The 72,089-nt window shown below is 44.3% G+C and overlaps 1 protein-coding gene across 1 annotated transcript; it reads right to left on the bottom strand.

Annotated features, from left to right (window-relative positions):
* Nucleotides 1-25,264: 25,264 nt before the first annotated feature.
* Nucleotides 25,265-56,843, bottom strand: LOC121273837 (zinc finger protein 850-like). The gene is made up of 3 exons (XM_041180977.1): nt 55,817-56,843; nt 36,974-38,317; nt 25,265-25,335 (listed from the first exon to the last, which is right to left on the bottom strand). The coding sequence occupies exons 1-3, from the start codon at nt 56,764-56,766 to the stop codon at nt 25,290-25,292; spliced, it is 2,340 nt and encodes a 779-aa protein (XP_041036911.1). The 5' UTR covers nt 56,767-56,843; the 3' UTR covers nt 25,265-25,289.
* Nucleotides 56,844-72,089: the final 15,246 nt, after the last annotated feature.

Below are 72,089 nucleotides of genomic sequence, written 5' to 3'. Positions count from 1 at the left end.
ACAAAACTGATTTTGGACATATATCCAGAATTTAAACTCCAGCCCAGTTACATGGAGATTATTAACATCAGCAGCAATAAGGACATAAGAAAAAGGAGCAGGAGTCAGCCATTCAGCCCTAGGAGCTTATTCTGCCATTCAGTGAGGTCAGGGCTGATGATTTACTTCAACAGCGTTTTCCTGCACTATCCCCATATCCTTTGATGTTTTAAGATATAGAAATCGATGGATCTCAATCTTGAACATGCTCCATAACTGAGACTCCACTGCCCTCTGGGCAGGGAATTCCAAAGATTCATCACCATCTGATTGAAGTAATTACTCCTCATCTCAGTCCTAAATGGCATCCCTCTTAGTATAAGACTGTGTCCCCCAGCTCTAGACCCCCAGCCAAGGGAAACATCGTTTCTGCATCTACCCTGTCGAGCCCTTTAAACATTTTGTTTGAATAAGATCCCCTCTCATTCTTCTAAACTCCAGAGAATGAAGACTCAGTCTATTTAATATTTCCACAAAAGACAATCCCTCCTTCCCAGGAATTATTTAGTGAATATTTATCACACTCCCTGTGTGGCAAGTGTATCATTCCTTAGCTAAGGAGACCGAACCTGCACACAATACTCCAGGTGTGGTCTCACCAAGCCTCTATATAGTTTCAGTATGACATCTTTACTTCTATACTCAAATCATCTTGTTATAAAAGCCAACATACCATCTGTGTTCCTCATTGACTGTTTGCTGTACCTGCAATAAACTCCCACTGTCAGAATGAAAATGTTTCAGTTCTGAATGTGATTAACAGCAGCAGTAACAACTTGTATTTATATAGCATCTTTAACAGTCAAACATCCTAAGGTTTCACAGGAGTGTTATCAAATAAACCTCAACACCAAGACAAAAGGAGATATTAAGACAGGTGACCAAACACTGGGTTGAAGAGGTGGGTTATAAGAAGCTTCTTAAAGGAGAGGAGAGAAAGTTAGAGAGGTGCAGCTGGTTAGGGAGGGAATCCAGAGCTTCGCACCCAGGCAGCTGAACGCACATCCGGCACTGGTGGAGTGATGGAATTTGGGGATGTGTAAGAATCCAGAATTGAAGGAGCAGAAAGATCTCAGAGGGCTGTCAGGCTGGAGGTATTTCCAGAGATTGGGGGGGATGAGACCAGGGAGAGATTTGAAAAAAAATCAGAGAATTGTATAATCACTGCATTTCCAGAACGGAAATCAATGTAGGTCAGTGAGTAAGGGCAAAGTGACAACGTCACTGTACTAGTAATCCCGAGGCCCAGGCTGACCATCTGGGTTCAGATCTCAGCATGGACTGGTGGAACTTAAATTCAAGAAAAAAAAAACTCTCAAATTGAAAGCTTGTTATCGGACTATGAACCCAACATCGATTGTTGTAAAAACCCATCTGGTTCACTAAAGCCGTTTAGGGAAGGAAATCTGCCATCCTCACCTGGTCTGGTCCACTTGTGACTCCAGACCCACAGCAATGTGGTTGGCTCTTCACTACCCTCTGAAATGACTGAGGCAGCCACTCAGTTCAAAGTACAATCAGGATGGACAACAGTGTTACTCTCGTCTGTCCCACGTCCCATGGGGAATTTTAAAATAAATGGACCAGTGTTCTGGATTGACAGTCGGTCGGGGTGGGTGGGTGGGGCGGTGGGGCGGTGGAGCGATGGTGTAGGGGTGGGTGGAATATGCGGGGAGAGTTAGGATAGTTTCTGAATAGTTGGAGGTAGAAAAGGCAGGAATGAGGGTTTCAACAGCAAATCGGCTGAAGCAGGAGAAGAGATGGAATGTGTCACAGAGGTTGAGAGAGAAAACTGTTCACAATATCAGCTCACCATCACCTTCCTAAGGGCAACTCGGGATGGGCGATCAATGCTGGCTGAGCCAATGAAGCCCACATCCATAAATGAATAAAGACAAAACAGTGAACATGAGGATGTGAGTGATCAGCTGTTGAGTGTGAGTAGGGAGTTAAGACGTAGTTTGTCCCGGTGAGTTAGTGGGAGGGAGGGAAGCAGCAGAGGCAGCTGATCAGATTGTCTCAATCTTAGAGACAAAGAAACTCCATGAGCTCCTCACACTTGTTGTTCGTGTGAGGGTGGAGAAGATGGGGAGAGGGAGAGCCCTTCAAAAGGAACTAACGTGTTAGAGATATTTTTAAAAACTTTTGTTTCACACAAAATTGGTTTATTTGACTTTTGTGAAGAGTATTAACCGCTATAGCTTTCCTGGAGGTAATTAAATCAGCAGGATCAGACACCGAGTAAATGGTTCAGTCCTGGATGTGATTAACAGAAACATCCAGTCACTGCAGTTACTTGTGAACTTGCTGATGTCTCAGCAGATTGGATGACAGAGTGAATCTCTTCCCACACACTGAACAGGTGAATGGTCTCTCTCCAGTGTGAACTTGCTGGTGCGTCAGCAGGTTGGATGACTGAATGAATCCCTTCCCACAGTCTGGGCAGGTGAATGGTCTCTCCCCAGTGTGATGCCGTTGATGAATTTCCGGTTCAGATGGGTAATGGAATCCCTTCCCACAGTCCCCACATTTCCATCGTTTCTCTCCAGTGTGACTGCACTTATGTTTCGACAAGTCAGATGATCGCTGAAGATTTGTCCACACAGAGAGCATGTGTACAGTTTCTTCTCACTGTGAACAGTGCTTATTCCTTCCATGTTCACAAACCAATGATATTCAGATTACGATAAATTGGGCAACTCTGTCAGACCCTGATGTGATGTTTGGTTTCAGTTTCACGACTGCAAATCCTCCCCTTCTAATACCCTGTGAAATTGATTTAAAACAGAAAAAAGGGAGTGAGAGAGAACCCACAAAAACACAAAGGCAGGTTGTGAAATTGAGCTGAATGAATCTGGGAATTTGTGGGGCCAGCACTAGGAAAAAGTGACCATGAAAACTGCTGGATTGTCATAAAAACCCAACTGGTTCACTAATGTTCATCAGGGAAGGGACACATTCACCCCATCTGGACCTACACAAAGTTCTGGCCTCTAGGGGAGGAGACACAGAGAGAGAGAGACAGAGAGAGAGAGAGAGAGAGAGAGAGAGACAGAGAGAGAGAGACAGAGAGAGAGAGAGAGAGACACAGAGAGAGAGAGAGATAGAGAGACACAGAGAGAGAGATAGAGAGACAGAGAGAGAGAGACAGAGAGAGAGAGACAGAGAGAGAGAGAGACAGAGACAGAGAGAGAGAGAGACAGAGAGAGAGACAGAGAGAGAGAGAGAGACAGGATCTGTAGGAGTGACCACCGTACTCATTGTGGGGATGAAGTCATGTCTTCACATTGAGGACACCCTCCATCGTGTTGTGTGGCACTACCACTGTGCTAAATGGGATATATTTCGAGCAGGTCGAGCAACTCAAGACTGGGCAACCATGAGGCGCTGTGGCCCATCAGCATCAGCAGAATTGTACTCAAACGCAATCTGTAACCTCATGACCGAGCTTATCCCCCACTCTGCCAGTGCTACCAATCCAGGGGATCAACCATGGCTCAGTGAAGAGTGCAGGAGAGCATGCCAGGAGCAGCACCAGGCATAACTAAAAATGAGGTGTCAACCTGGTGAAGCTATAACACAGGACTACTGGTCTACCAAACAGCATAAGCAGTAAGTGATAGCCAGAGCTAAGCGACACCACAACAAACGGATCAGGTCAAGGCTCCACAGACCTGCCACATCCAATCATGAATGATGGTGAACAATTAAACAATTCACTGGAGGAGGAGGAGGCTCCACAAATATCCCATCCCCAATGACGGAGGAGCCCAGTATATCAGTGCAATGTTGCTTTTCATTTACAGACCCTCCCTGGCCAGTCACATTGCTTTTCATTTATAGACACTCCCTGACAAGTCACATTGCTGTTCATTTACAGATCCCCCTGACCAGTCCACATTTTTCCTTCATTTATAGTCACTCGATAATCAGTCAACAAGTCTCCTTGATGTTTGTGAATGGGAGAAATTTAAAAGGAGTTGTGGTTAAGAGGTGGAAGATTTTTTGCTAAAACGTTTTCATAATGAGTGGATTTGAGAGTCCAGTGTCAGCAGCATTAGTAACTTATTAAGAAACGTCACCTGATCAGATTCTCTGTCCTCGACCGTATCTTATAATAATCCATCAATCAGAGTAAACATGCAAGTCCCGTGTGTCCACAGCCGCTTATACGAGGTCAGCCCGCTGGATGGAACCTCGGGCACCCTGAGCTTGATCTCCGGTGTCTCCAATCCCGGCTGTCCCCTTACATCAGTATCCCCTCACTTTTATACCCTGTAGTGATCCAGCTCTGGCCCCTGACTCTTTGTCTTCTCTGCTGGGTTTTGGCAGGAAGTGAGGAAAGGACAGCTGGAATTTCTCTAATCTGTGATTTACAAGGACACACTCCCTGGTCCCCAGCCGTTACTTTTCTTCAGGAATTTTCTCATTCTCCCTTAACTCCCCTGCCCACTGTTAATTCTGTTATTTCTGATAGTTTCACAATTATAGGTATAAACATCACACATTATAACCTGATCTATTCCATTCCTCACTCTGGTTTCAGTTTATAATGTGTTTAATAACAGACAAACTCTTTCCTTTTCCCTGATCCGATTTGAGTTTCCAATGAGCTGATTCTGTGCAATGAAATATCTTATTAGTGTTGCCGTGGTGACCTGTCTGCAGTGAAGAGCCTGTTTGAGTTTCTCACTCAGACTAAACATTTCTATCGCATAATACACATTATATCAGAGAATTTACCTCAATGTCTTTTAGCCATGTTACAAGGGGTTCAGTAACATAAATCTTTAACTTTGAAGGATATGTTTAAAATGCTGTTTGAACCTGTTACTCCACTTTTCTTTATAAAATTAATTTGTAAATCATTGGTTAGACTGCATTTAGAATATTGGGTCAAATTCTGGGCATCTTAAAACAGGAATGATGTCAGGGCAATGGAGAGGGTGGAGAAGAGATTCACAGAGATGATACCACGGATGAGAGGCTACAGCTCAAAAGGAGGCCATTCAGCCCATCGTGCCTTTACCAGCTCTTTGGAGGAGCTACCTGAATAATCCACTCCCCTGCTGTTTCCCCATGGCCCTGTCAATGTTTTCTTTCAAGCATTTCTCCAATTCCCTTTTAAAAATTACTTTTGAATCTGCTCCCACCAAACTTTCAGACAGTGTATTCCAGGTGATAACAACTGACTGTGGAATGAAATGTTTTCTCATGGTGACCTGTCTGCTGTGAAGCTCCTGTTTGAGTTTCTAACTTAATTCAACTGTTTCCATTGAAGAGAGGCTGGAGAGACTGGGGGGTCTTTTCAATAGAATAAAGCACGTGAGAGGAGATGTGAGCAAAGAGTTCAAAACTGGGTCAAGGACATGGTTCAAAATATTCCATACACTCCTTGTCTTTCAGGATCTGTGTCCAGGGCAGAAGCTGATGGGTTTATCTCATCGTCATTGAGGTGAACAGCTATTGTCAGAATCAAACATTCCATAAAACCATAGAAAAGTTACAGCACAGAAAGAGGCCATTCAGCCCATTTTGTCCATGCCAGCCTGAGGACACCAAGGTGCCTTTCTGATCCCACCTTCCTGCATCCGACCCATAGCCCTGCAGCTTACAGCACTTTAGGTGCAGATCCAGGTACTTTTTAAGAGTTTGAAGTTCCTGCCTCTACCATCAACTTGAGCAGTGAATTCCAGACACCCACTACCCTCTGCGTAAAAAAAATTCGTCCTCATGTCCCCCTACACCTTCTGCCACTTATCTTGAATCTATGTCCCCTGCTTCTAGAATTCTCCATCAAGGGAAACAATTTTATCCTGTCCACTCTATCTATTCCCCTCATAATTTTGTACACCTCAATCAAGTCACCTCTCAGCCTTCTTTGTTCCAAGGAAAATAACCCCAACCTATCCAATCTCTCCTCGTAGCTACACTTTTCTAACCCTGGCAACGTTCTTGTAAACCTCCTCTGCACTCTCTCCAGAGCTATTACGTCTTTCCTGTAATGTGGTGACCAGAACTGCACACAAAACTCCAGTTGTGGCCTCACCAGTGCTTTATACAATTCCAACATTATATCCTTACTTTTATATTCTATACCTCTGCCAATGAAGGAGAGCATTCCATGTGCCTTCTTTACAATCTTGTCTACTTGAACTGCTGCCTTCAGGGACCTGTGTACTTGTACGCCAAGATCTCTCACTTCATCTACCCCTCTTAGTATATTCCCATTTATTTTGTAATCCCTGTAACTGTTTGACCTCCCTAAATGTATGACCTCGCACTTCTCTATGTTAAAATCCATCTGCTACTTTACCGCCCACTCCACCAACCCATCTATATCACCAGTCAAACACAGCATGGATTAGATACAGAATAAACCCATCAACCTGTCCGCCAGATACAGATACTGAGGGACAGGGAGTGTCCGCGACAGTGACATTTCTCACTCAGTAAGGTAGAAATTGATCCTGTCTCTCTCGCCATTAATCCTGAGCTCCACATGGCTCCAATCCTCCTCCTGTTTCCCTCCCTGTAACAGCACTGAGCTAAAGCCAGCCCATAATGAGCAGGGCTCAGGGAGAATGGTTACTAGGCACTGCAGTGATGTCATAAAGCAGCGTCATTCAGCCCAGCTGGTCCTCTCCCTGTCCCTTTAAAGGTGGAAAACTGGGACATCCTGTCTCCAACCACATCCCACCCTGTTCACACTGAGAATCCCAGGGTGGGGAACTGGGACATCCTGTCTCCAAACACATCCCACCCTGTTCACACTGAGAATCCCAGGGTGGGGAACTGGGACATCCTGTCTCCAAACACATCCCACCCTGTTCACACTGAGAATCCCAGGGTGGAGAACTGGGACATCCTGTCTCCAAACACATCCCACCCTGTTCACACTGAGAATCCCAGTATTTGAGAGGTGACAGCACGTTGGAACAGTGTGGAGAGGAGAGGGAGGTTGGAGATGGGGCAGTAGTTTGCAAGGACGGCGGGTTCAAAGGTTTGTTTTTGAGGAGGGGGTGATGATGGCAGATTTGAAGGAGAGACAGACACTACCTGGAGAGAAATAACCGTTAACAATCTCAGCGAACATGGAGAAGTTGGGTGATCAGCAGTTTAGTGGCAATAGGGTCGATGGATCAGGAGGTGGGTCTCATGGACAAGATGAGCAGTGAGAGGACATGAGGGGAGATGGGAGAGAAACTGGAGAAAGATGTAAAGATGTGAGCACAGACAAGGGTGACATTTAGAGACAGTTTGTCCCGGTTGGTTAGTGGAAGGGAGGGAACAAGCAGAGGCAGCTGATCGGATTGTCTCAATCTTAGTGACAAAGAAGCTGCATGAGCTCCTCACACTTGTTGTTGGAGGTGAAGATGGAGGAGACAGGGGAGAGGGACAGCTCTTCAAAAGGAAATAACTTGTGTTAGAGATATTAGAAAGTCTCAACAAAGTGTGCATTCAACACAAAGCTGATTGATTTGATTTTTAGCCAGATCATTAAGGCCTATAACTGAGCTGGGGTTTACTAACATCAGCAGAAACAGACCCCACTGAACACAGTTCAGTCCTGGATGTGATTAACAGCAAAATCCAATCCCTGTCATTACTCATGAAGTTGCTGGTGTGTCAGCAGGGTGGAGGAATCAGTGAATCTCATCCCACACTGAGGGCAGGTGAACAGTCTCTTCCCAGTGTGAATTCGCTGGTGTGCAGTGAGTTGAGATGACCACCTGAAACCAGGCCCACACTGGATAGTTTCTCATCAGTGTGAACACACTGATGGGACATCAGATCCCAAGAGCTTATTTAGCATGTTCCACAGTCTGGGCATTTAAAAGGTCTCTCCCCAGTGTGCACCTGCTGGTGTTTCAGGAGTTTGGATGACTGAGTGAATCCCTTCCCACACTTGGAGCAGGTGAACGGTCTCTCCCCAGTGTGACTGCGCCGATGAGTTTCCAGCTCAGACGGGGTTCTGAATCCCTTCCCACAATCCCCACATTTCCACGGACTCTCCCCAGTGTGACTGTGCTTGTGTCTCGACAGGCCAGATGATCGGCTGAAGCCTCGTCCACACACAGAACACGTGCACGGTTTCTCCCCACTGTGAACGGTGCTTTTTCTTCCCATGTTCAAAATCTGATGATAAGACCATAAGACATAGGAGCAGAAATTAGGCCATTCGGCCCATTGAGTCTGCTCCGCCATTCAATCATGGTTGATAAGTTTCTCAACCCCATTCTTCCGCCTTCTCCCCATAACCTTTGATCCCCTTACCAATCAAGAACCTATCTATCTCGGTCTTAAATACACTCAATGACCTGGCCTCCACAGCCTTCTGTGGCAATGAATTCCATAGATTCACCACTCTCTGGCTAAAGAGGTTTCTCCTCATCTCTGTTCTAAAAGGTCTTCCCTTTACTCTGAAGCTGTGCCCTCGGGTCCTAGTCTCTCCTACTAATGGAAACATCTTCCCCACGTCTACTCTATCCAGGCCTTTCAGTATTCTGTAAGTTTCAATCAGATCCCCCCTCATCCTTCTAAACTCCATCGAGGATAGACCCAGAGTCCTCAAATGTTCCTCATATGTTAAGCCTTTCATTCCTGGGATCATTCTTGTGAACCTCCTCTGGACCCTCCCCAGGGCCAGAACATCCTTCCTGAGATACGGGGCCCAAAATTGCTCACAATATTCTAAATGTGGTCTGACCAGAGCCTTATAAAGCCTCAGCAGCACATCCCTGCGTTTATGTTCTAGTCCTCTCGAAATAAATGCCAAAATTGCATTTGCCTTCCTAACTACCGACTCAACCTGCAAGTTAACCTAAAGAGAATCCTAGACTATGACTCCCAAGTCCCTTTGCACTCCAGATTTCTGAATTCTCTCCCCATTTAGAAAATAGTCGATGCCTCTATTCTTCCTACCAAAGTGCATGACCTCACACTTCCCCACGTTGTATTCCATCTGCCACTTCTTTGCCTATTCTGCTAACCTGTCCAAATCCTTCTGCAGCCTCCCCGCCTCCTCAATACTACCTGTCCCTCCACCTATCTTTGTATCATCTGCAAACTTAGCCAGGATGCCCTCAGTTCCTTCATCTGATATTTAGGTTGCAATAAATTGGCAACTCTGTCAGATCCTGATGTGATGTTAAGTTTCAGTTTCCCCACTGCAAATCCTCCCCTTCTAACACCCTGTGGAATTGATTTAAAACAGAAAAAAGGGAGTGAGAGAGAACCCACAAAAACACAAAGGCAGGTTGTGAAATTGAGCTGAATGAATCTGGGAATTTGTGGGGCCGGCACTAGGAAAGAGTGATCATGAAAACTGCTGGATTGTCATAAAAACCCAACTGGTTCACTAATGTCCTTCAGGGAAGGGAACCTGCCACCCGGTCTGGGCCTACACAAGACTCTGGCTCCTATAAGAACATAAGAAATAGGAACAAGAGAAGACCTAACACCCCGTCGAGCCTGCTCCACCATTCAATACGATTGTGGCTGATCTTGGGCTTCAACGCCGCTTTCCCACCCACTCCCCATATCCCTTGACTCCCTGAGAAACCAAAAATCTCCCCATCTCAGCCTGAAATATATTCAATGATGGAGCATCCACAACCTGCTGGGCTAGAGAATTATATGTGACAGAGAGCGAGAGAAAAAGAGAGAGGGGAATAGGAGAGACAGAGGGAGGAGGTTACTGAACAAAGCGCAGGATGTCAGTAAACAGAATTCGAGCACATGGGACTGGGAAAATATATTGCTATAGATTGAGAATGAGTGAACAGACAGGAAACAGAGAGTCGGAATAAACGGGTCATTTTCAGGATGGCAGGCTGTTAGCTATGGGGTACCCCAATGGTCAGTGCTTGGCCCACAGCCGTTCACAAACTATAGAAATGATTTGAAGGTGCCCATTTAAGAAGCACCTAAATTTTCACATTCTCATCCTTGTTTTCCTCCATGGTTGTGATCATTCCTATCTCTGCAACCTCCTCCAGCCTCACAATCCCCCCCGAGATATCCACACTCCTCGAATTCCGAATTCCTGAGAATTCCTGATTTTAATCACTCCATCCCTGATTGCCATTCTGTCAATTTCCAAGGCCCAGGCTCTGGAATTCCCTCCTTAAACCTTTCTGCCTCTCTACTTCATTTTCATCCTTTAAGATGCTCCTTCAAACTGACCTCTTTGACCAAATTATTGTTCACTTGCCCGAACATCTCCTCATGTGGCTCAGGGTCAAACCTTGTTTTGCAATATTTCCGTGAAATATCACGGAAAACTGTATAACAATAAATGTGCGATATAAACCACAAATTGTTGTTGTTGATTTGGACATATATCACTGTTCCTTCATCATCACTGGGTGAATAACCTGTCACTCCGTACCTAACAGCATTGTGGGAGCACCTTCACCTCACGAACTGCAGCAGTTCAAGAAGGTCAAACATCATCTTCCCCTCAGGTAACTGGGGATTGGCAATATTTGTTGGTATCTGTGGAGAGGGAAACAGAGTTAATGTTTCAAGGTGTGATGAATGAATTACAGGGAATAAAAATGCTGCAGAATTTAATGGCTAACATAAGCTCAGAAGTGGAAGAGAAATGGACTTTAGTGCAGGAAAAACAATTCCTGACTTTGGAAGGTACTGTGGGAACATAAAGCTGGTAAGACAGCAGCACATGGTCGGGGGATGGACAGTGGAGGAAACCTCATTGAGACACAGTTGGTAGAAGTAGCAGTAAAACCCTAAACAGAGCTAAAATACACCCAGTAATAGAGGCAGAGGCAGTTAGACAATGGCAGAGATGTGATTAGGGAGGGCAGAGGTGAAACAGAGCAATGGATGGACATGGATTCAGATCCACAGTAAAGGAGCCACACCAGCCATGGAACCTTTCATAGATACAGAGCAGAGAACTAAAACCTAAACTAAAAGTTGTAGCTGAATGGTGAAAAATATTCACCTTTGAAACAACTTCATTTTTCAATTTTAAAATCTGCTGCTGGAGCCTGCAGCTGGAAAGATATCAGAAGCACTGGAGTCAGAGAAAAATCTCCCAGTTGAGGAAATACCCGGGGAGTGGGATGATGTCACAGTGTAATTGTTGATGTGTGATGATGTCACCGTGTAATTGTTGATGTGTGATGATGTCACCGTGTAATTGTTGATGTGTGATGATGTCACCATGTAATTGTTGATGTGTGATGATGTCACACACAGGGGCACAGAACATCTGGGTCTGTGCAAACCAATGATCACCACACATTACGAAGGATGGGAGGGTCCTGAGGTTTATATGAGGTAGATAAAGAAAAACTATTTTCGTTAACTGATCGTAAAAGGGTTATGGGAGACAGTTTAAAGATTTTGTGAAGAACTACAAGGGGGATATGAGGAAAACAGTTTACACAGTGAGCGGTAATGACCTGGAAGTTAGTGCTTACACTCAGAGACCGATAACATCCAGGTCCTGAATCAAGTGATTCTTGCAGACTTGGATGTGATAGTTGGTTTGAATTTCCCATCTGCATAACCTCATCTTCTAGTATCCTGTAAATGGAATTTACAAAATCCATCATTGTCAGAGCAGGATCGGAATTGAGAAGAGACAAATATTTTTCTTGATCTGAGCTTACTTCGTATAAATTCTCCCCTTCGAACTCCCTGTAAAAGGAGTTTCCAAAATCCATCCCTGTCAGTCCAGGATAGAAATTCACAACAAAAGTAAAAATACCTGGAAAAACTCAGCAGATCTGGCAGTATCTGTGGAGAGGAAACAGTTAACATTTCGAGTCCGCCTGACTCTTCAACAGAACTAAGGAAAAATAGAAAAGGGGTGAAATGTAAGCTGGTTTAAGGGGGGGTGGGACAAGTAGAACTGGATAGAGGGCCAGTGATAGGCGGAGATAGCCAAAATATTTCATAGACAAAAGGACAAAGAGGTATTGAAGTGGTGATATTATCTAAAGGAATGTGCTAATTAAGGATAGAAAGCAGGACAAGCAAGGTACAGATAGCCCTAGTGGGGGTGGGGAGGGGGTGAAGGAATCGAAAAAGGCTAAAAGGTAGAGATAAAACAATGGATGGAAATACATTTTAAAATAATGGAAATAGGTGGAAAAAGAAAAATCTATATGAATTATTTGAAAAAACAAAAAGGAGGGGGAGAAAACGGAAAGGGGGTGGGGATGGAAGAGCGAGTTCATGATCTAAAATTGTTGAAGTCAATATTCAGTCCAGAAGGTTGTAAAGTGCCTGGTCAGAAGATGAAGTGCTGTTCCTCCAGTTTGTATTGAGCTTCACGGGAACAATGCAGCAAGCCAAGGACAGACATGTGGGCAAGAGAGCAGGGTGGAGTGTTTAAATGGAAAGCAACAGGGAGGTCTGGGTAATGCTTGCGGACAGACCGAAGGTATTCTGCAAAGCGGTCACCCAATCTGCGTTTGGTCTCACAATGTAGAGGAAACCGCATTGGGAGCAACGAATGCAGTAGACTAAGTTGAGGGAAGTGCAAGTGAAATGCTGCTTCCCTTGAAATGAGTATTTGGGCCCTTGGACAGTGAGGAGAGGGGAAGTAAAGGGGCAGTTGTTGCATCTTCTGTGGTTGCATAGGAAGGTGCTGTGGGAGGGAGTTGAGGTCTAGGGGCTGATGGAGGAGTGGACCAGGGTGTCACAGAGGGAACGATCCTTATGGAATGCTGCTGGCAGGGGGTGAAGGGAAGATGTGTTTGGTGGTGGCATTATGCTGGAGTTGGCGGAAATGGCGGAGGATGATCCTTTGAATGCGGAGGCTGGTGGGGTGATAAGTGAGGACAAGGGGAACCCTATCATGTTTCTGGGAGGGAGAAGATGTGAGGGTGGATGCACGGGAGATGGGCCGGACACAGTTGAGGGCCCTGTCAACCACCGTGGGTGGAAAATCTCGGTTATGAAGAAGGAAGACATGTCAGAGGAACTGTGTTTGAAAGTGGCATCATCAGAACAGATGCGACGGAGGCGAAGGAACTGAGAGAATGGGATGGAGTCCTTACAGGAAGCGGGGTGTGAGGAGCTGTAGTCGAGGTAGCTGTGGGAGTCGATAGGCTTGTAATAGATATTGGTGGACAGTCTATCACCAGAGATTGAGACAGAGAGGTCAAGGAAGGGAAGGGAAGTGTCAGAGATGGATCATGTGGAAATGATGGAGGGGTGGAAATTGGAGGCAAAATTAATAAATTTTTCCAGGTCCAGACGAGAGCATGAAGCAGCACCGAAGTAGTCATCGGTGTACCGGAGAAGGAGTTGTGGGAGGGGGCTGGAGTAGGACTGGAACAAGGAATGTTCCACGTACCTCATAAAGAGACAGGCATAGCTGGGGCCCATGCGGGTACCCATAGTCACACCTTTTATTTGGAGGAAGTGAGAGGAGAAATTGTTCAATGTGAGAACAAGTTCAGCCAGACGGAGGAGAGTAGTGGTGGATGGGGATTGTTCAGGCCTCTGTACGAGGAAGAAGCTAAGGGCCCTCAGACTATCCTGGTGGGGGATGGAGATGTAGAGGGATTGGACGTCCATGGTGAAGAGGAGGCGGTTGGAGCCAGGAAACTAGAAATTGTTGACATGATGTAGGGTGTTAGAGGAATCACGGATGTAGGTGGGAATTAGAAATTCACAACATTCTCTCCTCCTACTACCTGGACCAGGATGACCGCACATGCGCACTGCTGCTCATTGCCCCCTATAAAGATGGCAGCTGTTACCCCGGGCCTGTCGAAGGGAGAAATCCAGATTTTTTCGGCCCGTTCTCTGCAAACGGAAGACCAGTACCTTGTTATTTGGGTTCTGCGGCCTGCACTGTGTCTTTATGAAGCCTTCCTGCCCACTCTGCTGGCTCTATTCCTCTTCACACACCCACTAACTCGGTTAACAAAACAAAAACAGAATTACTGGAAAAATTCAGCAGGTCTGGCAGCATCGGCAGAGAAGAAAAGAGTTGACGTTTCGAGTCTTCATGACCCTTCAACAGAACTAGGTGAATCCAAGGAAGGGGTGAAATATAAGCTGGTTTAAGGTGTGTGGAGGGCTGGGGGTAGATTTGGGTGGGGGTAGAGAAGTGGAGGGGGGTGTGTGGTTGTAGGGACAAACAAGCAGTGATAGAAGCAGATCATCAAAAGATGTCACAGACAAAAGAACAAAAGAACACAGAGGTGTTAAAGTTGGTGATATTATCTAAACGAATGTGCTAATTAAGAATGGATGGTAGGGCACTCAAGGTATAGCTCTAGTGGGGGTGGGGGAGCATAAAAGATTTAAAAATATTTAAAAATAATGGAAATAGGTGGGAACTTCTCCGCCGATGCTGCCAGACCTGCTGAGTTTTTCCAGGTAATTCTGTTTTTGTTTTGGATTTCCAGCATCCGCAGTTTTTTTGTTTTTATCACTAACTCTGTTAGTTTGCTCCACTCGACATTCACTCACCCGCTCTGGGCAGCTTCAGTCACAGACCAGCATTGCGCATGCTCATGAAAGAGATAGCAATGCGCATGCTCCAGGCACACCGCAATGCGCATGTGCAGGGATGCTGCTGTAATGAGGTTAGGGCACATTCTGTCCCGTAGTGAATGCTGGGTGTCCACTCCGCCATTGAATAGTAACATTGTAAAATCGAAACCCAAGTTCAGTCATCAGAATACAATCTGTGCCATAGGGCCAGGATATAAAATTGTCGAATCAATTGATACAGCAATTAAAATGCTCTATATCCACCATAATTCTCTCCTGGATGTAATGAACAGCAGAACAAACCCCTGTACTTAGATCTGAACTCAATGGAGTCTCAGCAGATGGGGTATTTTTCACCATACATGGGATATTTAAAACGTGTTTAGCAGTAGGAATGCTCTGACTGTGGATTAAATCCTTTGAATTTTAAAGTTGGTGTGTTTACTGCGATGCAAACTGAACAAATTACACATGTGAAATATTTGGATGGTCTCGCACTGATGTGACTGTGTTGCTGTGTCAGTAATTGGGGCGATAGAGTGAATCCTTTTCTGTTTTCAGCTTGTGTACATGAGTTTACGTACACATTTTCAGCTGAAACAAGGAACTCAAACTCTTCTGGTAATGGGTTCCACATTCTTAGCACTAATTAGTTAAATAAAATCAAAATGCTGCAGATGTTGGCTTTCTGAAATAAAATAAACCAGGAAATTCTGGAATTCTCAGCAAATCTGGTAGGATCTCTGGAGTGCAAGAAAATATTCACCAAACATTGCCAACGCTACTTTTATACAATGGATTCCCAAACTGACAGTGTTTTTTAATGAATATTCATTTCAGTTATAATGAGAAAACAATCAAACCTACCATGTACCTACGTCTAACTCATTTGAAATTTATGAAGTTATTAGATTCAAACAAAGCCATCAATTATTCCCTCTTCCTCAGCTCTACGGTGAGTGAAACAGGGAAAAGCAGAAAAGCAGCAATATTCCAGCCCCTCACTCTCCAATCACCCGCTGCCAGCAGAAAGCAGCAATTGCAGCTTCAATCAGCGGGTTACTGCCCGTCCCTGGGGCACAAGATACTCCAGCTCGGCCCAAACCTCCCAATACACCGAGCACAGGCTCAGGAAAACACAGGTATATCACTAAACCTCTGAGCAGCATTTACAGAACACTGAGTGAGTGAGTCACAAAGAAAAGTAACACCAACTTTGTAAATCTTTTCACTTGAAAATTCTTTCATTTTATTGAAAATCTGTCTGTTGTGAATCCGAAAATGAACACCAGGGGATTAGTGTTACTGAGTGACATGTTTTCCAATGTTTGTCCATCAGGTTTGGAGTTCAGTTTGTGTTGGATATTGAAGCGAATCCAATTTCAAAATGTGGGCACAAAGCAACTAAATATTAAATGCAGGAACAAATCCTGAGAAAAATGGATCCCAATGTTTGGAAGGAGGTGCAGCTGAGAAGCGGGAGCTGTGAATGATGTTATTGATTATTGAGTGGAAAGCATTGGACCCTTGGTCAATTATCGTAGCTGTGTGGTTAAATGGATGGTTTCAAAATCCATTGGGGTTTCCCTAGGAAGATTCAAATCTTACCGACCGTGGTTCTCATTATTGCTGATTTCAGCCAGGTGTCTACAGATCTATCGGGTCACTGGAAGGAAAAACATCCAAAAATCCTCTTTATCTCTGAAGAAGGGTCATACAGACTCGAAACTTTGAATCCGTTTCCCTCTCCAACAGATGCTGCCAGACCGCTGAGTTTTCCCAGCATTTTCTGTTTTTATTTCATATTTCCAGCATCCACAGCATTTTGCTTTTGTCCAAAAGATTTTGTGATTTTTGGAACCAAAGGGAATGAAGGGCCATCGGGTTCGGGTGAGAAATTGGTGTTGGGGTTGGGGATCCGCCATGATCTTATTAAGTGATGGAGGAGGCTTGTGGGGCCTTATGACGTATTGTTGCCGCTTTGCTTCTGTTCTGTTTCAGTATCAATACCAGCCAAGGAAATGGGAAGTAACAGCCTGAGCTTGATAGCGTGGCCGAGCAGTCCAAGGTTCTAGATCGTACATCCAGTTTCTGTGGAGACGTCGGGTTGAAGCTTACAGTTACCAAAATTGTAATTTCTGAACTCACATTGGTCGAAGAAGTGCCAGCCTAAAGTTAGAGCAGGCGTGTGCGGTGTTTCACTTAAAGAGGGAGAGCGAGGAGAGTCAATGCAAATACAAATTGCTGTGGAGAAAAGGCGGGTTGTCAAATTCACTGAATTCCTCTTCCATTGGCCGGCACGGACATCATAGGCCGACTATCCTCCTCCTCTGCTGTCATCATCTATGATTTTATACCATAGGGCCTATCATCATGGCCGAATGGTTAAAGCCAGTGAGTCCAAATCCATTGGTCTTTCCAGCTTCTTATTATGACTGGTTTTAACTGTGTGTCTACAGAGTTAACTATTGGTTAACTATAATAAAATCCATCCAAGCACTCGGGCGTTTTCCTCTTTCTGTTCATTCACGAAACTTGCAGCTGGGACAGGAAAAAGATGTTATTATCATGCTTGCTTTCTGGGTGTTTGTCTCTCCTCAGAAACAATCCCTCGCCCTCTGTCACTCTTGGTGAAGATGTCTGTGTGTGTTCCTCTGTGTTTGTCAATGTGGTTCAGTTCCCCAAGGGGGTCAACACATTTTTACCATCACAAACTTTATTCACATTAGTTGTGCAACTTCATATTAAAATGTTACAGAGAAAAATATCAGGACGAAAGATGCAAGAGGAGTTTGCAATGTTTGGAAGGAGGTGCAGCTAAGAAATGGAAGATGTGAACGATTTTATTGATGACTGAGAGGAATGTATTGCAACCTTGGGGATTTTGTTGGTCGATTACCTTCTACACTTTGAAATTCAGGACAAGCCAAGGCTCCCAGTGGAAAGCAACAGTTGTCTCCATGAATGTTGGGATATGGAGGTTTTTTTTTGTTTTCCGCATCCCTGGCTCGCTCAGTCGGTAGACCATGAGATCCTTAATCTCAGGGTCGTGAGTTTGAGCCCCACGTTGGCTGCTGTGATTTTTTTTTTTAGATCTTGCTGCTTTTAAGGGAAAGCACCAACCAAATTCCTGTGGCTGCTGTGAAACTTACAAGGCAGACATTTACCACTGAAAGCAACTGATACACATACAATTCAAATCACTTTCTTGTCCCATTTCTTCCTGCTTCTGTCCCTGCCTCTCCACCAGCTCCCTCTGCCCGTCCAGCTCTCAGGTCAATTAGCTGCTTTATGCAGACACAGTCAGTTCATGGGAATGTGAGACACAAGGCAATAGGTTTGCAGACCACAGGATAGAGACACCAGGATCTCATCTTCCTGATTCTTCCAGATACTGATTACAAGAATATGAACAGTGCTGATTATCTACAGTAACACTGTCCTCTCAGTTTTGTGCATGTTGTTCAGCTTTGAAATTGTTCATATTTTCACATTGGATTTCAATGAGAAGAAAGCAGAACTGTGATAAGCTTATATTGCAAGAAGATACATAACAGGCTGATGATAACAGTACACTTTGGATGCGGTGAGCTCCAGTGAATGATTGGCACCATTAATGTGTCGTTCAATTAGTCTCGTGACTAATCTCGTGCTGGAAATGACAAGAAAACTCGCTGAATTTGCTCCATGTTTTGGTTTCAAAAGAGCCAAATTCAAGTTAAGAAAGTTTCGCTACAGTGGGTTATAACATGTCAGAATGATTGTGAGAGAAGCAGCCGTGGTGTTGGAAAACATACAATTATAAAAAGTGACAGCATAAAAAGAGTCCATTTGGCCCTGTGTACTGCTTTCAAAGAGCAGTTGTGATTTTTTGATCGATCGGGAGTAATACTTATGCCAGTGCAAACAGGAAGCAGCAAAATATATCCTTCCCCCACCCATATTTTGCCTGGCACCACCGTCTTTATGATCAGTGCTCTACAACCAACCCTTCTCTTCTCCTTTCATTTCCTCACTCCGTGACTATGTTTGTTCTTGACTTGTTCCCAATGTGACATTTTGTGCTCTGAGGCAAAACTCCAACTCTCCCTCCACTGACTCCAGTGCAGCTGTTAAATGTTTTCAATCAATAAATTCGCAACACTCGTTTTTAACCATTTCACAAGATCAATAAATCTTCATTCACTGACCGAGAATCAAGCTCCACCTGAGGCGCTAAAAGCACAGAATCCTAACCACTGGACCACCAGGAAAGCTGACAAGTCTTCTTCCAGTATGGTTATCTACGCTGCTTTTACCATTTAAAAAAATATTTCAGATCTCTTTTACCATAAAACTGCATGTTTAGACTCAAAACAAACCAATTCTTCAGCCAACGAAAGCAACATTTGCTGTGAGCTGGAACATGACATCGACAGTGAGGTGAAATAGTCCCACAAGCTGCACAAAACTTTCAATTTCCAAAACTTTCCAACCTAATCACTGTGAGTCCTGTGAAAGCGTTGAACTCTAGTCACTAGACATCAGGGAAACTATCAATAAAGCTTGAAATAAAAACAAAAAACTGTGGATGCTGGAAATCCAAAACAAAAACAGAATTACCTGGAAAAACTCAGCAGGTCTGGCAGCATCGGCGGAGAAGAAAAGAGTTGACGTTTCGAGTCCTCATGACCCTTCAACAAAACTGGGTGAATCCAAGGAGAGGGGTGAAATATGAACTGGTTTAAGGTGGGGGGTTGGGTTGGGGGAGAGAAGTGGAGGGGGGTGCTGTGGTTGTAGGGACAAACAAGCAGTGATAGCTGCAGATAATCAAAATATATCACAGACAAAAGAACAAAAGAACACAGAGGTGTTGAAGTTGGTGATATTATATAAACGAATGTGCTAATTAAGAATGGATGGTAGGGCACTCAATGTATAGCTCTAGTGGGGATGGGGGGGCATAAGAGATTTAAAAATTATGGAAATAGGTGGGAAAAGAAAAATCTATATAAATTATTGGAAAAAACAAAAGGAAGGGGGAAGAGACAAAAAGGGTGTGGGGATGGAGGAGGGAGTTCAAGATCTAAAGTTGTTGAATTCAATATTCAGTCTGGAAGGCTGTAAAGTGCCTAGTCAGAAGATCAGGTGCGGTTCCTCCAGTTTGCGTTGGGCTTCACTGGAACAATGCAGCAAGCCAAGGACAGACATGTTGGCAAGAGAGCAGGGTGGAGTGTTAAAATGGCAAGCGACAGGGAGGTTTGGGTCATTCTTGCGGACAGACCTCAGGTGTTCTGCAAAGTGGTCGCCCAGTTTAAGTTTGGTCTCTCCAATGTAGAGGAGACTACATTGGGAGCAATGAATGCAGTAGACTAAGTTGGTGGAAATGCAAGTGAAATGCTGCTTCACTTGAAAGGAGTGTTTGGGCCCTTGGACGGTGAGGATAGAGGAAGTGAAGGGGCAGGTGTTGCATCTTTTGCGTGGGCATGGGGAGGTGCCATAGGTGGGGGCTGAGGTGTAGGGGGGTGATGGAGGATTGGACCAGGGTGTCCCGGAGGGAATGATCCCTACGGAATGCCGCCGGGGGGGTGAAGGGAAGATGTGTTTGGTGGTGGCATCATGCTGGAGTTGGCGGAAATGGTGGAGGATGATCCTGTGAATGTGGAGGCTGGTGGGGTGATAAGTGAGGACAAGGGGGACCTTATCATGTTTCTGGGAAGGAGGAGAAGGCGTGAGGGGGGTGTGTGGGAGATGGGCCAGACATGGTTGAGGGCCCTGTCAACGACTGTGGGTGGAAAACCTCAGTTAAGGAAGAAGGAGGACGTGTCAGAGGAACTATTTTTGAAGGTAGCATCATCAGAACAGATGCAACAGAGGTGAAGGAACTGAGAGAATGGGATGGAGTCCTTACAGGAAGCGGGTGTGAGGAGCTGTAGTCGAGGTAGCTGTAGGAGTCGGTAGGCTTGTAATGGATATTGGTGGACAGTCTATCACCAGAGATTGAGACAGAGAGGTCAAGGAAGGGAAGGGAAGTGTCAGAGATGGACTACGTGAAAATGATGGAGGGGTGGAAATTGGAAGCAAAATTAATACATTTTTCCAAGTCCCGGCGAGAGCATGAAGCAGCAACGAAGTAATCATCGATGTATCGGAGAAAGAGTTGTGGAAGGGGCCGGAGTAGGACTGGAACAATGAATGTTCCACATACCCCATAAAGAGACAGGCATAGCTGGGGCCCATGCGGGTACCCATAGCAACACCTTTTATTTGGAGGAAGTGAGAGGAGTTGAAGGAGAAATTGTTCAGTGTGAGAACAAGTTCAGCCAGACGGAGCAGAGTAGTGGTGGATGGGGATTGTTCGGGCCTCTGTTCGAGGAAGAAGCTAAGGGCCCTCAGACCATCCTGCTGGGGGATGGAGGTGTAGACGGATTGGAAGTTCATGGTGAAGAGGAAGCGGTTGGGGCCAGGGAACTGGAAATTGTTGATGTGACATAAGATGTCAGTGGAATCACGGATGTAGGTGGGAAGGGACTGGACAATGGGAGAGAGAAGGGAGTCAAGATAACGAGAAATGAGTTCCGTGGGGCAGGAGCAAACTGACATGATCGGTCTACTGGGACAGTTCTGTTTGTGGATTTTGGGTAGGAGGTAGAAGCGGGCCGTCCGAGGTTGGGTGACTATCAGTTTGGAAGCTGTGGGAGGAAGATTCCCAGAGGAGATGAGGTCAATGGCAGTCCTGGAAACAATGGCTTGATGTTCAGTGGTGGGGTCATGGTCCGGGGAGAGGTAGAAGGAAGTGTCTGCGAGTTGACGCTCAGCCTCCGCGAGGTAGTTGAATTCAACAACTTTAGATCTTGAACTCCCTCCTCCCTCCCCACCCCTTTCTGTTTCTTCCTCCTTCCTTTTTTCAATAATTTATATGGATTTTTCTTTTCCCACCTATTTCCATTATTTTTAAATCTTTTATGCCCCCCACCCCCATTGGAGCTATACCTTGAGTGCCCTATTATCCATTCTTAATTAGCACATTCATTTAGATAATATCACCAACTTCAACACCTCTGTGTTCTTTTGTTCTTTTGTCTGTGACATATTTTGATTATCTGCTCCTATCACTGCTTGCTTGTCCCTACAACCACACCCCCCCTCCACTTCTCTCCCCCCACCCAACCCCCCCATCGCCCCCACCTTAAACCAGCTTATATTTCACCCCTCTCCTTGGATTCACCCCGTTCTGTTTAAGGGTCATGAGGACTCAAAACGTCAACTCTTTTCTTCTCTGCCGATGCTGCCAGACCTGCTGAGTTTTTCCAGGTAATTCTGTTTTTGTTTTGGATTTCCAGCATCCGCAGTTTTTTGTTTTTATCTCTTTGTTTAATTGACTGCCACTGCTCTTCAAGAAATGCCTACCTTGAAGAAGTTCTGTTCTTCTCTGCGACAAGATTTCCGTATTTCTCTTTTGCCTTGTTCACCTTCGTTGCTTTCCATTTCTCTCCTGGTATTTGACAAGGTGTTTGCTAAAACCCGCTTTCACAGCCATATCTCCTTTCTCAGTGACTGTCTCCATCTCCGACTTACCCCACGTGGATTTCAACTGAAATTCCATCCCTCTTATTCCGAACCCACCCAGGATTACAGGTATCTCCGGGACATAAAATGTTTCTCGGACTGCTGTTCCCGTCACATTCTGAGAAACACACTCAGTGCCATGCGCCGCCATATGAACACACTCGACCTCTCCCTCCAGCAGCACCACCGTACCCTTTTTCAAAGCTGCGCGCGCCCCCAGTTTCATTTTATTCTTCGTCTCATCCGATGCCTCAACAACAAACTTTTTCTCTTTCTCTCAAGTGCTAAGGAACGCAAGCTCCAACAACTCATCAACACCAACACCCATCTAGGACGCTCCACCCCGGCCCGTCCCTCCGTCCCCACCCCATCTTCCAATCCCAACACCAGCTGTGTATTCACTATACCCCCTGACCTTCCTCTCTCCGATGCTGAACGTTCAGTGCTCAGCAAAGGACTTAGTTTCATACCCTTACGCCCTCATCTCAATGAATTTCGGACTCGGCACAATGATGAACTCTTCTTCTGCTGTCTTCGTCTCCGAGCTCACTTCTTTGGGCAGGAGTCTTCTCCCCATTCAACACATCCTTTTACCCACCTTCAATATTCTCCCTCTCACCTGGACCCCTCCCTCTGGATTCTTACCTTCTCTTGATCTTTTCATTGAGAACTGTCGGCGTGACATTAGTCATCTCAATTTCTCTGCTCCTCTCACCCATTCTAATCTGTCTCTCTCTGAACTTACTGCTCTCTGTTCTCTCAGGTCCAACCCTGACATGGTCATCAAACCTGCTGACAAGGGCGGTGCTGTTGTTGTCTGGTGCACTGACCTCTACCTCGCGGAGGCTGAGCGTCAACTCGCAGACACTTCCTCCTACCTCTCCCTGGACCATGACCCCACCACTGAATATCAAGCCGTTATTTCCAGGACTGTCACTGACCTCATCTCCTCTGGGGATCTTCCTCCCATAGCTTCCAACCTGATAGTTGCCCAACCTCGGATAGCCCGCTTCTACCTCCTACCCAAAATCCACAAACAGAACTGTCCCGGTAGACTGATCGTGTCAGCTTGTTCCTGCCCCACAGAACTCATTTTCGTTATCTTGACTCCCTTCTCTCTCCCCTTGTCCAGTCCCTTCCCACCTACATCCGTGATTCCTCTGACACCTTATGTCACATCAACAATTTCCAGTTCCCTGGCCCCAATTGCTTCCTCTTCACCATGGACGTCCAATCCCTCTACACCTCCATCCCCCACCAGGATGGTCTGAGGGCCCTTCACTTCTTCCTCGAACAGAGGCCCGAACAATCCCAGTCCACCACTACTCTCCTCCGTCTGACTGAACTTGTTCTCACATTGAACAATTTCTCCTTCAACTCCTCTCACTTCCTCCAAATAAAAGGTGTTGCTATGGGTACCCGCATGGGCCCCAGCTATGCCTGTCTCTTTATGGGCTATGTGGAACATTCCTTGTTCCAGTCCTACTCCGGCCCCCTCCCACAACTCTTTCTCCAGTACATCGATTACTTCGGTGCTGCTTCAGGCTCTCGTCGGGACTTTGAAAAATGTATTAATTTTGCTTCCAATCTCCACCCCTCCATCATTTTCATCTCTGACACTTCCCTTCCCTTCCTTGACCTCTCTGTCTCAATCTCTGGTGATAGACTGTCCATCAATATTCATTACAAGCCTACCGACTCCCACAGCTACCTCGACTACAGCTCCTCACACCCCGCTTCCTGTAAGGACTCCATCCCATTCTCTCAGTTCCTTCGCCTCTGTCGCATCTGTTCTGATGATGCTACCTTCAAAATTGTTCCTCTGACATGTCCTCCTTCTTCCTTAACCGAGGTTTTCCACCCACGGTCGTTGACCGGGCCCTCAACCGTGCCTGGCCCATCTCCCGCACATCCGCCCTCATGCCTTCTTCTCCCTCCCAGAAACATGATAAGGTCCCCCTTGTCCTCACTTATCACCCCACCAGCCTCCACATTCAAAGGATCATCCTCCGCCATTTCCGCCAACTCCAGCATGATGCCACCACCAAACAGTTCCTCTGACATGTTCTCCATTTTCCCTTCACCCCCCCCCCCCGCCCCCCGGCGGCATTCCGTAGGGATCATTCCCTCCGGGACACCCTGGTCCACTCCTCCATCACCCCCTGCTCCTCAACCCCCACCTATGGCACCTCCCCATGCCCACGCAAAAGATGCAACACCTGCCCCTTCACTTCCTCTATCCTCACCGTCCAAGGGCCCAAACACTCCTTTCAAGTGAAGCAGCATTTCACTTGCATTTCCCCCAATTTAGTCTACTGCATTCGTTGCTCCCAATGCGGTCTCCTCTACATTGGAGAGACCAAACGTAAACTGGGCGACCGCTTTGCAGAACACCCGATGTCTGTCCGCAAGAATGACCCAAACCTCCCTGTCACTTGCCATTTTAACACTCCACCGTGCTGTCTTGCCCACATGTCTGTCCTTGGCTTGCTGCATTGTTCCAGTGAAGCCCAACGCAAACTAGAGGAACAGCACCTGATCTTCTGACTAGGCACTTTACAGCCTTCCAGACTGAATATTGAATTCAACAACTTTAGATCTTGAACTCCCTCCTCCATCCCTACCCCCTTTCTGTTTCTTCCCCCTTACTTTTGTTTTTTCCAATAATTTATATAGATTTTTCTTTTCCCACCTATTTCCATAATTTTTAAATCTTTTATGCCCCCCCACCCCCACTAGAGCTATACCTTGAGTGCCCTACCATCCATTCTTAATTAGCACATTCTTTTAGATAATATCACCAACTTCAACACCTCTGTGTTCTTTTGTCTGTGACATCTTTTGATTATCTGCTCCTATCACTGCTTGCTTGTGCCTACAACCACACCACCCCCCTCTACTTTTCTCCCACCACCCGACCCCCCACCTTAAACCAATTTATATTCACCCCTCTCCTTGGATTCATCCAGTTCTGTTGAAGGGTCATGAGGACTCGAAATGTCAACTCTTTTCTTCTCCGCCGATGCTGCCAGACCTGCTGAGTTAATAAAGCTTGAAACTTGCCTTTGGAGCTACCTTTGACATTTTTTTTCATTAAATTCTTTTGTCACTTGAGGACCCAATGGCAACCCGGGACTGTGTGACAATGAATATTGCTCCAGCAAACATCAATCGCTGTTGTCATCGGCTGAGGGAGTCATCTGTGTTTTGTTTCATTGTGTCATTTTGAGGGAGAAACGTGTCTCTGGTGGAAGAGGTCTGGAATGAGAATGAAAGGCAAAGGTGACATGGATAAACCAGGTTGTAATGTGCGCAAGCAGTTTCCTTGGTGGTCTAATGGTTAGGATTTAGCACTTTCACCCAGTCAGGGAATGAAGATCTATTGAACCTAGTGAAGTGAACTTGAGTTACTCCCTGATTGAAAACTGAAAACGCATATCAACTTGGACAGAATCAGTGGAGCGAAAACAGAAGCTTTGTATCAAAGCTGGAAATGTTACCCGTGCAATAGGTCGAAAAAAAAAACAGAGGTGAAGATAGGGAATGAGAGAAGGACTATGATAGGCTGCAAATCACTGACCATGGAGATGGTGGTGCAAGGGAAATTGCAGAGGTAATAGGGGAGGTTTTACTATTTACACCGACACAAATAACTCCCAGGTCTGGTTCCAAATCTCGTGTCAAATGATAAAAAAAATTCTCCCTGAATTTGCTCAGCCCCATGAAGTCAAAGCAGCTGAACACAAAGGAAGAAAGTGGATTTTGCTGGAATGGGTTGTAAGATGATAGAATGACTGTGAAGGCAGCAGCAGTGGGAGTGGAAATGAAACAATTATAGAAAGTTACAGCACAGAAACAGGCCATTCGGCCCATCATGCTGCTTTGAAAGAGCAGTTGTGATTGGTTGGTCAGGAGTGATATTTGTACCAGTTTGAACAGCAGGAAGAAAAATCTGTCCCATTCCCACATACATTTTTCACCATCATCCCTATAGTCAGTTTCTCTCTCATGCCTTGTAACCTATCACAGTCCTTTCCTTTTGTCCTCTTGTTCTCCTCCCTCCCCCTCTGGACTTGTTTTCCATCTGTTACATCTGACTTTTCCAGCTCTGATGAAAGATCATCCAGCTGGAAGGTTAACCCTGTTTCTCACTCCGCAAATGCAGCCAGACCTGGTTTCATTTAAAAGGAATTCCGATTCATTGTGACAGTTCACACAGCCGGAAGGAAGAGGTTTTCTCTGGCCGGTAATTGAACCTAGGCTGCAGCGATGAAAGTAGCAACTCCTCAGCATTAAATAATCTGACTTCCAGTGAAGCAGAGGGCAGTTTTCACTCATAAACCAGCAACTCTGATATAAACAAAGTGGGATGGAGAAAGACTCAGTTTGAGATGTGACACTGCCGGAGGAATGGAGAGCTGGAGATCACTCATGAAAGCAGCAAAGTTTAAAAGATGATGGTGCCCAGTGTGGGACTTTGACCCACTACCCTGAGTTTAAGAATCTAATGACCTACCAACTGAGCTAGCCGGGCATGCAGGTGCAGTGCTTCCTATACTGAAATACATGGAGACCAATACAGAAAATGCTGGAAAAACTCAGCAGGTCTGACAGCGTCTGTGGAGAGAGAGGCAGAGTCAACATTTCAAGTCCACATGACTCTTCTTCAGAGGCTCTTTTCATTGGGAACTGTCGGTGTGACATCAGTCATCTCAATTTCTTTGCTCCCCTCACCCAGTCTAACCTGTCCCCTTCACTACTTGCAAGCTCTGAAGAAGAGTCATCCAGACTCGAAACGTTAATTCTGTTTCTCTCCCTACAGACCTGCTGAGTTTTCCCAGCATTTTCTGTTTTTGTTTCAGATCCGCAGTATTTTGCTTTTATCTTGCATGGAGCCCAATGTTGATTTCCACCTGGGCCCCTAGCTTATTCTGAATTTCAAAGTGTAGAAGGTAATAGACCTACAAAAGGCCCAAGGTTGTAATGCATTCCTCTCTATCATCAATAACATCATTCACATCTTCCACTTCTTAGCTGCACCTCCTTCCAAACATTGCAAACTCCTCTTGTATTTTTCATCCTGACATTTTTCTTTGTAACATTTTAAGGTGAAGCTGCACAATTAAGTTTGTGATGGTAAAAATGTATTCACCCCCTCGGGGAACTGAACCACATTGACAGACAAGGAGGAACATAAACCGAGAGTAACAAATGCCTAAGGAGAGACAAACACCCAGAAAGCAAGGATGTCACCAGCTAGGCCAATTATTGTTCCATTTCAGACGGTGAATGTTTGTAGATGAACGGAAGTAAGAAAGAAGGAGGTGTTTGGATGGTTTTTTATTTCCTTTAACCAATAGTTAATTTCACTGACAGTTTGCTACAGTCAGGAGAAGGGGATTTGGCAGAATTCGAACCTGCTTGGGAAAACCCCCCAATGAATTGCGAATTCATCACTTTAACCACTTGGCCAAAACTACCAGATAACAGCTGTATGGCGTTTGTATAAAATAAAGAATGGATAGATACAGGGCATTTCAGAGGAAAAATGGTCTTTAGGTCTTTGCCATTGCCCCACCTTTTCCCTGTCACCCTATAATGTGCACTGCCTCTCCTCATTCTCCTGACCAAAATGGAACAATTCACTTTGGTAGACACAACATTTTCTGGAAGTGCCCCAAAGAACAAAACCTGCAAAACTTTAGCAGCGGCACGAGTTGAGCCGAAGTAACTAGACAGATTAGAACCTGAACTAGAGGCTGAGCCCACTGACAAATTTAAGTAATGGATTTTCCTCGTCCAAATAAACCATGACAGGAAGCTGCAGGAGAGAGTCAAACGGAGACTGGGAGATGTCCGTCTCATGGGAGTACAGTTCACAGTTATGTTCACCCCAGTGGGACATCTGTTTACTTCTGTTGGTGAGAACTTCACCATCTGCTGATTTCAGGGAGCAATTTTGGTGATAGTTGGACCAAGCACCCTCTCACCCACACACAGCCTGTAGATTTCTGTTGTAGCCAGGAGTATTCCGATTGCGGTGGTAGGAACTCAGAAAAGTTCTGGAAATAAGATTACCTTGGGCTCTGAGGTCAAGAGGCAAGAGAAAAAACAATAGTTTTCATATAGGTGGAGCAGGAAGAACCAGTGGTAGCTGGGGAAGTGGCAATGTGGTCACAACTTACACAAGGGTGGCCTGAAGGGCAGGTTTCAGAGATGTTTAAAGATTTTATATGCAAAAGAAAAATATATCCATGTGTGTAGGGATGACCAGGAAATGAGGTCAAAGTTTTAAGGGATACTGGGGCTAGTCAGTCCTTCATGGTATGGGATAGTGTTAACTGTTTTCCAGAAGGGTTATTGCAGGACAAATATTAATTAAGAGATTCCCATGGCGAAGTCAAACATAATTCATTGTGTAAGGAACATTTAAGAAGTGATTTGATTGTTGGGATCATAGAGAAATTGCCCTTTGCAAGGGTTCAATTTATTCCAGGGAATGGTATAGCTGGATCCCAGACATTCACTATGTCTACTGTAGTACAGCAGCCTGTTGAGACATAATCAGCAGAGGTTTTACAGCAAGAGCATCCTGGATTATTTCCAGATTGTATGGTGATGGGGGCCACAAATGCACAAGTTTTAACATGAAGAGGAGGAATCTAAAAGACAGGGGAGGATACTGAAATTCAGTTGGCTGAACAACTCTTTGAAAAGAAGAGGAAATGATTAAACGGGATGATGTTTAAGTGTTTAGTTCATTGAAGTTAGTGGGATTACAGTGGGAGGATCCAGACTAGAAGGCAACGTTAGACAAAAGGACAAAGGCTCCTAATGTTGTGGCTTGATTACCAAAAAAGTGAATGCAGTAACAAAGACAGATTCACATGCTATTCCACGATTGTAGGATTATATCGAGAAAGTGGGACAGTCAATGTTTATCACAGAAAATGCCTTGCTGCGAGGAGATTGGCAAGTACCCTCATTGGAAAGGGCAAATGAGTTATCAATGCAAAATAATGTCTTTGGTGTGAAAAACGCACCAGCAACATTTCAGAGACTAACAAACAAAATGATTGAGGGACTGAGCAATTGTGCTTTACATATTGATAACTTTGTGGTATTCAGTCAAACATGGGAGCAGCATTTACAACATTTAAAGGGACTGTTTGATCGACTGCAAGAAGCTAATTTGGTTGTAAATAAAATTGAATTTGCAAAAGTGCAAGTTACATATTTAGGCCACACTGTTGGAAATGGTCAAGTGGCCCCACAAGATGCAGAAGTTAAGGCTATTGTGGAATTCGCAGTGTCTGCAGCAAAGCAGTGAGTTTTGAGATTTCTAGGCATGAATAGATTTTATCAGAAACTCATGCTAAACTTCAGTGGTGTAGTTGCTCTGCTAACTGGATTGTTAGAACAGGAAATTTCAATGGGCACAGGAGTGTCAGAATGCATTTGACAGCTTGAAAGCTGTACTAACATATACACCTGTTCTCTCAGCATCTGATTATAGAAAGCAGTTTAAGTTGGCTATTGATGCCAGTGATGTGGGCGTTGGTGCTGTGTTACTGCAATAAGGTGAACAGGGGATTGAGAAGCTGATAGGACATTTCTCAAACAAGTTGAATGTACACTCGAAGAAGTATTCAACCATAGAGCTTGGTGTTAGCTTTGCACCATTTTGAAGTATATGGTGCAATTACTTCTGCAGAGACAGTTACATATAATCCTTTGATTGTGGCTTCAAAGCCACAATCCTTTGAAGTTTCTGAAAATGTTTCTGCCCAAAAATGCAAGACTGTTTCAGTGCAGTTTATTATTGCAACCGTTTAATTTACAAATTATACATGGACCAGAATATTTAATTGTGGATGCGTTGTCAAGAGTTTAAAACTCAAAAGAACTTGGATATTGTCAAATGGGTAATGGACTGGAACAAAAGACTTGTATATATTTTCACGGTTAATGCATGAACACTATAGTGTAATAGTCTTGTTTGTTTAGGTAAATGCAGTAAGGAATAAGAAATGTGGAATAAGGAATGTGTTGTAAAATGAAACCATATTTTTGGAACTATGATGGCTCATTTCCGCCAAGGGGGCATATGTGCAAAATGGATGTTTTTTTTTAAAATATTTTTTATGGAATATGGTATTATTCTATGAAAAATGCTGTGTGTGTGTGTGTGTGTGTGTGTGTGTGTGTGTTTGAATGATTTAATTAAGCTGGGCAGAGACAAGTTGCATGAAAATGATAGCGGTGTTAGTTTGGAGGTATAAATAAATATGTTAGATCCAGGCTTGCATGTTTTAGATAAGCTGTGAGTTTGTTTGAATATCAAAGGCAGCCAGAGATACAAAGAAACATGTTCGCATCTTGCAGGAGCTTCATAGGCAAATAGAAGTGGGGATATTGTATTTTCTTGGCCTGAAGGCAAAGACAAGATAGAGACATAAAAAAAATTATATTTGGAAGGATTTGAGTTTCAAAGAGATTTGAGAACAATGGAACCCGAGATGAAAGGGGAAAATTATATTTTAGTTACTCTGCTATGCCATTATTAAAGCTACAGTAACTTCCATAGAGTATTATTATTGGATTTTGTACAGTTAAACATCTAGAAGGGAGAGTTGCCTGGAAGGTGTTTACTTGTGGGTCTGGCAAAGTAGAGCATCTTTTTGGAGGAATCTGTTGTAACACTAGGTTTAACAGTGCAACTGTAATCTTGTGTGCTTAAGTTTTATTTTATTCTTGTTAATAAAGCTTTCACTTTTCATTTTTAAAATCCAACAAGTGTTACTGGACTTCTTGTTGCTGATCAGTATGATTTCCTCTCATTTTCAGAATACAAAAATAAAGGGTATGGCCAGGAAGCCAAGTTTGAAGTTTGAGAACATCAAAGCGTTTTAGATTCTGGGAAAGGAAACTATCAAAGGAAGGTTAAAAGCAATGGGTTTAAAACTAAAAGAGGAGAAATATATTTAAGGAAAGATTGAAAAATGTATGGAGTTATGGCCATGTGATATCTTGAAGAGTGGGCTGTGCGAAGACAGGCCTGTGAAAAAGAAGCCTCAGGCAACCCCAAGGAAGTGCCTGCTTGTTCCAGAGAGCAAGGTTTTGTTTCCAGCCTTGGACTTCCATTGTTGAGTGAGAGGGAGTGGCTTCTGAAATAGCTCCTTGAGAGCAACAGTGGAAGTCTTGCTGTAATATTACTGGATGTTTTATAGATTAAGAATATATCAGACAGTTGCCTGGAAAAGGGTGGTTATTTGTGAGTCTATCTAAGTAGAAATCTTTTGGGAAATGTTGTAAGACTAAATCTAACTGTTAAATTGTAATCTTGTGTTTTAAGTTTTCTTTTATTTTGTTAATAAATGCTTAATTTAATATTTAAAATCTCCCTAAAATGGTAGTGGAATCTTTTTACTTCTGACTTCAGTACACATACCTTCTCATAATAAAGAGAAATTGCAAAATTATTGTGATAACCTGACCAAGTTTTCCTTTGGGATTTGGTCAGCCAACAAATACCATATCAAAAGAATGTGTTTGTGTTTCAGTAGATCCACTTTGCTTTCAATTCTCTGCTGTCAGAACATTGGAAAGGTTCTTTATCAGTGTGAACAAGTTGATGTAAAGTGGGAGGACTGAATGAATCTCTCCCACATATGGAACAGTTTCTCCCCAGTATGGGAGTGCTGGTGGACACTGAGTTCACATGATCACCTGAACCCAGTCCCACAGCGAGAGCACCTAATCAATTTGTTGTCAAGGTGAACATGTTGATGGTACATCAGCTCCACAGAACATTTACAACACTCCTCACAAATCCAGATATTCAAAAGATCTTCAGTCAGTGTGAACTCACTGCTGTGTCAACAGCTTGGGTGAATCAGTGAATCCCTTCCCACACATGGAGCAGGTGAACGGATTCTCTCCAGTGTGAACCCGCTGTTGCGCAACGATTTCAGATGAAAACCTGAACCTCTTCCCACAGGAAGTGCAGCTGAATGATTTCTCCTCAGTGTGAATTCACTGATATAATGCTTGGTTGGCTGACAGAGTGAATCCCTTCCGGCATACAGAGCTAGTGAAAGGCTACTCCCCAGCGTGAACCTGCTGGTGTTTCAGCAGGTGGGAGGACATAGTGAATCACTTCCCATATTCAGAGCAGGTGAACAGTCTCTCTTTCTCCAAGGTAGCACTGCATCCGCAAACATTCACTCCCTCCACCACCGATGCACAGTGGCAGCAGTGTGTACCATCTACAAGATGCACTGCAGGAACCCACCAAGGTTCATTCGACAGCACCTTCCAAACCCACGACTGCTAACATCCGAGAAGGACAAGGACAGCAGGCTGATGGGAACACCTCCACCTGGAATCTTACCCCTAAGCCAATCACTATCTTGACTTGGAAATATATCACCATTCCTTCACTGTTGATGGGTGAAAATCCTGGAATTCCATCCCTAACAGCATTGTGGGTGTACCTATGCAACATGGACTGCAGTGGTTCAAGAAGGCAGCTCATTACCACCTTCTCAATGGAAATTAGGGATGGGAAATAAATGCTGACCTATGTAGCGGTGCCCACACCCCGTGAATGAATAAAATTAAATAATTCGCTGGTGTTCAGTGAGGTGGGATGACTGTCTGATCCTTTGTCCACGGTAATTGCAGCTGAAGGGCCTCTCCTTAGTGTGAACTGGCTGGTGTGACATGAGACAAGTTGACTGAGTAAATCCCTTCCCACACACAGAATGAATGAACGGCTTCTCCCCAGTGTGGTTGTGTTGATGAAATTGCAGCCAGGATGTATAATTGAATCCTGTCCTACAGTCCTCACTGTTTCTCCATGCAGCTGGTGTCCTTGTTTCTCTCCAGGTTGGAGAATCTGTGGAAACCTTGTCCACAAACAAAACCTGCACGCAGTTCATCACCACTGTGAATGGTGAGATTTTTTTTTCAGGGTGTGTAACTGGTGTAAATTCTTTCCACAGTCTGTGTACTGGAATACTCTCATTCGAATGCATATGTGTGTCTACTTGTGTCTGTGCTTCTCCAGTCAAATGGATGTTTGAAATCATTTCTAACTACAGAACAGAGAAACATTTCTCTTTCCACATTCAGAGTTCATTGATAAGAAATCCTGTTAAACCCAATGACTCTGTCAGGTCTTGATGTGATGATAGTTTGAGTTTCCTGTCTGTAAACCCTTCCCTTCAAATGCCCTGTAATATTGGGTTTTTTTTGTTATCACTGCAACTATTGGACATAAATTCATCGAATATTCTAGATTTTATGCAAGATATTTTCCTCCCTCAAGTTTTAAACTGCTGTTCCACACATTCTCCCTCCTCCCTGAGCTGAAACCCAAACCCATTATATCATCTCCACCATTTATTTCCTCCATTCCCAGATTTCTCCCTCCCTCAACACTGGCTGGATTCAGCTGTCCAGCCCCCGTATACAGGGTGAGATTGAAATCAATCATTTTCTCCCCTGGTCACAGGGACCCTGAAGCTCCGCCCACACTCTGTTGCATCACAAAGCTAGGCACGCATGCGCTCTACACCCCCCGGAACAAGATGGCAGCCATTAAACTGGGCTGTTCCTGGGTAAAAGGCCCGGAGTTGCAGATGGGGGAACAGCAAGCTTTTTGAGGGATTCATGGCCCACACCAGGCATTAATGAACTTTCCCCACCCACCTGCCAGTTCCCCTCCCCGCTGCCAACTCTTACTGGCTGCTGAGTGACAAACAAGCATCTTCCATCACCATTATTGAATATTATCTACTCCTACACATCACCTAGCATATGCAAAATTAATATATTAATAGCAGTAATTCATTTTATTATTTTTGTTGCGTTTTTAAAAAAATGTAATCATGTTTATCTAATTTTATTTCCAACTCAGAATCTTGGCCTCTATTCCTGTCTTCCCTCACCCCTTGAAGTCTATGTGACAGTGTAATGTTGACGACTGATGATTGACTTTTCTGGGAAAGAACAGGAAAAGAACTTAGAGGTCAGAAGACCAAGGGGTCAGCGAGTTCCAGAACAAATCATGGGGCTGGAGGGCTGGAACCTGAGGTGACCAGTTAAGTGAGTCATTGTGAAACCCTGATTATGTTCTGATCCCAGCTGTTGTTACAACTGGACAGTACTGATGCCAGGGTGGAACCCGGCTTCATAGATCCTAACTTTTACTTTTTGCTTTTATACGTGGAGAGTAGCTACTGAACAGAGTCACCAGAATCAGCTGATGAACTTCTAATGAAAGAATAAAACATTTATGAAACAAGAAAAGATGAACTATTTTATAATACTTCTTCACTCACAACTGTACATTTGTAGATATACACAGATTTGTAAGGATAACACAAATTACAAAAACTATCATGTCCTCTAATTTCCACAGTAAGTACACAATCCATGTAATCTGTGGTCAGACACACCAACTGAAACCAACCAACAGTTGCCACCTCAACCAGATGCTCTCATCAGCTTCCCTCAGAGCTTGACACACTGTGAGCCAACTGGTCTCACTGAATCCTGCCTTTCACACGGGTGTTTCCAATCTCCACTTTCCAAGAACTCGCTTTGAGACCTTCTCCCAAACAGACGGTTGCTGTCACATGCCTTTCACAAGGGTTCACCTCCAGCGTTTCGAACTCTCCTTCTGATGTTTCTCTCCCCTGGGTCACCATGCACATTCTTGCACACACTCTCTCTCATCGGCTCAGCTGTCAACACTACCACTGCCTCACATGCCCATAGCAAGGAGTTCAGACCTCCAGCCGTCTCTTTGGACTTTCTGGCCTCTGGATCCCTGCAGCTTTTCTTCCTTTTAAGTTTGAAGCTTGGAGTCATCCTCTGCTCCTCACTCTTTACTTCGCTTAACAGAACCTTTTCCAGGTTCCTGTCCTTCCATTGACTGGAAATTCTGTTGGGATCTTTGTTGCTCCACTGCCCTCGGTTTGGAGACATTCTTCTTTAGCTTGGGGCTTTCTATCTATCCCATTGCCTCCAATCTCTCTCTGGCAGCTACTTTCAACCAGCTTTGGTTTGGGGGCTGGCTATCTGTCCCTTCTAGGCTGTTCTTGCCTGGCAGCTGCTCCCAACTGAGTTCAAACTTCTTTCTCTTTAGTTTTTATCAAAGAGATAAGAAAGGAAGTTTCACAATGGCAAAGATCATAAATAAATAAAGCAAAGTTACTAAGTTTATTTTTCCATAAAGTGCTAGCCATAATGAGAACATCAAAGAGTTTTAGATTCTGGGAAAGGAAACTATCAAAGGAAGGTTAAAAGCAATGGGTTTAAAAATAAAAGAGGAGAAATATATTTAAGGAAAGATTGAAAGATGTATGGGGTTATGGCCATGTGATATCTTGAAGAGTGGGCTGTGCGAAGACAGGCCTGTGAAAAAGAAGCTTCAAGCAACCCCAAGGAAGTGCCTGCTTGTTGCAGAGAGCAAGGTTTTGTTTCCAGCCTTGGACTTCCATTGTTGAGTGAGAGGGAGTGGCTTCTGAAATAGCTCTTTTATAGCAACAGTGGGTGTCTTGCTGTAATATTACTGGATGTTTTATAGATTAAGAATATATCAGACAGTTGCCTGGAAAAGGGTGGTTATTTGTGAGTCTATCTAAGTAGAAATCTTTTGGGAAATGTTGTAAAACTAAATCTAACTGTTAAATTGTAATCTTGTGTTTTAAGTTTTCTTTTATTTTGTTAATAAATGCTTAATTTAATATTTAAAATCTCCCTAAAATGGTAGTGGAATCTTTTTACTTCTGACTTCAGTACACATACCTTCTCATAATAAAGAGAAATTGCAAAATTATTGTGATAACCTGACCAAGTTTTCCTTTGGGATTTGGTCAGCCAACAAATACCATATCAAAAGAATGTGTTTGTGTTTCAGTAGATCCATTTTGCTTTCAATTCTCTGCTGTCAGAACTTTGGAAAGGTTCTTTATCAGTGTGAACAAGTTGATGTAAAGTGGGAGGACTGAATGAATCTCTCCCACATATGGAACAGTTTCTCCCCAGTGTGGGAGCACTGGTGGATACTGAGTTCACATGATCACCTGAACCCAGTCCCACAGCGAGAGCACCTAATTGGTTTGTTGTCAATGAACATGTTAATGGTACATCAGCTCCACAGAACATTTACAACACTCCTCACAAATCCAGATATTCAAAAGATCTTCAGTCAGTGTGAACTCACTGCTGTGTCAACAGCTTGGGTGAATCAGTGAATCCCTTCCCACACATGGAGCAGGTGAATGACCTCTCCCCAATGTAAATTCACTGGTGTTGCAGCAGGATGGACAATCACCTGAACCTCTTCCCGTAGTGAGAGCAGATTAATGGAGTGGAACCAGAGTGAATGGACTGGTGGACCATCAGTGAATGTGGGTTTTTAAAGTTCTTGATGCACAATCTAAGCACTCAAACCCTATCTCTCCAGTATGAACCTGCTGGAGTGTATTGGAGGCTGGATGGAGTGAGATGTATCAGGGCTTGAGCAACAGGGAAGTTTAAAGGCAGTTTGTCCCGATGGGTTAGTGGAAGGGAGTGAAGCAGCAGAGGCAGCTGATCGGATTGTCACAATCTTAGTGACACAGAAGCTTCATGAGTTCCTCACACTTGTTGGAGGTGAGGATGGTGGAGACAGGGGAGAGGAAGAGCCCTTCAAAAGGAACTAACTTGTGTTAGAGTTATTAAAAAGACTGTGTACAGTATTTAAGCTGATCTATTTGATTTTATCCAGACTATTAACACTGAAAGTTGCGATGGAATTTTTTAAGATCAACTGAAACAGACCCCAATGAACCTGGATCAATCCTGGATGTGATCAACAGCAAAATCCAATGACTATAGTTACCTGTGAACTCGCTGGTGCCTCAGTAGGCTGGACGATTGAGTGAATCTCTTCCCACACTGTGAGCAGGTGAATGGTCTCTCCCCTGTGTGAGTTCGTTGGTGCACAGTGAGTTGAAAGGAATCCCTGAACCCAGTCCCACAGTGAGAGCACCTGAACGGTCTCTCGTCAGTGTGAATACGTTGATGAGCAATCAGGTTCCCGGAACTTTTGTAACACTTCCCGCAGTCTGGGCATTTGAAAGGTCGCTCCTCAGTGTGAACTCGCTGGTGTGTCAGCAGGATAGATGAATCAGTGAATCCCTTTCCACACTCAGAGCAGGTGAACGGTCTCTCCCCAGTGTGAACTCGCTGGTGTCTCAGTAGATACCGTGATTGCGTGAATCCCTTCCCACACACTAAGCACATGAATAGCTTCTCTCCAGCGTGAACTCGCTGGTGTCTCAGCAGAGTGGATGACTGAACGAATCCCTTCCCACACTGGGAGCAGGTGAACGGTCTCTCCCCAGTGTGAGTGCGCAGGTGGACAGTGAGTTCAGATGATCGCCTGAATCCAGTCCCACAGTGAAAGCACCTGAACGGTCTCTCCCCAGTGTGAGTTTGCTGGTGTTTAGTGAGGGCACACAATGTTTTGAACAGATTACCACAGCAAGAGCATCTGAATGGCCGCTCATCAGTGTGAACACGTTGATGGGTCATCAGTTCCCAGGAACTTTTAAAGCACTTCCCGCAGTCTGGGCATTTAAAAGGTCTCTTGTCAGTGTGAACTCGATGGTGTGTCAGCAGATGGGAGGGGGCAGTGAATCCCTTCCCACACTCGGAGCAGGTGAACGGCCTCTCCCCAGTGTGAGTGCGTTGGTGTGTCAGCAGGTTGGACGAATGTAAGAATCTCTTCCCACATTCGGAGCAAGTGAACAGTCTCTCCCCAGTGTGAATTCGCCGGTGTACAGTGAGTTGAGATGATGTCCTGAACCCAGTTCCGCAGTGAGAGCACCCGAATGGTTTCCCGTCAGTGTGAACACGTTGATGGGCATTCAGGCTCCCGGAACTTTTATAGCAGTTCCCGCAATCTGGGCATTTAAAAGGTCTCTCGTCAGTGTGAACACTCATGTGCCTCTGCAGGTGGGATAACTGAGTGAATCCCTTCCCACACTCAGAGCAGCTGAATGGCCTCTCCTCAGTGTGACTGCGCCGATGCTTTTCCAGGTCAGACGGGTATTTGAATCCCTTCCCACAATCCCCACATTTACACGGATTGTCTCCAGTGTGACTGCACTTGTGTTTCAACAGGTCAACTGATTGGCTGAAGCCTCGTCCACACGCAGAACACGTGTCCGGTTTCTCCCCACTGTGAACGGTGCTTTTTCCTTCCATGTTCAAAATCCAACAATGTTCAGTTTACGATAAGTTGGGGACTCTGTCAGGTCTGGATCCTGATGTGATGTTTGATTTAAGTTTCCTGACTGCAAATCCCCACCTACAAACACCCTGTGGAACAGAAAAAAAGGAAAGATAACCCATAAAAACACATAGGCGGGTTATGAAATTGAGCTGAATGAATCTGGGAATTTGTGCGGCCAGCACTAGGAAAAGTGACCATGAAACCTACTGGGTCATTGTAAAAACCCAACTGCTTCTGTCTGTCCTTCAGGGAAGGGAATTCATTGAGACTGCACTGGCTCTCTGAAAAAGCATTCTACCCAGCCGTACTCCCCTGCCTTATCCATCTAACCCAGCATATTCTCTCCTTCCAGGGAGCAATCCAATTCCCTTTTGAATATATCTCGATCAAACCTGCCTCCACCACCCTCTCAGGAAGTTCATTCCAGACTCCACCCAATCTCTGGGTGAAAAAAACTCCATGGATCACTTTTACTCATTTTGCCAATTATTTTGAATCTGTGTCCTTGGGTTCTTGAGTGGCGGCAGTTTCTCACTTTTCATCCTGTCCATACCCCTCAGGATCTTGAATACCTCTATCATGTCTCCTCTCAGCCTTCCTTTCTCCAAGGATACAGTCCCAACCTTTCCATCTGCCCTCATGACTGCAGTTCTTTTTCCCTGGAATAATTCTTGTGAATCTCCTCTCTACTCTCCCCACTGCCTTCACATCCTTCGTCAAGTATGGCATCCAGAACTGGAAAGAGTACTCCAGATGAGGCCTAACTAGTGTCTTACACAATTGTTTGCCCACAGATAAAACAACAAACAAACGTTCAGATTCTAATGAGTCGACCAATCCGATGCTTGGTTGAGTTTAATGCCTTCCAATCCTGCTGTTCTAATATGCTGTAAAAATAAGTCATCTCTGTCAGCCCACAATAGAAATTCAGAAGAGGCAGACATTTAAGTTTAAAAGCAAAATACTGCAGATGCTGGAAATCTGAAACAAAAACAAAACTGGTTGGAAAAACTCAGCAGGTCTGACAGCATCTGCAGAGAGGAGACAGTTAACGTTTCGAGTCTGAATGACTCTTCATTCTGATGAAGAGTCATTCGGACTCGAAACATTAACTGTGCTCCTCTCCGCAGAGTCTGTCAGACCTGCTGAGTTTTACCAGCTATTTTTATTTTTGTTTCAGACATTTAAGTTTGCTGTGTGTAAATTCTCCCCTTCTAACCCCCTGTAAAAAGAGTTTCCAAAATCCATCCCTGTTCGTCCAGGATAGAAATTCACAACATTCTCTCCTCCTGCTACCTGGGCCAGGATGACCGCGCATGCGCCCTGCTGCACATTGCCCCCTATAAAGACGGCGGCCGTTAACTCGGGCTTTTTAGCAGAAACGTGGCCCCGCAGTTGTCGCCCCGTTTTGGTGCAAGCACCGGACCCGTGGGTTCTTTTCCTGGGTCTTGACTCCTCCACTGGGTGTTTATAAAGCCTCACCACTTACTCCGCTGCAACCATTACCCTTCTAAAATCGGCTGTTTTCGCTCCGGCTGCAGACTCGAGATGACCACCTCCCTGTAGCTGTAACTCCAACACTGCACATGCGCCCTCCGCAGACTGCAGTGCGCATGCTCCATTCGCAACTCACCACTGCATCTGCGCAAAGGGCTCCTGAATCGAGGATGGGGCACATTCTATTTCGCCGCGAATGCTGGGAAAACGCCCCGCCATTCACATGTGATCTTGTTCAATATAAAATTGTAACTTATAGTCCAATTAGGATTCCATAGCTCCAAGATGCAAAATTATTGAAATAACTCATTCAGCAACCAAATTGCACAGGCACTTTAGTTTTATCCTGGGTGTAATTGACAGCAGAACAAACTCGTAAAGTTAGATTTGAATTCGCTGGAGTGTTAGCAGGTGAGGTGAACCAGTGATTTTTTTTTCCCCCCATGCACAGGACCGTGTCTTGCCAGTAGGGATGTGCGGATTGAGGAGAGGCAATACAAATATAAATTGCTGTGGGAGAAAGGTGGGTGTATGGAATTGGTTCAGTTGCTCTTCCACAGAGTCAGCACAGACACGATGATCTGAACGACTTATTTTGTGACCATCTCTGATTTGATATGAACATGTTTTCCCTAAGGAAGTGCTGTCAGTCACAGACGAGTGTTGAGGGCAATGGTTCTGACTTCCATTGGGGTTTCCCCAATGTTGGCTTGCTGACTGCGGTTCTCGGTTTTCCCGATTTTAACCAGGTGCCAACAGAATTAGTTATCAGGTAAACAGAATGAAATAAAAAGTCCCATGCTTTCTTATTTCCATTCTCTGCAAGCAGTCACGAAATCTGCAGACAGAAGTTGAACAAAACTGAGCCAGTTTGGTGACATCTTTTTTTCCTGCGTGTTTGTCTCTCCTCAACCCTCTCTCACTCTTGGTGTATATGTCTCTGTTTGCTCTGCTGTGTGTGACGATGTGGTATCAGTTCACCATTTTTGCCAATCCACACTTTACTCACCTTAGTTCTGTGGCTTCATGTTAAAATCATAGAGAGAAAATAAAAGTAGATTTCAAAGATTGAAGAACAATTTTCTTTCTGTATTTTGGAGTGGGGACTGTTCAGCTACTAAGCGTCTGTATGCTACAAAGTGGAGGATGATTGAAATTTTTACTGAGCAACATTTAAACAGACAGACACCGAGTTCCTATGGTGGAGTTGTTAAGGCAATGGACATTTCTAGAGAATGAATTTTTAAATACAAATAGTCCAAACTGAAATCTCTCGGACATTAGGAACTGTATTTCTTCTGGAAGCTGTTCCACATGTGACATTTGCAGCTCTGATGTGAAACGTCAACTCTCACTCCACTGATTCAGGCGGAGGTGTTGTGCATTTCAGTTTTCAATCAATAAGTAATTCATGCTTGTTTTGGCAGTTTGTACCAGATCAATAAGTCTTCATTTCCTGACCGGGAAACGAGCCTGGGCCACGGCAGCACAAAGGCCGAATCCTCACCTCTAAATCACGAGGAAAGCTGTCGAGAGCTCTTGCAACGTGCTTGATCTACACCACATTTTCCATTTTTTTCAGACATTTTCATCAGAGACAAGTTTCTCCTCCAGAATTTTATATTTAACTCGAACACAAACGACAGCTTCAGCCAATGACACCCACTGTTTTTAAGGGTGAGCTGCAGTGAAGGATTGGCACCAATAAACTGTCGTTCAACTGGTCTGGTTCCAAATCCCGTGCTAGAAATAAAAGTAAGCTCTTGGAATTTGATATTGCTCAGTGTCTTGACTTCAAAAGCGTCGGATAGAATGTAAGAAAGTACATTCCTCCTAGTGTGCAATAAAATGTCAGAATGACTGTGAAAGAAGCAACAGTAATGCTGGGAAATATAAAATTAAGGACAGTTATAGCAAACAAAGAGGCCATTCCGCCTGGCCTTGCTGCTTTCAAAGACCAGTTGTGATTGATTGGTCAGGAGTGATATTGGTATTAGTGTAAACAGTGGGCAGTAAAATCTCCCACATAACTACGGCAGACATTCATCACAGAAAGCAACTGAGATGCATCAAATTCTGCCACTTTCATGTTGCATATTTCAACTCCCTGTTCTGCATCTCAGACATTTCCAGGTCGATCAAGTATCATTCATGTGGAATGTTATCCTGTTCCTCGGTCCACTGATTATGGAAGACTTACTGTAAGTAGATACCAGCAACTGGCTCCATAGCTCAGTTGTTAGAGCACTAGCCCTATAAGCCATAGGTTGTGAGTTCAATTCTCACTAGGGCCTGTGGTTAAAATTTATGGAATGTGAGTGGGCAACAAGATGGCAGACAGAATGTAATGTCGGCAAGTGCTCAATTAGTTGCAAAAATTAGAACAGAATGCTTTTCGAAGGTGAGAAATTTATAAGTGCTGTTCAAAGAGACTCGGATGTGCTTGTACAAGCAACGAAGAAAGTGAGCATGCAGGTGCAATTAGGAAGGCCAATGGCATGTTGACCTTTATTACAAGAGGATTGGAAAGCAAGAATAAAGAAGTTTTGGTTATTGTGTGCAGTTCTGGAATTCCCATTATAGGAAGGATATGATTGTACTAGAGAGAGTGCAGAGGAGGTTTACCAGGATGTTGCATGGGCTGGAGAGTTTTAGTTATGAGGAGAGATTGGATAGACTGAGCTTATTTTCCCTGGAGCAGAGGAGATTGGGGGCGGGGACATGATTGAGGTGTATAAAATTATGAGTGGCATTGATAGTGTAGACAGGAAGGAACCTTTCCCATTGGTGGAAGCATCAATAAACAGGGGCCATAGATTTAAGGTAAGGGGCAGGAGGTTTAGAATGGATGTGAGGAAGAACTTTTTCATCCAGAGGGTGGTGGTAATTTGGAATTTACTGCTTGAAAGGGTACTAGAGGCAGAAACCCTCATAACATTTAAGAAATACTTGGTTGTGCACTTGTGATGCCATGGCTATGTGCCGACAGCTGGAAAATAGGGTTAGAATAGTTAGGTGCTTGTTTGACTGGTGCAGACTCGATGGGCCGAAGGGTCTTTTACTGTGCTGTAGACCTCTATGACTCTGTAACTAAATAGCTTTATGAATATTCATTTCAAATAAAGTGAGAAACTGAAACAAACATGCGCATAACCTCCAACTTATGAGGAAGACTGGGTTCAAAGCAATGAATAGAAATTGACTGTCAAATTGCATATATCGAACTGGAACACCATCACAATGAATGAATCCATTTTCTGTTAAAGTGTTGCTCAGTGCAAATTTCAATCATCCTTCGCTGTGTAACATACAGGCACTGAGTCAATAAGCAGTCTGCACTCAAATAAACACAAAGGGTCATTCTCCTCTTGCAACTTTTCAACTTTTGTTATTCTCTGTACCATTTACCATGAAGATATAATACAAAAGTGAATAAGGTTTGCGATGGTAAAAATGTGTTCACCCCTCGGGGAACTGAACCACACTGAGACACACAGACACATGCAGTGTGAGTGATAGTGGGCAAGAGTTTGTCTCGAAGGAGAGAAAAACTCTCAGAAAGCAGGAATGCCACAAATCAACTCAGTTTTCTGACTGCAAATTCCATGAATTCTTATGGATCAACAGAAATGAAGCAACACGGAAGTGAAGCAGGAAAAACACACGAGAGTGATTGGGAGGTTCTGATTCCATTTAACCAATAGTTAATTCTGGAGGCACAAAAGCAAAGGAACAGCAAGAACCACAGTCAGCAAGACACTAATCCACGTGGGGAGGCCCCAATGGATTTTAAACCCATCCCTTTAACCACTCAGCCACAGCTGCAGGCCTTATACTAGAGTCATTGCTGTTCATGTAAAATCATAGAATGGTTACAGCAGAGACTGAGAGCATTCAGCCCCATCTATTCCCAGTCACCTTGTTCTTCCTACCAGACAGATCACTTCATATGTCAAATGCCCCGAGCCTATTCTAAGGGATTTGATGAAACGTCTGAAAGACAAACCAACTGAAACTTTGGCAATGGTGGGATTTAAATCCATGACTTAATAGGAACTGGCACCTAATTCCAGAGCCTGAGACCACTCGCATACTCTACCTCTGGCAATATGATAGTAACCATTGTCTTGAGTGGTATCGGTACTGAATTAGAACATAACATATAGCAGCAGAAATAGACCATTTTGTCGCTCAAGCCCCTCACAGTTCCATAAAATCAGAGCCAAGAACAACAGATAGAGGCCATTCAGTCTGGGTCAGAGGAACATCGGCCACTCAGCTCTTTGATCCTGCTCCGCCATTCAAAAAGATCATGCTGATCTGGTTGTGGCCTCAACTCCACTTTCGTGTCTGTCTGTCTGTACCCACCCCCACCCTCACTGCCTCCCATAGCCCTTGACTCCCTTGTCTACTAAAATTCTGTCTAATCTAGCCTTGAATAAATTCAATGACCCAGCCTCCACTGCTTTCTGGAGAAAATTCCTCAGACTAACGACTCTCTGAAAAAGCAAAAAGAAAAACTCTTAATCTCCATCTGAACAGGGAAGCCTCTTACTCTTCTGGAATTAACCCATCTGGTCCCACTGCCCTGCTTTTTCCCTGGACATGCTGCAGTTTTTGGTTTTTGAATTCCACTACTGAATCTGCCATCCCCACATTCTCTATCTAACTGAGCCGCCAGATCCATCCCTCCCAGGTTGCTATGTGGAAATGCATGGTGACCCTGCACTGAAGAACAGGTCCCAGACATACTCAGCTACTTGACAACAGAACAACATGAAGTGATTATTGTGGAATATTGAATGAGACATTTTAAATCATCAAGATATTGACACACACTCCATAGAGAAACTGACTTTCAAACTATCAGGATAGAATTAAACACGCTGGTAACTATCAGAAGGAGTAAAATATAAGTGAAGAGGAAAATAGAATCTGGATTTAGAAAATATCCACAAGGTGGATGCAGGAGAACAGAGAGCTGGAGAATCTTTAAAGTCCGTGCATGAACTTTTGTTTGAACCAGATGAATTTACCTCATGCCAATAATTTAGATTGTGTGAGATGATCGGCAGGTGGGGAGGATGAATCTCAATCGATAGTTATCACATTTAGTGGATAAAGTTTTCACATTTATTCTTGGTGGCAGCTCAAGGGGTTGTCTTGCTGATTCTGATAATTCTAGTAGCTTTAGTATGTTATCCATGGTTTGGCATCACAAAATTAGGAAAACAAGCTGGTAGCTTAGAAATAATGAGGTTAGCCAAAAATCAGTTGCGAGGGGTCAATATTCTCTTCTCAAGGTGGGGAGGTCTGTAAGAAATCACTGTCTAATAACCTTATAAAATCTTCAGAAATATATTGAATATTATAGGAATGGCTCTCCCTCCCCCACTTTCTCTCTTGTAGGAGCGAAGACTCTTGGCTTGACAAACATAGGACAACACATCGCATAGGGATGGGCTCGGGAGTTAGGGAATGGAATTTGTACTGGTGACTGAAGACAATGCTTTTGATTTTCTCAGTTCTTAAAAGGAGCAAATTTCTACTTATCCAGTACTGGATGTGGGATAAGCAGTTTGATAATTTATTAACAGTGGAGGAATGGAGCGGTGGTGAGGTAGAGCTGGGTGTTGTCAGTGTACATGTGAAAACTAACATGGTGCTTTTGGATGATGTCACCTAGTGGTTGCATGTAGATGAGAAATAGGAGGGTCCAAGGATAGATCCTTTTTTTAGGATGAATGTTGACGGTGGATTTAAAGGTGTGAGGAACAGTACCAGAAGAGAGAGAAAAAAACATGAACAATATCAGCCAACATGGAGAAGTTGAATGGTCAGCAGTTCAGTGGGAAAAGGGTCACAGGAGCAGAAGGCTTGTCTCATGGACAAGGTGAGCACTGAGAGGCTGTGAAGGGAAATAGGAAACTGGAGAAAGATCTGAGTTCAGAGCTCGGGCATGGGGGATCTTTAGAGACAGTTGACCTGGTGAACTAGTGGAAGGGAGGGAAGCAGCAGAGGCAACTGATCGGATTGACTCAATCTTAGTGACAAAGAAGCTCCATGAGCTCCACACACTTGCTGTTGGAGGTGAGAACAGAACAGGGAGGGAGAGAGAAAGCACTTCAAAAGGAATTAACTTCTGTGGACATATTAAAAAGACTCGACACACATGTGTTTGACACAAAGCTGGTTTATTTGACTTTTATCCAGAATTTTAACCCCTATAACTGGGCTAACATCAGCAGAAAGAGTTCCCATAGAACATGGTTCAGTCCCAAATGTGATTAACAGCAAAATGCAATCACTGTAGTTACTTGTCAACTTGAGTTAATCTTTCGAGTCCATGCCACACTCGGAGCGTGAGAACAGCCTCTCCCCAGTGTAAATTCACTGGTTTACAGTGAGGTCAGAGGATTGCCTGAAACCAGGCCCATAATGAGAGCACCTCAACGGTCTTTCGTCAGTGTGAACATGTTAATAAGGCATAGTTGCCTGGAACATTTCTAGCACTCCCCGCAGCCTGGGCATTTAAAAGGCCTCATCAGTGTGAACTCACTAGTGTGCCTGCAGATGGCACAACTGAGTGAATCCCTTTCCACAGTTGGACCAGATTAATGGTCACTGGTCAGTGTGAACATGTTGATGGACCATCAGTTCCCTACACCTTTTTAAGCACTTCTCACACTCTGGGCATTTAAAAAGTCTCTCGCCAGTGTGAATGTGCTGGTGCCTCAGCAGGTGGGGTGATGTGCTAAACTCTTGCCACACTGTGAGCAATTGAATAGCCTCTTCCCAGTGTGAATTCACTGTGTTTCAGCAGGTCAGTCCAGGATAAAAATTGAGAAGAGACAAACATTTCTCTTGGCTTGAGTTTGCTGTGTGTAAATCCTCCCTTCTGAACACCTGGTGAAAACTCGCCTCCGGGAATTTCTAATTGGGGTTTAGAGTCCTACACCGAGTGTTTGAGAACCCTCCCAGCCCACCCTCTGGCTCCATTCCTCTCCTGCACTCGGCCCTTTCTCATCCCCTGGACTTTCAACTCGATAAAAACAAAAAACTGCGGATGCTGGAAATTCAAAACAAAAGTAGAAATACCTGGAAAAACTCAGCAGGTCTGGCAGCATCGGCGAAGAAGAACAAAATTGATGTTTCAAGTCCTCATGACCCTTCCACAGAACTAAGTAAAAATGGGAAAGGGGTGAAATATAAGCTGGTTTAAGGGGGTGGGGGGTGGGTTGTTGGGACAAGCAAGCAGTGATAGGAGGGTCTTGCCCCCCGCCCCTTAAACCAGCTTATATTTCACCCTTTTCCCATTTCTACTTAGTTCTGTTGAAGGGTCATGAGTCATGCGGACTCGAAACGTCAACTTTGCTCTTCTCCGCCGATGCTGCCAGACCTGCTGAGTTTTTCCAGATATTTCTATTTTTGTTTTGGACTTTCAACTCGACCAGCTTCATCCCGGTCCCACACCCGCAATGCGCATACTCCACTCCCAGCCGGGCTCCGCCCACCATTCACTCCGATTGGCTGGAGGACCAGCCGCTCCCGTTCCGTCCTCTATCCCCGCCCCTTCTTCCTATTGGTCCGGAGCTGCCCTCAATCATTGTGAGCTGGAGCATGCGCATTTCACGGAGGCAGACGGGAGGTGAGCCCGAGCAAGTGGATTTAAAATGCGGGTTTAAAAAGACCGAGTGCGGATCCAGAGCCGAAAATAAATCTGTGAACAGAGATAGGGCCGGCGGGTGAGTTGTTAGGCTTCAGAAAGTCACGGTTTCGGCACCAAACCCTCAATGAGGAAACATCGCCGCGTTCGCTCGGCTTTGGAGTAAAGTCCGAGTGAACGGCCGCCATCTTTATCCGGGCAACTTGGAGCGAGACGCGCATGCGCAACCCCATTCTCACGGGGGAAACTCAGCAACATCGTCCGAGGGAGACATCCATCAAATGTGTGTTCACCAGGAGTTTTAGATCAGCAACAAGAGAATTATAAACCCACAGTCACTCAGTAGTGCAGAATTTAAAGTATTGCTGAAAAGAGACATACTGTTGAAGCTTTTCCTGTTGCACTCATTCCGACAGGTGCAACAAAACCAAATTTCAAAGCCAACAACAATTTATACTGCATGAGGAAAGGGTGATGACTGTTGGCTAGTCGGCTCTGATAGGTCAAGGCGTTGGCATGGGGAATTCACCAGGGAGCCATTATCGCCCCCCGTGCTTTTGTTTATTTCGAAAAATGGTGCCATGCCTGGACATGATCCTTCTGACTGCAGAGGCCAGCTCCCTGTGTCTGAATATATGTAGCTTCTAGCAAGCGTAAGCAGGACACATTATGAGCCTGACTGATAATCTTTGAAATTGGTATTCTTGTGCCTGTCCTGATGATAACAAGATAAAAAGTTTTGATGAAATGCCACATTTATCACCAATACTCAAGTATCTTCGAGGAGGAAATTGTGTTAGACAGAAGGAGAGGTGTAGGGAGAGAATTTCAGAGCTTGGGGATGAGGGAACTGAAGGCACAGTCACTAATGGTGCAGCGATTAAAATAGGGAGTATACAAGGCCAGAATTAGGGCAGTGCAGTTATCTCAGAGGGTTGTGAGGCTGGAGGAGATTATAGAGATGGGGAGGGGTGAGGCCGTGGAGGGAATTGAAAACAAGGATGAGAATTTTCAAATCAAGTTGTTGCTTAACCAGGAGCAATGGTAGGTCAGGAAGCAGATGGGTGACAGAGGAACAGGACTTGCTATGATGAAGACACAGACAGCAGATCTTTGGATGGCTTCAAGTTTACAGCGGGTAGAATGTGGGAGACCGGCAAAGAGTGTGTTGGAAAAGTCAAGTCTGGAGGTAACAACGACAGGGATGAGGGTTTCAACAGCAGAAGCACTGAGACAGGGTGAGGTCGGGAGATGTTATGGAGGTGAAAACAGGCCGTCTTAGTGATGGCACAGATATGAGGTCAGTAGCTCATCTCAGGATCAAATGTAACACCGAGGTTGAGAACAGACTGGTTTAATCTCAGACTGTTCCCAGGGAGAGGGATGGAGTTGGTATCTGGGAAATGGAGATTGGAACAGGGAGTGAAAACAATGTCTTCAGTCTTCTCAGTGTTTAATTGGAGTTAATTAGTCATCAGGAAGAGAAGCAGGAACCAGAATGGGCCATGAGACTGATCCCAGGTTTAACTTAGTTAGAGAGGGAGAGAAGGAAGGAAGGAAACCCTGGGAGGTTTGGAGAAACCACCTTCACAATCACTCATTAAACCTCCACACAGTAAGTTTTGGACACAAGGTTAACGCCTGCTATTCTGTATGGTCGGTCAGGGGGTTTCAGATTAATGTTTTGTCACAAGTAATGACTGAAGTGAATGATCAAAAAAATTGTTATCTCCAGTTGTAGAAATTTGTTAAAAAGATACAGAAAGAATTGTCCAAAGCTGCATTTGGATTTCAGCACAGGGACGAGGGAGCGTGTGTGGGATGGGGATTTGCAGCTTTGGGGGAACAAGAGAGGAAAAAATGTTCCATAGAAACAAGAACTGTCTGTTCTGAATTTCTATCCTGTTTTTACAGTGATGACTTTTGTAAACTCCTTTTACAGAGAATTAGAAGGGGAGGATTTGCCAATGGGAAAGTCAAACCAAACATCACATCAAGATCTGACACATTCACTCGATTTATCAGGGCCTGAGTACAGTCGATCATTGAATGTGGAAGGAGAAATGTTTGTCTGTTCTGTCTGTGGGAAAAGATTTCAAACATCAGTGTGAGTGGAAAAGCACCGAGAAACACACACACACACACCCGAACGAGAGTGTTCGAGTGAACTGACTGTGGAAAGAGCTTTAACCAGTTACACAGCCTGAAAAAAAAATCACACCATTTACAGCGGGGAGCAACTGTACACGTGTTCTGCTGTGGACAAGGCTTCAACTGATCATCACACCTGGAGAGAGAGAGGGACACAGGCATCATGGAGAAACTGTGGAAATGTGGGGACTGTGGGAAGTAATTCAATTACCCATCCTAACTGGAAATTCATCAACGAAGTCACATTGGAGTGAGACCGTTCACCTGCATTGAGTGTGGGCAGGGATTCACACAGTCAGCCGACCTACTGAGACACCAGCGACTTCACACTGGGGAGAGGCCGTTCACCTGCCCTGAATGTGGGAAAGGATTCACTGGGTCCTCTGAGTTACTGAAGCACCAGCGAATTCACACTGAGGAGAGGCCGTTCAGCTGTATTTCCTGTGGAAAGAGGTTCAGGTCTTCATTCCACCTCAAAGTACACCAGCGAGTTCATACTGGAGAGAGACCATTCACCTGCTCTGGGTGTGGGAAGGGATTCATTCAGTCAGCCTACCTGTTGAGGCACCAGCGAGTTCACACTGGGGAGAGACCATACACTTGCCCTGAATGTGGGAAAAGATTCACTGGATCTTCTGACCTGTGGAAGCATCAGCTAATTCACACTGGAGAGAGACCATTCAGCTGCTCTGACTGCGGGAAGAAATTCACTCAGTTATCTCACCTGCTGACACACCAGCAAGTTCATAAGTGACTGCAGGAGTTGGATTATGCTGTTGTTGCTACTGTTAATCACATCCAGGACTGAACCATGTTCATTCTGACAATTGGGATTTGTTTCTGCTGATGTTAATAATCCCTGTAGATAAAAACAAAAAACTGCGGATGCTGGAAATCCAAAACAAAAATAGAATTACCTGGAAAAACTCAGCAGGTCTGGCAGCATCGGTGGAGAAGAAAAGAGTTGATGTTTTGAGTCCTCATGACTTCTGCTGAAGGGTCATGAGGACTCGAAACGTCAACTCTTTTCTTCTCCGCCGATGCTGCCAGACCTGCTGAGTTTTTCCAGGTAATTCTGTTTTTGTTTTGTTAATAATCCCTGTGACTGGGCTGGAGTTTAATATTCTGGATCTGTAGCTGATTGTGTTCTCGGGGCTGCAGTGTCCCTTTAAGAACCGCTGTCTCTGATCTTTCCTCATAATTCAGGAACTCTCATCAGAAATTAGTTTACAACAAGATTCTGAACTTGTTCTTCAATCTTAAATTGATCTTTGGTACGAATCCTTCAATTCATTTTAATGAGAGGTTCCACTGATTAACATCTCCAATTAGAAAGTGCTGATTAATCCTTGCTGACAATTCTTACTGACTTGCACATTACTCACAGCGACACCTCCATTATCCACCAGAAAGAAGGGGAATGGGAATTGATGGAGAATCGAGAGTTCCCAAATGTTACCCCTCCCGCCTGGTACAGAAATCCCCTCGGCACGGGAATGGAGACAAGTTCAATCCAAGTAACGGACTGTAAGAAATCACTGTCTAATAACCCTGTAAAATCTTCAGAAATTGATGGAATATTGTAAGAATAGCTCAGTCTCCCTCTTATGAAGAAAGCTTCCATAGCAGCTTGCTGGCTGACAAACACAGGACAGGCCTGTTATCTCTGCCAAGGACATGTCTCTAGCACAGGCCCTGAAACAAGACATTTCTAACCCTGATACAATTGGATATCATGACCCATACGTAAACCAACTGTCTGTGTAAAGGTTAAAACAGGCTCTCGAGAGCACAGAGATTTTGAAGTGATCCACACTGGCTTCAGCCCAACACTCACACTGTGGCTCACACCAGTTAACCGTTCAGAGGAGACTGACACCACCAGCTACAGAGACCAGCACTCACTCTGTATCATCCGTCCATTTGTCCTCCGGGACTAGTAAACTGTTCTCACCCGTTAGGGTCATGTGTTTTCCTGTCTATTTAGCTTGTGCATCATATTTAAACTGTTGCTTCTCAATAAACTACTTTAAAATCACTTCTGAGCTTGATCCTCTTTTCAATTAATCTGTGACTCCTGAACCTAAATCTTACAAGTGGTGTTTGGAGTGGGATCACAGTGCTCGAGATCATAGGCTTGAGAAGCAACACATTTACTGAAACATGAATGTTAGAAGTTCTTAAGTGAAGCCAGGAGTGTACAATGGTGTTGACACATGACAGGGAGCGACTGACAGAGTAAACAGGCGGGCTGGGGGTGAGAGAGATCCTGGGGATTGGAGAAGATTGTGACCGGGATCACAAGTATGTCTGGGATAGGATTTCTAAAGATGGTCAGAAAGGACAAATTAAGTTGAAGAAAGTCCAGAATCAGTTAGAAAATATCCACAAGGTGGATACAGGTGAACAGGGAGCTGGAGAGTCTTTAAAGCCATTCATGAACTTTTGTTTGAACCAGATGTATTTACGACATGTCAATAATTTAGAATTGTGTGGGATGATTGACAGGTGGGGAGGATGAATAAAAGTCGATAGTTATCACATTTTAGGGAAAAGTTTTGACATTTATTCTTGGTGGCGGCTCAAGGGTCTGTGTTGCTGATTCTGATAATTCTAGTAACTTTAGTATATTATCTATGGTTTGTCATCAAGAAATTAGGAAAACAAGCTCAGAGCTTAGAAATAGTGATGTTAGTCAGAAATCAGTTGTGAGAAATCAGTAAGGATATTCCCTTCTCAAGTTGGGGGGGGGGGGCAATCACTGTCTAACAACCTTATAAAATCTTCAGAAATGTATTGAATATCTCTGTCTCTCTCTCTGTCTGTCTCTCTCATGGAGAAAGCTTCCTAGGCTGACAAACACAGGACAGTGAGGCCTGTTTCTCTGCCAAGGACATGTCTCTGGCACAGACCCTGAAACAAGACAAGCTTGATTGGGTGGGGGGATCTCATGACCCATATGTAAACCAACTGTCTGAGTAAAGGGTGAACAGGATGTCCCAGCAAGTGATGAGCCACAAAATGACCTCATGGGCTTCTAATGGAAAAAGGGGTTACCTTGAATATCTATCCCTTGCTAATTGAATAAGTGATTGCCATGTCCCCGAGAAACAAGGTATATAAATGGCTTTTGAGGGGAAAAAATTATAGCAGACAGTAAAGATATTCTTGAAGTGATCCGTCCATCCACAGATACTCCTCTTCACTGGAATTATGAAGAGACAAGATTGTAGGTTTGACCTAATGTACAATGAATGATGACAGTTTAATAGTGGAAAGCTGCACTAAAGCCCCTGTACCAACAAAGGGAGTGTGTGTTGCCATGTCTGCAAACACATGGACCCCACACGTCAACATCAATCAGTCCAAATCACTTTGGAAAGTTACTTGTGGATCTGCTTCCACCAGTCATTCAATGTGTTCCAGATCATCAGAACTCACTGAGTAAAATAATCTCTCCTCATCTCCATCCTGGATTCTTTGCCAATTATTTTAAAGCTGTGTTCTGTGGTTACCAACCATCCTGCCAATGAAAACAATTTCTCCCTGTGTAGATGAAAATTCCTCAACAATGTCCACATCTCTATTAAATCACCCCCTAATCTTCCCGACTCTAAAGAGAACAATCCCAGCTTCTCCAGTCTCTCCACAGAACTGAAACCCCTTATCTCTGAGACTATTCTGGGAGATTTTCCCCACACCCTCTCCAAGGCTTCGACATCTTTCCTAAAGTGTGGAGCTCAGAATTGAACACAATATTTCAGCTGAGGATTAATCAGTGATTTCTAAAGATTCAGGATAACTGCCTTGTTTTTGTACTGCATGTCTCCACGAGTAAGCCGAGGACCATTAGCTTTTTATTAAACAGCTTGATCAGCTTGCCCTGTCACATTCAAAGATTTGTGTTCAGACACTCCCAGGTCACACTATTGCTGCACTCTGTTTAAAATTGTACCATTTAGTTTATTCTGCCTCTCCTCATTCTTCCTCCCAAATTACATCATTGACTGTGAATCACTTTGGGATGTTCTGGGGTCTGAAAGATGTTAAATGAACACAGGAAATTCCTTTCTCTTCTGCAGCTGATTTAAAGTTGTAGATTTTGTTCCAAAGATTAAATTGGGATTGATATTCAAAGTTAACTATTTAACTGCAGCAACAACTTCAGCTGGGAGTCAGTGAATTAAGAGGAAAGATCCCAGACAGCGGTTCTTCAAGGTACACTGCAGGCCCGACAGCTCAATCAGCTCCACTCTCAGCTCAGGAGAGCTCAACAACTCCACTTCCTGTCCACAGGGGAGTTCTCCTGGTGCAGTGGGACCAACATTCGTGCTTTAACTAACAGCACCAAATAAAACTGGATTAATCAGTTAGTCTGATTGCTGTTTGTGGAATCTTACTGTGCACAAACTGGCTGTCGTGAAACAGCAACAACTTGTATTTATAAAACACGTTTAATGTAATAAAATGTTCCAAAGTTCTTCAGAGGAGTTTCATAAAGAAAAATCTGACAGTGAGTCACATGGGGAGAGATTAGGGTAAATGGACAGAACCTGGATTGGAGAGGCAGATTTTAACAAACATCTTTAATCAGGAGAGAGAGATAGAGAGGTTTAAGGAGGAGATTTAAGAGCATCATAGGTAGGCACGACACCAATGGTGGAGTAATTAAAAGCAGGGATGTTCCAGAGACCAGGATGAGAAGAGTGCAAATATCTCAGAGGGTTGTGTAACTGGAGGTTACAGAGATAGGGAGTGACGAGACCATGGAGGGATTTGAAACAGGATTCCGAATTTTAAAATGGAGGCACTGCTGGACCAGGAGCCAATGTAGATCAGTGAGCACAGGGGTGATGGGTGAAGGGGACTTGATGTGAGAAAGTACACGGTCAGCAGAGTTTTGGATGATCTCACATTTGTGGGTACACAATGAATGTGAGGGACTGGCCAGGAATGTGTTGGAATCATCAAGTCTAAAGGTAACATGGACATGGATGAGGGTTTGAGCAGCAGATGAGCTGGGGGTGGGGTGGAGACAGGCAGCGTTATGGAGATTGAAATATCTGGTGTTAGTGATGGTGTGGATATGTGGTCAGAAACTCACCTTGGGGGCAAATATGACATCAAGATTGTGTACAGTGCAGTTCAGCCTCAGACAGTTCCCAGGGAGAGGGATGGACTCGGTAGTTAGGGAACAGAATTTGTAGTGGTGACTGAAGACAATGGCTCTGATCTTCCCAATTTTTAATTGAGGAAATTTCTGCTCATCCAGTACTGGATGTGGGATAAGCAGTTTGATAATTTAGTGACAGTGGAGGAATGGAGAGGGATGGTGGTGAGGTAGAGCTGGGTGTTGTCAGTGTATATGTGAAAACTAACACGGTGCTTTTGGATGATGTTACCTAGTGGCAGCATGTAGATGAGAAATAGGAGGGGCCAAGGATAGATCCTTGGGGGACACCAAGTACGAGGACTTTGGAGAGGAAAAGGAGGTTGGAGATGGGGCAGTAGTTTCCAAAAATGGTTGGGTCAAAAGTTGCTTTTTTTTTAGAATGGTGAGGATGGTGGATTTAAAAGTGAGAGAGACAGTAACAGAAGAGAGAGAGAGAACCCTGAACAATATCAGCTAACATGGAGAAGTTGGATGGTCAGCAGTTTAGTGAGAATAGGATTGATAGAGCAGAAGGTGGGTCTCATGGACAAGATGAGAGGGCATGAGGGGATATGGGAGAGAAACTGGAGAAAGATGTGGGTTCAGGGCTCGGACAAGGGGGATCTTTAGAGACAGTTTGTCCCGGTGGGTTAGTGGAAGGGAGGGAAGCAGCAGAGGCAGCTGATCGGATTGTCACAATCTTAGTGACAAAGAAGCTCCATGAGCTCCTCACACTTGCTGTTTGAGGTGGGGTTGGAGGAGACAGGGGAGAGGGAGAAACCTTCAAAAGGAACTAGCTTGAGTTAAAGCCATGAAAAAGTTTCAACACAGTGTGCTCAACACAAAGCTGATTTATTTGACTTTATCCAGAATATTAACTGAGCTGGAGATTATTAACATCAGCAGAAACAGACCCCAATGAATATTCTTTCATTCTGGATGTGACTAACAGAAAAAGCTACTCAATGTTCTGAGTTACTTGTGAACACGCTGGTGCCTCAGCAGTGCAGATGACTGAGTGAATCTCTTCCCACACTTGGAGCAAGTGAATGGCCTCTCCCCAGTGTGAACTCGCTGGTGTACAGTGAGATTAGCTGATTGCCTGAACCCAGTCCCACACTGAGAGCACCTGAACGGTCTCTCGTCAGTGTGAACACGCTGATGGGACATCAGTTCCCCAGAACTTTTGTAGCACTTCCCACAGTCTGGACATGTAAAAGGTCTCTCCCCTGTGTGAACTTGCTGGTGTCTCAGCAGGTGGGATGATTGAATGAATCCCTTCCCACACTCAGAGCAGATGAATGGTCTCTCTCCAGTGTGAGCTCTCTGGTGTTTCAGCAGGTTGGATGACCGAGTGAATCCCTTCCCACACTGGGGGCAGGTGAACGGTCTCTCCCCAGTGTGAAGTTGCTGGTGTTGATGCTGCCCTGATGATCGGGTGAACTCCTGCCCACACTCGGGGCAGGTGAACGGTCTCTCCCCTGTGTGAACTCGCTGGTGTTCCAGCAGCCCTGATGATCGCGTAAATCCACTCCCACAAACGGGGCAGGTGAACGGCTTCTCCCCAGTGTGGACTCGCTGGTGTCTCAGCAGGTGGGAAGAATGATTGAATCCCTTCCCACACTTCAAGCAGGTGAACGGCTTCTCCCCAGTGTGAACTCGCTGGTGTCTGAGCAGGTTGGACGAATGATTGAATCCCTTCCCACACTCAGAGCAGGTGACCCGTCTCTCCCCGGTGTGAACTCGCTGGTGTGTCAGCAGGTTGGATGATCGAGCGAATCCCTTCCCACATAGGGAGCAGGTGAACGGTCTCTCCCCAGTGTGACTGCGCCGATGAGTTTCCAGCTCAGATGGGAATCTGAATCCCATTCCACAATCCCCACATTGCCACGATGTCTCCCCAGCATGAACGGTGCTTTGTCCGTCCATGTTCAATAGGGCGACTCCGTCAGATCCTGATGTGATGTTTGGTTTCAGTTTCCCGACTGCAAATCCTCCCCTTCTAATACCCTGTGAAATTGATTTAAAACAGAAAAAAGGGAGTGAGAGAGAACCCACAAAAACACAAAGGCAGGTTGTGAAATTGAGCTGAATGAATCTGGGAATTTGTGGGGAAAAAGTGACCATGAAAACTGCTGGATTGTTGTAAAAACACAACTAATTCACTAATGTCCTTCAGGGAAGGGAACCTGCCACCCGGTCTGGGCCTACACAGAACTCTGGCCTCTATAAGAACAGAAGAAATAGGAACAAGAGAAGACCTAACACCCCGTCGAGCCTGCTCCACCATTCAATACGATTGTGGCTGATCTTGGGCTTCAAATCCACTTTCCCACCCACTCCCCATATCCCTCGACTCCCTGAGAGACCAAAAATCTCTCCATCTCAGCCTGAAATATATTCAATGATGGAGCATCCACAACTTGCTGGGGAATTCAATGTGACAGAGGGAGAAGGGGAGTGAGAGAAAGAGAGAGAAGGGAAGTGGGAGATAGCAAGAAAGAGAAAGGGGGAGTGGGAGAGGGAGAGAGCAAAGGGAAGTTGGAGAGAGAGAGAGGAGGGCAGTGGGAGAGACAGGGGGTGAGGGGCGGGTTTTTATAAACCTACAACTAAACTTTGGATTGAATTTCCTGAACCACTAACCTTCACCCCCTGGAAGGACCAGGCTAGCAGGTGTATGTGAACACAATCATCTCCAAGTTCCCCTCCAAGTCACACACTGTCCTGACTTGTCTGACATCCAATACTGGATGAGCAGAAATTTCCTCTATTTAAATATTGGGAAGACTGAAGCCATTGTCTTCAGTCCCCAATACAAACTCCACTCCTTAGACACCGACTTCATCCCTCTCCCTGACTGTCTGAGGCAGAACCAGACTGTTCACAACCATGGTGAAATATTTCACCCCAAGATGAGCTTCCAACCACATATCCACATCATCACCAAGACCACTGATTTCCACCTCAGTAACATTGCCCAAATCCAGCTCAGTCTCAGCTCATCTGCTGCTGAAACTCTCATCCATTCCCTTGTTACCTCTAGACTTAACTATCCTAACGCACTCCCGGCCAGCCTCCCACATTCACTTTCCTTGTAATCTTGAGGTCATCCAAAACTCTGCTGCCCGTGTGCTTACTGTGCTAAGTCTTGTTCACCCATCACCCCTGTGCTCACTGACCTACAAAGGCTTCCTGGTTAAGAAGCACCAAAATTTTAAAATTCCCATCCCTATTTTCCAATTCCTGTGTGGCTGCTCCCTGTTGCTGGAATCTCCTCCAGCGTCACAACACTCGGAGATATCTACGCGCCTCTAATTTGGCCTACTGAGCATTCCTGATTTTTATTCTTCCACATTTGTGCCCATTTTGTCAGTTTCCAAGACCCCAAGCTCTGGGATTCACTCCCTGAACCTCTTCCTCTCTACCTCATTTAATTTACTCTGTAAAACCCACCTCTTTGACCAAACGTTTGGTCATCTGCCCTAATATCTCCTTCTGTAGCTCAGTGTAAAACCTTACCCTGTAACATTTCTGTCGGAACATTGTCTTACATTAAAAGTGCTATATAAATTGTTGTTGATTTGGACATATATCACTGTTCCTTCATCATCACTGGGTGAATAACCTGTAACTCCTTACCTAACAGCATTGTGGAAGCACCTTCACTACGCAGACTGCAGCAGTTCAAGACGGTCAAATATCATCTTCTCCACAGGCAACTGAGGGTCACAATAGATGCTAGTATCTGTGGAGAGAGACAGAGTTGTGCAGAATGATTTTTTTTTTTAAATTCAGGTGGGCGTCACTGGCTGGGCCAGCATTCAGAGGACTGCTAAGAGTCAACCACTGCTGTGATCTGGAGTCACATATCGGCAAGACCAGGTAAGGATGGCAGATTTCCTTCCCTAAAGGGCATCAGTGAATCAGATGGGTTTTTACAAGAATCAACAATCATTTGATTATTAATTCCAGTCTTTTTTTTATTGAATTGAAATTCCACCATCTGCCATGACGGGATTTGAACCAGGGTCCCCAGGATATTGCCACTAGATCACTAGTCCAGCGACAATACCACGACACTATCACCTCCCCTCAGGGAGTAAAAATGGTGCAGAATTTGATTGTTAGTATAAGCTCAAAAGTGGAAGAGAAATGGACTATAGCACAGGAAAAACAATTCCTGACTATGAAAGATACTGTGCGAAGGTAAAGCTGGGAAGCCAGCAGCACATGGTCAGGGGATGGGCGTCGGTGGAAACCTCATTTAGACACAGTCGACAGAACAGTAAAATACTAAACATAACTCAAATACATCCATTATTAGAGACAGGGGAAGTTAAAAAATGGCAGAGAGGGGATCAAGGAGGGCAGAGGTGAAACAGAGCAATGGATGGACATGTCTTCAGATCCACAGTAAAGGAGCCATACGAGCCCCAGAGCTCTGGGGCCTCTCACAGATACAGAGCATAGAACTAAACACTCTAAATTGTAGGTGGATGGTGAAAAACAGTCAACTCTGAAACAGTTTCAGTTTTCAACTTTAAACTCTCCTGCTGGAGCCTGCAGCTGGAAAGATATCAGAAGCACTGGAGTCAGAGAAAAATCTCCCAGTTGAGGAAGTACCCGGGCAGTGGGGTGATGTCACCGTGTAATTGTCAATGTGTGATGATGTCACCATGTAATTGTCGATGTGTGATGATGTCACAGACACGGACACAGAACATCTGGGTCTGTGCAAACCAGTGATCACCACACATTATGAAGGATGTGAGGGTCCTTGAGAGGGTGCAGAGGAGATTTCCCAGAATGGTTCGAGGGATGAGGTGTTTTAATTGTAAGATTACGTTCGAGAAACTGGGGTTGTTCTCCTTGGAGTAAAGGAGATTGAGGGGAGATTTGATAGAGGTGTACAGGATTATGAAAGGTAGTTAAATAAAAGCTGTTCCCATTAGCTGATTATGAAAGGATTAAGGACAGAGATTTAAGATTTTAGGCAAGATCCACAAGAGGGATGCCAGGAAGAGATTTTTTTTTACCTAGTGACTGGTAATGACCTGGAACTCAATGCTTACATTCAAAGGCTGGTGATATTCAGGTCCTGGTGAAACAAGTGACTTTCAGATTTTGATGTCTTCTTTGGTTTGAGTTTCTTGTATCCCTCCTCTTCTAAGATCCTGTAAATAGAGTTGACAAAATCCATCACTGTCAGTCCCGAGCAGAAATTCAGAAAGAACAAACATTTCTCTGGGTTTGAGTTTGCTGTGTGTAAATCCTCCCCTTCTAACCCCCTGTAAAAGGAGTTTCCAAAATCCATCCCCGTCAGTCCAGGATAGAAATTCACAACATTCTCTCCTCCTGCTACTTGGACCAGGGTGATCGCGCATGCGCCCTGCTGCACATTGCCCCCTATAAAGATGGCGGCCGTTACCCCGGGCCTGGCGAAGGGAGAAATCCAGACCTTTTCGGCCCGTTCTCTGCAAACACAAAACAGGTACCTTCTTATTTTAGATTCTGCGGCCTGCACTATGTCTTTATGAAGTCTCCCTGCCCACTCCGCTGGCTCCATTCCTCCTCACACACCCACTAACTCTGTTAGTTTGCTCCGCTCGACATTCTCTCACCGCACTGAGCAGCTTCAGTCACAGACCAGTACTGCGCTTGCTCAGGAAACAGACCACAATGCGCATGCCCCAAGTCCACAAAGCAATGCATAGCGCTACCGTTGGGCGGATAGGGCATACTCTTTCCAGCAGCGAATGGTGTGTGGCCGCTCCGCCATTGAAAGACCATATTGTATAACAGGAACCCATGTCGTGTAATCAGAATACGATGTGTCATAGGAGCAAGAGATAAAATTGTTGAATCAATTGATACAGCAGCCAAATTGCTCCGGGCTCCACCACAATTCTCCCCTGGTTGTAATGAACAGCAGAACAAACGCCTACAGTTAGATCTGATCTCAGTGGAGTCTCAGCAGATGGGGTGAGCTATTGACTTTTCCCCTTATACATGGAACATTCAAACCATGTCATGCCAGTATCAATGCTCTGATTGTGGATCAAATCCTTTGAACTTTTAAAGTTGGAGTGTTGACGTATAGGCAAACTGAATAAAGCCCTTTGCACACGTGAAGTATCTGAATGGTCTCCCCCCAGCGAGACTTTGTTGCTGTGTCAGTAAATGGGATGAGAGTGAATCCCTTTCCAATTCCAGCTGGTGAACAATCTGTTTACAGTGTGAATTTATCTACACATTTTCAGCTCAGGCATGATCTCGAAATCTATTGGTAATGGGTTCCACATTCTTAGCACTACATAAGAAAAAGGAGCAGGAGTAGGCCATTCGGTCCCTCAAGCCTGCTCTGCCATTTAATAAGATCATGTCTGATCTGATAGTCACCTGAAATCTGTACCCCACCTATCTCCGATAACCTATCACCCCCTTGCTTGCCAAGAATATATCCACCTCTGCCTTAAAAATATTTAAAGATTCTGCTTCCACAGCCTTTTCAGGAAGAGAGTTCCAAAGTTTCACGACCCACTGAGAGAAAAAAAAATCACCTCATCTCCGTTTTAAATGGGTGACCCCTTATTTTTAAACAGCAATCTCGAGTTCTAGATTCTCCCACAAGAGGTAACATCCTCTCCACATCCATCCTGTCAAGTACTCTCAGGATCTTATATGTTTCACTAAACAGATAAAGTAAAGCAAAATACTGCAGATGCTGGTTATCTGAAAAAAACCCAGAAAATGTTGTAATTCTCAGCAGACCTGGTCATATCTATGGAGAGAGAGACATAGTTTTCATTTCAGGTCTGTAATCTTTCATTAGGGCTGCACTGCATCTAAAATGTTAACTACGCCTCTCAATCCAAAGATGCTGCCAGATGTGTTAAGGGAACTCAAGAAAGAAATGGAAATCCCCTTTGAGGAATGGAATCCAAGGCGAATGAAGATGAACCGCCCGACTGACCAGAGACATTCAAGGCACCTGTCCCTTCTTTTAGACACTGGAACACTGACTCTGATGTCATCAATGAAATAAACTGATCTGACACGTTGAAAGGATTCTTGTTACGGCACATCAGGAATTCAAAGCTAATATCGGCTTCAGGACAATCAGAATACTTGGTACCAGACAAGACACCGAAAGGCTCGAAGAGAGATGGCATCGGTTATAGGAGAGCTGGTTCCCGGTGACATGGATGTGTCTGCAGTGGGTGGGATCAAACTGTTTCCATGTATCCACAATTAATGTCCCACGCTTTATTTTGGAAGAGTAAAACTGATAGAGCGACAGTCATCTGGGTAGTGGTAATCTGAAGATTACACTCACTGTTTGGGATACCTTGTAGGCGGGACTTGCGTAAGTGTCTGTGGTGCAATTGGTCAGCATGTTTGCCTGTTAGCTGAAAGGTTGGTGATTCAAGAACACCCAGGCGGTGTAAAGCTTTTTATTGTTTTCCCCCCTCATCACCAATCATTGTCACAGTTCTGGGTTGTCATTGGGTACTTGGGCTGCAAGATATCATCCCCAAAATGGTGACGGATCTTTTGTTATCCATTGAGCTCCCACAAAAACATCTTCCTTTTAAAACTACTTTTTCTGTCAAATATAATGAGAAAAGATTTGGACCCACTCTGTACCTTCACCGAACCGATTAGAAATCCATGAAATTATTGGAATCAAATGAACCAATAGATTATTCTCTCTTCCTCAGCTCCACAGTGAGTGAAACAGGGAAAAGCAGCAAAGAGCAATATTCCAGCCCCACAGTCTCCAATCACCCACTGCCAGAAGAAAGCGGCAACTGCAGCTTCAGTCAGCGGGTTACTGCCCATCCCTGGGATGCAAGATACTGCAACCTGCACCAAACCTCCCAATGTACCGAGCACAGGCTCAGGAAAACGCAGGTAGATTATATCCCGGTCACTAAACCTCCAAGCAGCATTTACAGAATACCCGAGTGAGTGAGTCACAAATAAAAGTCACACCAACTTTCTAAATCTTTTCATTGTAAAATTCCTTCATTTTATTGAAAAGCTGACTGTTGTGAATCTGAAAATGAGCACCATGGGATTTGTGTTACCGAGTGACTTGTTTTCCATTGTTTGTCCGTAAGGTTTGCAATTCAATTTGTGTTGGATATAGAAGCGAATCTGATTTCAAAATGAGGAAAATGGATTACAATGTTTGGAAGGAGGTGCAGCTAAGAAGTGGAAGATGTGAATGATGTTATTGAGATTGAGAGGAATGAATTGCAACCTTGGGGCTTTTGTAGGTCGACAACCTTCCACGCTTTGAAATTCAGAACAAGCTGAGGTGTCAGGTGGAAGGCAGTAGGTTTCTCCATGTATGTTGGCGTATGGAATTGTTTTTCACATTCCTGGCTAGCTGGTATAGTATGAGACTCTTAATCTCAGCGTTTTGGGTTCAACCACCATGCTGGGCACTGCAATACTTTAAAAATCTGAGTAAGAGTGATACGGGCTGGGAACCTGACTCTGTTTCTCTCTACAGCTGCAGAGTTTTTCCAGCATTTTCTGATTTTGTTTCAGATTTCCATCATTCACAATAATTTGCTTCTATCTTTTTAATTTTAAATCTTGCTGCTTAAAAAAAACACCAACTAATCACTGCAACTTCTGTGAAACTAAAAAACACCAACTAATCACTGTGGCTCACTGAAAGCAACTGACACACATCAAATTCAAAGCACTTTCATGTCGCATCTGTTTCTACTTCTGTCCCTGCCTTGCCTCCAGCTCCCTCTGCCCGTCCAGCTCCCTTGATTGCTTGATGCAGACACAGCCAGTTCATGGGAATGGGTAAAACTCGTGGGTAAAGAGACACCTGGATCTCACCTTCCTAGTTCTCCCAGATACTGATTACAGGAATATGCCCAGTGCCAAATAGCCACAGTCACTCTCTCCTCCCAGTTGTTCAGCTTTGAAATTGATTTTCACACTGGGTTTCAATGTGACGAAAGCAGAGCTGTGACCAGCTTATATTGTTCAGCAGATATACTGCAAGGAGGTACATAACAGGCTGATGATAACAGTGCTCTTTGGACATGGTGAGCTCCAGTGAAGGATTGGCACCATTAATGTGTCGCTCAATTAGTCTCGTGACAAATCTCCTGCTGGAAATGACAAGAAAACTCACTGAATTTTCTCCATGTTTTGGTTTCAAAAGAGCCAAATACAAGGTAAGAAAGGACATCTCTCTCGAGTGGGTTATAAAATGGCAGAATGACCCGTGCTGTTGGGAAACATAAAATTATAGAAAGTTGCAGTGCAGAGAGAGGCCACTTCAGCCGGGCGTGCTGCTTTCAGAGAGCAGTAGTGATTTGTTGATCTATCAGGAGTGATATTTATGCAAACAGGAGGCAGCAAAATTCATACTTCTCCCACTCATTTTGCCTCACACCAACATTTCTGTAGTCAGTGCTTTGCAACCAGCCCTTTTCCTCTTCCTTCATACCCTCACTCCACTTCTGTGTTTGTTTCTTGTTTGTTCCAAGTGTGACATTTCCAGCTCTGAGGCGAAACTTCAAGTCTCACTCCACTAATTCTGAGAGAGGTGTGAAATGTTTTCAATCAATAAGTAATCAACACTTGTTTTCACAATTCCACAAGATCAATAAATCAACATTCCCTGACCGGGAATCAAACCCGGGCCATGGCAGTGAGAGCACTGAATCCTGACCCTAGACCACCAGGGGAACTATGCCAACGTTTTTCGATTTGGCTTATCTACATTGCTTTTGCCTATTGTTTTCCAGTTCAGATCTCTTTCACCACAAAACTGCCTTTTTCATTTCAAGACAAAGGACTTCATCAGCCAATGAAAACGACTGTTGCTGTGAGCAGCAACATGAAATCGACAGTGAGATGAAATCGCCCCACAAGCAGCACATGTGTAACTTTCAATTTCCAAAACCCTCCACCATATTTGCTGTTGGTCCAATGGAAGCGCCGATCCCAAGTCACTGGACATCAGGGAAACTACCAATATGGCATGAAATTTGGATTATGGAGACTACTTTTGACATTTTCTTATTCATTCCCGATCTCTTTCACCAGAGACAACTTTCTCCGACCAAATGGTCTGTTTAGGTTGAACACAAGCGACTTCTTCCCCAATGAGTAGAACCATTGCTGTTCGCTGGAATATGAAATCGATACTTTCCCCCTTTAAGACAGTTCTTAAAGCTTCCCCCTTTGACCGAGCTTTTAATCATCTGACTGAATATGAGGCTCGGTGTCACACTTTGTTAGATAATGATCCTAGGGAATGCCTTATGACGTTTCATTAGGTTAAAGGCACTTTATAAATGTAATGTTGTTGTAGGATATATATAGAAAGGGCCAATCTCCTGTTTTATCTTTCACGCTGATACTTTTCTGTGACATTTTAAAATGAATTCGCACAACTAATGTGAATCAAGTTGTGATGTTAAAAACGTTTTCACCCCCTCAAGAACTGAACCACATTGACAATCACAGAGGAACAGACACAGAGATATACACTGAGAGTGACAGAGGCCTAAGGAGAGACACGCACCCAGAAAGCAAGGATGTCACCAACTTGGCTCAGTGTTCGTTCCATTTCCGAAAGCAAGTTTCCTGAATGCTGACAAATGAATAGAAATCAGAAAATACGGACGTATTTGGATGGGTTTCCTTCTAATTAACTGATAATTAATTTGGTTAAAATCAAAAATGGTGAAAGCTTTACTCAGCGGGATTCCAACCCTTGTGTTCATATTTACAACAAATATAAATTATCGAGCTTTCTCCCACACTCAAATAAATAAACTTGGATAATGCTTTTGTCAGGTTTCAAACCACAGCTCCATCATATGTGAAGTGAATATGATCCCACTCACCTCTATAAACCCTGTGCTGTAAAGATCCCAATGGAGCTGTCTGGAATGTTAAACGGTGACGTCATGCAGCAGCACTTTGGGTCTTTGTTTTGAAGAAATGGAATTCGGCTGTTCTCATTAGGAATGCTGGAGACAGACTGATCAACAATGTCATCCTCAAATGGCACAGCTCTGTAACAGGACCCATCGTGTCTATGTCAGTTTTGCACAAAGACCTTCATAATTAATGACAATTTCCTTCTCTTTCTCCTTAACCCTGTTTTTTTTTTTGCTTTCAAGCTATTGCGCAATTCCCATTTGGAAACTCAGAGTTAAGAAAACCAATAGTGAAAGCTTCAGCTGGTTCCTCAACTGATCAAATACGTCAGACTTGCTCCAGGCACTGATGTTTGCAGGGCTTTATATTGGTCAGAAGAACAAGGCAATATAATTTGCAGGCTAACCTGGATCTTTTATTAAATTCATTCACGGGATGTGGGTTTCGCTGTTTGGGCCAGCATGTATTACCCATCCCTAATTTCCCTTGGGAAGGTGGTCTGCCTTCTAGAACTGCTGCAGTCCATGAGGTGTAGGGACACCCACAGTGCTGTTAGGAAGGGAGTTCCAGGATTTTGACCCAGCGACAGTGAAGGATTGGCGATATATTTCCAAGTCAGGATGGTGAGTGACTTCAAGGGGAACTTCCAGGTGGTGATGTTTCCATCTGTCTGCTGCCCTTGTCCTTCTAGCTGGGAATGGTCATGGGTTTTGACGCTGCTGTATAAGGAGCCTTGGTGAATTCCTGCAGTGCATCTTGTAGATGGTCCACACTGCTGCTACTGCACAGCGGTGGTGAAGGGAGTGAATATGGATGTGGTGCCAGGGAAATGGACTGCTTTGCTCTGAACGGTGTCCAGCTTCTTAAGTGTTGTGGGTACTGCATTCATCCAGGCAAGTGGGAAGTATTACATCACACTCCTAACTTGTGCCTTGTAGATGGTGGACAGGCTTTGGGGTGTCAGAAGGTGAACTATTCATTGCACAATTCCCAGCGTCTGACCTGCTCTTGTAGCCACAGTATTCATATGGCTAGTCCAGTTCAGTTCCTGATCAATGGTAACCCCCAGGATGTTGATAGCGAAGGATTCAGTGATGGTAATGCCACTGAACATCAGGGTGCGATGGTTGGATTGTCTCATGTTGAAGATGGTCATTGCCTGACACTTATGTGGTGCGAATGTCAGCCCAAGCCTGGATATTGTCCAGGTCTTGCTGCATTTGGATATGGACTGCTTCAGTATCTGAGGAGTCGCATAAGGTACTGAACATTGTGCAATCAACAGCGAACATCCCCACTTCTGATCTTATGATGGATGGAAGGTCATTGATGAAGCAGCTGAAGATGGTTGAGCCGAGAACACTATCCTGAGGAACTCCTGCTGAGATGTCCTGGAGCTGGGATGACTGACCTCCAACAACCACAGCCATCTTCCTTTGTGCTAGGCATGACTCTAACAATTGGATGATTCCCATTGACTCCAGTTGTGTTAAAGCTCCTTGATACCACACTTGGTCAAATGCTACCTTGATGTCAAGGGCTCTGATCTCAGGAGTTCAGATCTTTTGTCTATGTTTGAACCAAGGCTGTAATGAGGTCAGGAGCTGAGTGGCCCTGGCAGAACCCAAACTGGGCATCAGTGAGCAGATTATTGCTAAGTGCCACTTGAGAGCACTGTTGATAACCCCTTCCATTACTTTGCTGATGATGGGGAGTTGACTGATGGAACGGTAATTAGCCAGGTTGGATCATTCTCACTCTTTCATTCCCAGTTTGGTGGGAAGAACGAGGAGAGAAGGTATAAACTGCAGGGTTCCAGGGAAAAGGTCAGATAATGGCAATGACAGGACGAGCAGAAAGATCACTTTCTCTGCTGTAACCATTGTATGAATTCATACAAATAATGCTGTGCTATGGTGTAGTTGTGGCCGAGTGGTTAATTCACTGAATTAGAAATCTATTGCAGTTACCCTACACAGATTCGAATCCCCTGTTTCCAATTATTTCTGGTTTTCACTGCATGCAGACAGAGCTAATTATCATTTCAAAAGAGATCCAAACACATCCGTGATCTTTTATTTCCATTCATTGGCAGCCGTCAGCAAATCTCCAGCAGGAAATGGAAAAAAATAACTGAGCCAATTTGGTGACATAATTTCATTCTGACATTTGCCTTTCCTTAGGCCCCTGTCGCTCTCTGTGTATATCTCTGAGTGTGTTCCTCTGTGTGGGTCACACCCTGAGGGTGTGAACACAAACAATATTCACATTAGTTGTGCAACTTCACATTGCAATGTTCCAGTGAAAAATATAAGGATCAAGAGCAGTTTGTCTCTTTCTATGTATGGACTACAACAACAAATTGTATTTAATAAAACACCTTTTACCAAATGAAACGTCACAGGGCGTTCCCCAGGATCATTATAAAACGAAGTGTGACACCCAGCCTCATATTCGGTCAGAAGACTAAAAGCTCGGTCAAAGGGGGAGACTTTCAGAACTGTCTTAAAGGAGGAAAGTATCGATTTCATGTTCCAGCTAACAGCAATGGTTCTTCTCATTGGTGAAGATGTCACTTGTGTTCATCTGACACAGACCATTTGGCCAAAGAAACGTGTCTCTGGTGAAAGAGATTTGGAATGGAAAAATGCTAAAAGCAGCTTCCATAGGCTAAACTGCTGGGTGAGTGGTTAGAATGCAGTAATTTTATCAGCACAGCCTGGGTTCGATTCCTGGTTAGGGAATTGAAACTTATTACTCCTGGGCGAGCTGTTCAAGTCAATGTGATTGATTTGCTGGTTGAAAATAACACGGTTTAGCTCTGCTAGAATTGGTGGAGTGAAAGTGGAAGTTTCACATCAGAGCTGGAAATGTTACAAGGGCAAAACTCGGGAATAAATCCAAAGTCAGAGTGAGGGGGTGAAAATAAAAGAGAAGGGCTGTGATAGGTTGCAAAGCACTATCGAGCTGGTGGTGCAAGGCAGAATATTATTCCTGTATTACTCATGTCACAGGCAGCTCTAATTTCCTGATTTATCCCATGTCCAACATTACCACTGCACTTTGGTGGCCTACAAACAACTCCCACCAATGTTTGCAGCCTCTTGCAGTTTCTTATTTCCACCCAAACTGATTCTACATCTTGATCCTTCAATATAAGATCCTGTCTCACTAATGTACTGATCTCGTTCCTTATTAACAGCACGGCCCCACCTCATTTTCCTTTTTGCCCATTCTTCCTAAATGATGAATATCTTTGAGTATTCAGATCAACCAATCATACTGCTCTTTGAAAGCAGCACACATGGCCGAATGGCCTCTTTCTTTGCTGTAATTTTCTGTCATGTTATGTTTCCTAATGCTACGGTTAAGATGAACTTTCTTATCTTCCATGTGATGCTTTGAATTCAGGACACTGAGCAAATTCAGCAAGTTTTCTTATAATTTCAAGCACAGAATTTGGAACCAGACTCGTTGAATGACAATTAAAGAGTCTCGATCATTAAATGCAGCTCACCGAGTCCCAACAGGCACAGTGAACATCAGCCTAATACATGCTTCTTGCTGTACATCTTCTGAGCTATAGGCTGATTACAGCTCCACTTTCTGCACATTGAAAGACAGTGTGAAAATAAGCACAATTTCAAATCTTAACAACGTGCATATTTGTGATTTTCTGTGTGTGTCAATGTGGTTCAGTTTCCCATTTTTACCACCCAAACACAATCCATGTTTGTTCTGTGGCTTCATATTATATGATACAGAGAGAAAAAGAAAACATCAGATTTAAAAGGAGGAAGAGGACATTTCTCTCTTTGAGTGGAGACTATTCAGTAACTAAATGTCCGGCTGTTACAAAGTGGATAATGATTGAAGTTTTCACATGATATTATTAGTAGCTGAGGGCACTCGAGGGGCCGAATGGCCAATTTCTGATCATAATTTTTTATATTCTAATTCAGTGTCAATGTTGGTGAAGACAATGTTTGTGTCTAATCTGAATGTGGTAGTGAGGCCAAGCGGGCTCAGCCTCTGGTTCAGGTTTCGATCTCTCTGGTGATTTGGGCTTCACTCCCACCGCTGCCAAACTTTCTGGTGCTTTGTTATTTGAGGCGCTTCCAAAAGATTCTCCATGCGGTGAAGGGGCAGCTGATCTGTGCAGTGTTGTACTTCATTTGGAAGAATGAAGAGAGGCAGTGTAAATCCCAGGGAGACTGGGAAAAGGTGGGGCAATGGCATGGACTGGAAGACCTTCTTTCACTGGAACTCCCTGTATTCATTCTACTATTTTAAACAAACAACATGCAGCCTTTACCCAGTTGTCCTGGCCGAGTGGTTCAGGTGCTTTTCCATGTGGTTCGAATCCTGCCAACTCCCCTTCTTCTCATTCCTGATTGACACAAACTGTCTGCAGAATAAATTATCAGTCAAATGAAAAAGAAAAACACCCAAACACCCCAGTGTTTCTAACTTCAGTTCATCTGCAAAACATTCACTATATTTGGACCCTAAAATGGAACAATATTTGGCCAAGTTGGTGACATTCTTGCTCTCTGGGTGTTTGTCTCTCCTTTGGCCCCTGTCATTCTCGTTGTATGTGTCTGTCTGTGTTCCTCTATGTGTCAATGTGGTTCAGTTCCCCGAGGGGGTGAATATGTCTTCATATTCACTTCATAAATTTGATTCACATTAATTCTGCAGCTGCTTATTAAAATGTCAAAGAGAAAAATAAATGGATGAAAGATGCAAGAGGAGTTTGCAATGCTGGAATGAGGTGCAGCTAAGAAGTGGAAGATGTGAATGATGTTGCTGATGATTGAGAGGAATGCATTGCAATCTTGGGGCTTTTGTAGGTCGATTACCTTCCACAGTTTGAAATTCAGAACAAGCTGAGGCTCCATGGAGGAAGCAACATTGATTGCCCTGAATTTTCATACAGGAAACAAGGCACGTGTGTGCCTAGCTAACTCGTAATCTCAGGGTCGTGGTTTCGAGCCCTATGCTGGGAGCCACTGTTTTTTTAAAGCTTTGCTGCTTTCATTGGTGATCCCCAGCTCTCCATTCCTCCAGCAGTGTCACCGCTCAAACTGAGCCTTTCTCAATCACAGCTGGTTTCTGAGTGAAAACAGCCTTGGCCTCATTGGAAGTCAGAGAGTTTCGTGCTTCAGATTTGGTGCTTTCACTGCCGCAGCCTAGGTTCATCTCCTGATCAGAGGAAAACCTTTTTTTCTTACCGCTGTGTGAACTGTCACAGTGCACAGGAATTCCTTGTTTAAACTGATAAAAAGAACCTGAAATGTGAAGTGTGAAGTGATTCATGTTTGCTGGAAGAATGAGGAAAGGCAACATCACATAAAGTGTACAATTCTAAAGGGGTTTCTCTGTTACACAGTGAGTGGTTAGGATCTGGAATGTACTACCTGAGAGTGTGGGGGAGGCAGATTCAATCACGGATTTCAAAAGAGATTTGGACAGAAAATGCAGGTCTCTGCGAAAAAGGCAGGGACCATAACATTCTTACATGAAGTTGCATAACTAATGTGAATGAAGTTTGTGATGGTAAAAAAGTGTTCATCCCCTCGGGGAACTGAACCACATTGACACACACAGACATATACACCGAGAGTGACAGAGACCTAAGGAGCTACAGAGAGACAGAAATAAGGATGTCACCAACTTGTCCAATTATTGTTCCATTTCAGACTGCAGATTTGGTGAATGCTTTCAGATGAATGGAAAAGAGGAAACACGGAACTGAAGTAGGAGAAACACATGCGAGTGTTTGGAAGGTTTTTATTCCATTTCACCAATAATTAATTTTAATTCTGGATTCACCTAAAGTAAAGAGCAGCAGACAATGAGGTCGACTGTTTTCAAACCTACCGGGGGAGAGTCGAATAGATTTCAAATCTATTGTCTTAACCACTCATCCACAATTACAGAATCGCATCAATTTTAATCTTGTTTGTATGAAATCACAGGTTTATAACAGGAAAAAAGACATTCGCCCCACATATTCCCAGTCACCCTGAAATTCATACTGTGTCTCCTTGTTCTTCCTGCCAAGATGAAGATCTGAATATATCGATGACCATGAGCCCACGCTCAGGTGAAGTGACTGAAAGAACAAATCAACTGAAACTTTGATTCGAACCCACGAAGAGAACAGAGCCCAAACAAAACACCTTAACCCAGCCGGCCACGCTCCCACTGTCAAAGGTAAACTAACCATTGCCTTGGGTGGTAACGGCTCCAAATTAGAACATAACAAATAGGAAGAGAAATTGACCATTTTGCACCTCGAGCGCCTCATCGTGTCAGAG

The sequence above is a fragment of the Carcharodon carcharias genome, assembly GCF_017639515.1.
Source record: "Carcharodon carcharias isolate sCarCar2 chromosome 27 unlocalized genomic scaffold, sCarCar2.pri SUPER_27_unloc_2, whole genome shotgun sequence".
NCBI classification, from domain to species: Eukaryota; Metazoa; Chordata; class Chondrichthyes; order Lamniformes; family Lamnidae; genus Carcharodon; species Carcharodon carcharias.
The sequence above is the reverse complement of the archived record's forward strand: the minus strand, read 5'-3'. Positions and strand labels throughout refer to the sequence as shown.

Coding starts and splice junctions, on each gene's coding strand:
- LOC121273837 (XM_041180977.1), bottom strand. CDS start 56,766: ATGGACGGACAAAGCACCGTTCATGCTGGGGAGACATCGTGGCAATGT. Junction 38,318..55,816: donor AGGCACCAGCGTGTTCACAA/GTAACTCAGAAC, acceptor CACCGTTCACAG/TGGGGAGAAACCGGACACGT. Junction 25,336..36,973: donor AGGCACCAGCGAGTTCACAG/GTAACTATAGTC, acceptor TTCTCATTCCAG/ACCTCTTCCACCAGAGACAC.